General features: G+C 40.0%; 1 protein-coding gene across 1 annotated transcript; it reads left to right on the top strand.

Moving 5' to 3' along the window:
* Window positions 1-31,584: 31,584 nt before the first annotated feature.
* On the top strand, window positions 31,585-61,776 carry CYSTM1 (cysteine rich transmembrane module containing 1). Its single transcript, XM_060774156.2, has 3 exons — window positions 31,585-31,732; window positions 48,747-48,991; window positions 61,248-61,776. Exons 2-3 carry the CDS (start codon window positions 48,766-48,768, stop codon window positions 61,352-61,354), a joined length of 333 nt encoding a protein of 110 aa, XP_060630139.1. The 5' UTR covers window positions 31,585-31,732; window positions 48,747-48,765; the 3' UTR covers window positions 61,355-61,776.
* The last annotated feature ends 4,271 nt before the right edge of the window (window positions 61,777-66,047 follow it).

The following is a 66,047-nucleotide window of genomic DNA, read 5'->3' as shown; positions in this document are numbered from 1 at the left end:
ACTGTATACAATATAGTAATATATTACGACTTACGATATAGTACAATATATTATATAATACTAATAGGATAATGTACTGTCAGTATATATAACAATGTAATGTAATAATGCTAATATATATGACGATCATGATATATATATAGTGTATAGTATATATACTACAACTTATAGTACAATATATAATACTAATATACTGTCTATATATATTGTGGCAGAATAATATAGTACAATGTAATGTATATACAATATAGTAATATACTACAACTTATAGTACAATATATTATATAATACTAATAGGATAATGTACTGTCAATATATATATAACATTGTAATGTAATAATACTAATATATAATACTAATTAATCATGATATATATATATAGTGTATAGTATATATACTACAACTTATAGTACAATATATAATACTAATATACTGTCATATATATATATATATATATTGTGGTAGAATAATATAGTACAATGTAATAATGTAATAACTATATACAATATAGTAATATACTACAACTTATAGTACAATATATTATATAATACTAATAGGATAACGAATTGTCAATATATTATATATATTGTGGTATAATAATATAGTACAATGTAATAATGTAATAAATGTATCTACAATATAGTAATATATAATACTAATATTGTTCTATGGTAATAATATATATACTAATAATATAATGTAATACAATATAATACTCAGAATGATACAATATAGTAATGGAGCCCCCCCGGTGGCACAGTGGGTTAAAGCGCTGAGCTGCTGAACTTGCTGATCGAAAGGTCAGGTTCAAATCCGAGGAGTGGTGTGAGCTCCCGCTGTTAGCCCCAGCTTCTGCCAACATAGCAGTTCAAAAACATGCCAATGTGAGTAGATCAATAGGTACCGGGGACAGTAATGGCGCTCCATGCAGTCATGCCGACCACATGACCTTGGAAGTGTCTATGGACAAAACCGGCTTAGAAATGGAGATGAGCACCAACTCCCAGAGTCAGACAGGACTGAACTTCGCATCAGGGGAAAACCTTTATCTTTACCTAATATAGTAATAATATATTAACTATTAGCCCCCGCTAATTAGCTGTTAGCCCCCGCTTCTGCCAACCTAGCAGTTTGAAAACATGCAAATGTGAGTAGATTGATAGGCACTGCTTTTGAGGGAAGGTAATGGCGCCCCATGCATTCATGCTGGCCACATGACCTTGGAGGTGTCTAAGAACGCCAGCTCTTCGACTTAGAAATGGAGATGATGAACACCCCCCCCCCCAGAGTTGGACCCAACTACTTAATATCAAAGGGAAACCTTTACTTTTTAATGTAATGATATACTGTTTTATTATTGTATATTTGTATATTTTGATTGTGAAACACTTTGAGTCTCCATATGGGGAGATAAAGCGGGGTATAAATAAATAAATACATGAAAGGTAGGGTCGACAGCAATACCTCAACAAGACTTTGCATTTAGGAAGCTTTGTGCAGCTTTGTTAACCTATTAACAACTTAAGCTTCCAGTTCTTTATCAGGTTTTCAAAGAAGTGAAATGCAAACTTGTAATATAAGTAGTTAACTGGCCAATAAAATTATCTTCTTTGAATGAGGGCTTGAAACGCGATAGTGTGGCATCGGTTTTTAAGGCCCCTTCCACACAGCTTTCTAAAATCCACATTGAACTGGATTATATGACAGTGTGAACTCAGATAATCCAGTTATGGTGGATTATCTGCTTTGATTTCAAGCTGCTTTGAGTCCCCTTTGGGAAGATAAAGCAGAGTATAAATAAATATAATAATAATAATCTTGCTGAAGGAGAAGCATCCCTTACACAAAACTACATCCTTCCAGATGAGTGGCAGTGTCATTCCCTGAAGCCATCCTACCAAAACTGACCTGAAACCTATTGAAAACAAAACCAGAACTAAATTATACTTTCCATATTTCACTTCCCTCCCTACTTTGGTTGGCTTTGTGATTTTCTTTTGCCAGTTGACTGTGGTCTTAGTTCAAGTTAAGTTGAAGAACTCTAAGGCTGGAGAGGGTATTGGTGACTTCTTCCCTTGAGAATGTGTTCATTAACCAGCTGGTCATTCTATGAGTTTACCCATTCAAGAAGAGCTTGCTGCACATGTATTTTTGGACCACTGCTATCCAAAACATGGAACAATGGACTATGTCTACAAAATCTTATCCCATAATCTATGTGTTCATCTTTACAGAACCACAAGCCTCTTTGTAGTATGACATTTTTGAAGCAAATGCAGTCACAGTCCACATTGCATGTTATCATATGAGTTGTTCTGGCGATGTATGGCTGCACACAAAAAAAGTTGAAAATGTGAGCACTGCTTATAACACTTCATATCTGTGGGAAAGTTTTTTCTCCAATTGTATGGTTTTACAAACCTCCAAATGTAGCTGTTGACAAAAGTTGACAAAAGTGTTGACAAAAAGTAATTGTATATATACCACTAACATCAAGTCTCCCACGAACGTCTCCTGAAGTCGGATGCCTTTCTTCATCCTTAATGTCTTACTGCCTTCTATGAAAACTGAGGTCCTGCAGCAGGTGTCATCTGCCTGTGCTATTTTTAAGTGTTGTGCTTCATGAAACAGTTTTGCTGTCCAGGAACCTTGCGAATACAACTTGTGAAACACACAGAAGTGGATGATACCACACAGACACTCACAGGCAGCGATTCTCAAATTCTAAGGAAGCCACAGCTTGGTGAGTTTTCATTTTTTGTGTTGTGATTTGAAATGTTGGGTATCTGATATTTAATTACACTATGTAACAAAAATTGGAAAAAGTTCCTGCTTTGAAAGTGTTATTTCCTGTTTAATTGTGCAGTACTTCCTTTAAAAGTAGTTGTTATACTCCAGAAACTAGGAGCCCCCAGTGGCGCAGTGGGTTAAACCCCTGTGCCGGCAGGACTGAGGACCAACAGGTCGCAGGTTCGAATCCGGGGAGAGCATGGATGAGCTCCCTCTATCAGCTCCAGCTCCCCATTGCGGGGACATGAGAGAAACCTTCCACAAGGATGGTAAAACATCAGAACATTCGGCCATATATATAATACAGCTTATGATATACTACAATATATTATATAATACCCTGGGCAACATCCTTGCAGACAGCCAATTCTCTCTCACCAAAAGCAACCTGCAGTTTCTCAAGTCGCTCCTGACACGACAAAAAACAAAAACAAAAAAAAACCAACCTCCAGAAACTTTGTTTTTTGTGGCTGCCACAAACTATGTTGAATTGGTTGAAACTCGATGAGATATTCATTGAAAAACTCTAGCAAAATGTGCCGCATGATTTGACATGTTTTTAATGTAGAACCAATTAGGAAATGACATTTATAATCCAGGAACAAAAATCATGTTACATAGTGTTATTTTAATGTTGGTGTCAAATGTAGAAATATTGTTCTGATAATTTTTTTTAGTACATGTTGCTCTATCTTTATTTCAATTATTTGAAACAGAAGGAACATTTGTTCCAGGAGACAGTGTTCTCAAAGAGTATAAAGATGAATCTTCAGTAACAAATAACACAAACAGGTAAAGGTGGTTAAAATCCTGGAAAGAAGCAGGGGAAAGTGAAGGCGATGCAGAATACCGATCTGGATCACTAATGCAAGAGGTTGGCAGTGAAAGAAAATATTAGTGACACTGTCTTGTGGAGAGGAATTCATACCAAGTATATTTTAGCCCTAACTTGCACATTTCAACAGTATGCACCATATCCATTTCAAGGGGAAAGTCGTTGTTTTACATTCTCTAGAGAATGATTTTATTTCAAACAATACATAATTGTTCAGAAGAACCACTTTTATTTATTGATTTATTTATTTACGACATTTATATGCTGCCCTTTTCACCCCGAAGGGGACTCAGAGCAGCTTACAAGTAAAAAGTAAATACAATATATTATATGATTATCATAACACAATATTAATATTATATATTACATTGTACTATAACATTATACTGTAATATTATTAGTAATATTACATTTAATATAAAATATATAATTATAATATCATATTATTATTAATAGTATATTGTATTACATTATAATATTATTAATATTATATGCATATACAATATATTATATTATATTATATTATATTATATTATATTATATTATATTATATTATATTATATTATATTATAAGCACAGTGCAGGAGACAAGATGGAACTGCCTTCCTGGCCCCTCTCTTCATTCTGATCTCAGAGTAGCAGTTGGTGCTGGAAGGGAGTGGGGGGGGGGGGCTCCCAACTGATGACACTGGAGGCAAGATGGAACTGCCTTCCTGGCCCCTCTCTTCATTCTGATCTTCATTCTGATCTTTACTTTGACCTAAACCAGAAGAGACCAAACACAAACCGAAGCATTACACCTTTTTCATGTGGATCCTACAAGACCTTATCCTGCTATCTTCAGTGTAGGTTTAGATTTGATTGAAATTTTAGGCACTTTTAGTTAACAAAGACATATATTGCCTTATTTTGAGATGTGGGTTCTTCTTGAAAAATAATTATAAGCATTCAAACTTTAAATATGAGCTCAGCGTTATATGTATGCCATAGTGAGTACAAGTGTTATGACTCCTCCAGCTAATAAGATTTCCAGTCTACCTCATAATAAAGAATTTGTGAACCATACTGTACATTAAAACTATGAGCTGCCGCTTTTCTTTAAAATGTGAGAAGAGCTAAAAACTTGTTTGAGTTAATCTTCTCTTTAGTGGTATATATCCACTAGTATTCATGCAAGACAAATTAGGTTTCTCAGCTGTTAGACTGATATACCTGGATACCAATACACACATATACACTATAGTAAACAATCTTAATTATATACATAACAAATAACTAGTATAGGAGGCATGTAGAAGGTTGCTATTTCCAACATTGGGCTCTTCACTGTAAATGTTTAAATGATCCATAACCAGCAAATGTATTGCTTTCAGTTTGTTCTGTTTGTAATAGGCTAAAGTGACAAAGTGTCACCGAGGAAGGAGTGACTATTTCAGCCAAGCCACTGTCATAATAACAAGTGTGGTCCAGACGCCATATACTCTAATCAGATCGAACGAATGAAATGAGAAATGGAAGTGCTGTGATGATCTCCTGCAGATCCAAAGCTAGTAGACAGAAAATGCTGACAATATCTGCATATTCCTTGCATTTGAAGAAGACTGGGAACTCTGCTGTGTCTACAAATCATGGATCAAGGTCAAATTCACCTTCTCAGATCATCCTTAACAAGATTGAGACAGTCACATGAAGCCTTCTGCCAAAATTTAAAGGTGGGAAGAAAAAGCATGCATGGAGGATGGTGGGGACGACGACTTATGTATGTCTTGAAATTTATCAGTCAAAATGGCTGGCCACAGGCCTTTAACATTCTAAAACATTGCTTTTTAATAGAACAAACTTTTGAAATAATAACTATTTATGACAGAAATACCAAAGGTTAAAAAAGAATGTGGAAAACAGTTGTTGAAACAGTCAACAGCTCATGGAAATCTTCTGCTTTGGAATTTTGTGTTCCAAAAATATTTTTGTGAAGTAATCTTCTAGTCTGATTGCTACAGGGAGGTTAGTTTGGACTTTGGGAAGAACATACTCTCTATATCACAATAGATCAGAGGATTTACTGTTGAACCTAAAAAAAGGTTTGCACCTCTTTTTGATCAGATATGGTAAGTTGAATACAATATAACAGCCATATAAGACAGCTCACCAGAATAAACATTATGTTTTTGCTGACTTCTGAACTTTGAAAACGACTGTGTGTGAAACAGACAGACAGAGAAAGAGTGAGAGTTGTTGACAATGCAAAAACTGAGTGTTGAAAGAGTTATATGTATCTTGTAGCAAGTGATAGGATCAATGAATGTTACAGTCATCTAAAATCTCCTTGTGTCTTATCCACCTATTATAACCTCTCATAGACTGATATTCTGATAATTTCATCTCTTCTCTCCACTTTCTTTTTGCCCATTCATGGCTGCATCTACATGTAAAATTAATGCAATTTGGCAGTGATGTTTACAGGAAGGTTTAGTCTGTGAATGTTTTTTCAAACACTGAAAATGTTATCATCTTCACAGTTTCTTATGAACAGCGTAAACTTTTCCAGTGAGATAAAAAATGGAAAACCTTTAAAGAAACCTGCACAGGTAGCTCCCTTGCAAAGTTTTCAAAGGTTATATATATAGAAGAAGGAAGGAAAGGGAGAAAAATCTAATTGTCCAAACCTGTAATGACAACGTCATATCAGGGAGGTTACATTCCAAGTGAAGTGTAGCTTGCAAGGCATACTATAAAATAAAAAGGGCTTTTTCTATTATGTCTAGAACAAGAAAAAGAACAAAGAGAGGCAGGCCGGCTACTTGGAGAAACATTGACCGTGACTGAAAGAAGGGGCAGTTTCTATTTTTCCTTAGTGATCTCTAGGAAGGCTAATTTGAGCTTGGAAAAGTTTTAAAAAGATAACAGCGTACAACCCAGGACATAAATCCAACTCTATTCTCAGTCAAGGTACACCCACCGAATCAATAACCAAATAGTAATTGACACTTATGTAGATCTCGCTGAATCAATCAATCAGTCTGCTCTGGTTGGAACTAATAAGTGGATTTAGGCTCAGGATAGGCAAGGAGATAGCTAGAGAAGATCAAGCTACCTCCAGTTAGTAGTTATATCCCGGGATGCTGAAAGTACCTGAAGACTTTATTTCTCATCAATTATCCGTAACATTTGCTTTCTTTCTAATGCATTATTCCCACTCACAGAAACAATAGTTAATCTAGAGTAGGAATAAATACCAAGTTCAACTTTCCGATGGTGATATAAAGAAGAATCGTAATTGGACTAAAACAGGTTCTTTTGCAGAATTATGGCTTTTGTAGATCACAATGCGTAAAGTCATGAGACATCCATGAGAGGGGTGATACCTATGTAAAAAGTTTGTTCAGAGCCCTGTTTTGAGAAGCTTTTTTGAGTGTGGTGCTGGAGACCTTTGCCTGGGCAATAGGCCTTTAATAATGGTGTGTTGATAGGTGTTGACTCTCTCAGCATTCTCTCAAGGGAACTGCAAATATGGGTAAGGACTGGTTATAGGGTTTGGTGAGCCTGGTACTTGCACAGGGCACAAAGCTAAAAGGATGCTCAGTGACTTTACATCTTCTGAATGCAGTGAGCTAGACAGTTGATAAAGTTTGTGATTTTTCCAAAGTTCTCCAGACTATTAAGCTATTAGGTTACTTTAATCAGCTAGGTCGAAAGTATCTTATGCACATCCATTTCTAATTTGGTGTCTCTCACACTAGAGAAAAACTGTCAGAATGTGGCTTTACCTCAAGGTGACATTTCTAAACACTACGTATAAGCACTTTGGTTACTAAAAAAAGGTAAAGGTTTTCCCCTGACATTAAGTCCAATCGTGTCAGACTGGGGGTTGGTGCTTATCTCCATTTCTAAGCTGAAGAGCTGGTGTTCTCCGTAGATACCTCCAAGGTCATGTGGCCAGCATGACTGCATGGAGCACCGTTATAGTAACTTTGGCTACTATAAACACTATAAACCTCAGAAAAAATAAAAAGCTTTATGCTGATGGGGGAAGAATGCTATTAATCCTAGGGCTGTCTCTGAAAAAAATGTGGAGGGCTGCCTGCAATATGTCAAGAAAAGAAAAGCCGAGTTTCCTCATGATTTGGAGAAGACTTATTTCCAGCCACTTTGACAAGATCAAGTTTGGTGTCACAACATAACAATATGTTTTAATTATTTGTGTTGGAGTCTTCACTCTGTTTTAATCAGGCTATTTAACCCTAGTTCCTCATCTAGATAGAGCTATATGTGGTCACAAATTGAGACTACCTGCACACAACAGCACTGGGGTAGCAGGAGGGCAAGTTTAAGCAGGAAAATGGGATATCAAAGAAGAGCTGAAAACCGTTCTTGTGTCATGGTCCCAGTATGAACTAGCCCTGTCAACGATACTGTTGTTTTAGGAAAAAGAAAACAGAGCAAGGGAACACACATAAAGAAGGGTTCAAAAGTGTAGTTTTTATCTATCAGTAATCTAAATTGACCCCCAGAAAGAAGTCTGCTCTTGGGAGCTTTCAGAAAAAGTGGTTAGTGTTTCCCATGCCTCTGTTTGGCTTGCCCAGAGGTGGGTCAACTATAACCACTTCAATCTCTGTCTTGACATCTCTTTTTCTTCCTAGTTGCTTCCTGAAATAGGAAGGGAAGGTATTTCCCTTTTCTCAGGTGCTTATCACACCAGTCTGTTATTTCAGGTCATTCTGCCTGAAAACCACTTCTCCTGTACTTGAAAAAGTAGCAGAATGGCAATGGACTCTTTCAGGCCCTCACTAAATGTGTGCTTCATCAGCATTCCTATGTTTGCTTTGTCACATCTGAAATACAAGAATACCATTTACATATCCTTGCCTCCTCTGCCTCCTGCTCCAAGTTATGTATATTCTTAAACACAAAACAATAAAAAGATGTCATTGCACTGTTGTAAAATTGCATAATGGTGCTATTATAACTGCCCTTTCCCCATTTCTCACCCAGATCAGAAAGATTAATACATACTGTACCACTTTCACTATTTTTTCTATACTTTTTCTCCTTGCCCACTTGCACACTTCTGTTTTTGTATATTACTCCTTGAATGTTTATATATTCACTCTTAATTTACTTTTTAAACTTTTCCTGAACCCTGTAGTTTCTCTGGATATTAATCTTTAAGAGGATTACATCAGAATAGCAATATTGCACTGCTCCTCTTGTTTTAAAAAATTACATTAAAATACTGTTTTAAAAAAACAGCAGTCCTCTTGAGAATTTTTGGGAATCTCGGTATCCTCCCAGTCCAACTACTAGAAATCATTGGGATTTTCCTGCTGGGGACCCCCAGAATGAATAATGCAAGCATCCCCACATTGTTTCCAATATCACAATGTTTACTAAGCAAGGTTTCTTTCCAAGTGGGAAAAGAAACAGATGCCAAAGGAGCAAATAGTTTTTTGCCACAGTGTAGTGCTGGAAGAGCCACAACATTGTGTGACTGGACTAACACAGTGCAATTGCAGAATAACAAGTGTAATGCGATATGCTCCAGATTCTGATGAATACATCTCTACTAAACTTGGCACAGCCAGAAAATGATCATAACTCTGTCCTGCCAATTATTAGACCAGTGACCTTGTAGAAAGAAGAGACCAAGGCCCTATCTACACTGCCATATAAAGCAGTTTGGAATGGCATTATATGGTCAGTGTAGATTCATATAATGCAGTTCAATGCATTAAAACTACATTACATGAGTATACTGACCATATAATGCTATTTCAAATTGTATTTTATGGCAAAGTAGATGGAATCCACCAGCTGCTATCCCCAGAAAATGGTCAGGATATTGAAGCAGCCATGAACCAACTTTCAGCAAGTGCAGATTCAGCTACCAGAAACTGAAAGAAATATGGAAACCTAAGGTTTTCTGACCAAACAGAATTGAAATAGTGTGATGCTTACGATGCTTTGTGTGTATGTATAATTTAAGCAAAGGCAAGCACAAGATGCACTAAGAGGTGAATAAAAGTGCAACAAAGGGAAAATGAATTGGCTGTAGACCAGATTAGTAGAGTTCCTTAAAAAACACAATGGGGTGGTTTGAAATGTATCTTGTTAGTGATAATTGATGTGAGCCAAAAGAAAAGGAGAAAGCACCAAATGGCCTTTTTAAAAATTAGTTTGAAACATTGCATAAAAGTAAAGTGGAGAGGGTGTGTACAGTTTGCCTTGTAGGAACCAAATTAATATCCTCTAGATCACGGTTTCTTTCCTGTGTTTCAAAGATTGCTAAAGAAGCATATCTAGCTTCCTCAGCAATAGTATATACGTTTTCCTGAACGCCTCTGTGGGATAAGATGTATGGATGCTCCAAATGGAGCATACTTTTTGTTTCAGTAACACAAGCTCTTTGAAAAGTAGACTTACCATTGTTTTTCTTAAGATGGTCTGAAGCACCTGAAAGGGGCCCATCCCATAATCAGCTATCTCCTGCTATCCAACTTTAGGTCTCCGTTTCTCTAAGTGCAATTGTTATCCCAGCTATATGGATGCCATTGTTCTGTTACCTGACCCCATGTGCCTGATGGCTGTATGTAAATGTGACAATTATGTCATCCTTTCCTGTTTTGCTGCAGTCTGAAGCTACTGCAAGTCAAACACAAGCATTACAGTACCAGTGATGACAATATGTCTGTATCTGCTTTACTTACAGTTGTGGTAATTCCATTTGGGGACTAATTATTTCACTCAACAACTGCCCTGATACTTGAATAATGTTTCCATAACCTTCTTCCTGAAAAGATCAGAATTAACCGTACAGGAATTTGCATTCAATTTTTTTCTTGCAAATCTGGCATTTGACCCCAATGTTAACATCATTTTTTTAGATTCACAGACAGCCAGACACATGCCTTTCAATTGCTCATATTACTAATATTTGTCAGGTGATGTGGACCGTAGACCGTGGGAACATATAACACATTTGTAGTCTACAGACAGCTCTTTTTTTATTGGAAATTATTGTCACTGTGGGACAGAAATGGACAATATTCAGTCTCATATGTTGGTCACATTTGGTGAACAGATGTGTAGTTTGCTGGGCTACTGACATGTTCTAGAAGTTTCTGAAACAAACGTGGACTAATTTTGTCATCTTGGGCGGAATTGTGTTTATATGTTTTGAGACCAATGAGCAGACTGCTAACTATACACAGACGGACACACACACACACACACACACACCATATAGATCTATGTTTCCCATAACCATGCTGAGCATAAGAGGGAGCATTGTTGCTGCAGTGGTGGTGGCGGCAGACTATATTTTGGAGAAAAAGTTTGTTAGGTTTTAACCAATTTTATCTGTGATCTCCCTCAGGTACCATTCCAGGAGAAAGGTGGAATATAAATTAAGTAAAATAATAAATAGCATTAAGAGGAAATACTGGGTCAACTAGTTTACATGCTTACTTTTTAAAATAATTATTGTGTAGTTTTGAACCCTTTTTTAAAACGGTAGTTTTGTGAAGGTGTGCTGGAACAAACATTATCACTTTTGGGGATGAAAGATGCTTGAAACTTCATTATGATCCAAACTTGTGAGATTTTTTTTGTCATGTCAGGAGCAATTTGAGAAACTGCAAGTCGCTTCTGGTGTGAGAGATTTGGCCGTCTGCAAGGACGTTGCCCAGGGGATGGCCGGATGTTTTGATGTTTTACCATCCTTGTGGGAGGCTTCTCTCATGTCCCCACAATGCGGAGCTGTAGCTGATAGAGGGAGCTCATCCACGCTCTCCCCAGATGTGAACCTGCAACCTGTTGGTCTTCAGTTTTGCCGGCACAGGAATTTAACCCACTGCACCACCGGGGGCTCCAGCTTGTGAGATATTACCTTGTAAGAAATGTATTTGTTGCCTCAGCTCCAGCTTTGGGGTTATGCTTTTAGATTAGTGTGCCTCCTATTTGTATGTAATACAAGCTTATGTTTTCATCTATTAAAGTTGTCATTGAAACCTTGTATTTCTCAGCTTGACCCAAAGACCAAATGCATCATGATTAATGTCTGATAATAGGTTATATTAGCACTGGTGAGTCCTGAATAGTCCTAGCAGCAACTTTGTCCTGACTTGCAGAGAGATGGTCCCAAAGCACTATAACAAGAAAATCTAGCAGTATAGACTAATGACCGAGTGCCCTTCCAGACAGGTCCTCTATCCCAGGATCTGATTCCAGGTTTTCTGCATTAAACTGGATTATATCTGCATCCACGCTTCCAGATGATCTTGGATAAACAGAAAACCTGGGATCAAATCCTGGGATATAGGGCCTGTCTGGAAAGGCCCTGAGTGATTGAATAAATGGTTGCATTTTAAGGTCTGAGGGTGCATCTAAACAGTAGAATTAATGCAGTTTGATACCACTTTAACTGCCATGACTCAATGCTATGGAATGCTGGGAGTTGTGGTTTGATGAGACACCTGTACTATTTGGCAGAGAAGGCTAAATATCAAGTAAAACTACATCTCTTGGAATTCCATAATACTTAAATTCATGCCAAACTGCATTAATTCTACAATGTAGATGCACCCTATGATTTCCGCACTATAGGGCCACTTTCAATCTCAAACAGAAACCCAAGGTCAACATATTATTTTATTTATTAAAATTATATATAATTTTATTTATTTGTTTGTTCTGGTTTTTCTCTCTCCATATTTAATTTTAAAGTGCTTCAAGAGCCCAGGGAACCAATTATAATATATTTAAATTGTATGTGTGCATGTCTAATGTAAACAGCAAACAATCTTGTGACAGCTTAGACTAATCAGTATATTATCACATAATAACTGTAGTTATGGTTTCCCAAAGCTTTTCATTATTTTTGCCTTCAGCAGTCTAAAATGTCTTCATCTTCTATCTAGCATATTGAACTCTTTTTATTACAGTGTCACAATAATATTAATTTTTGTAGCATGTCACCTGATGATAACTTCTGGAGAACAAGAAAACTCATATCTATATGACATTTTGATGACCATAATAAATATATCATCCAGCTATGATTTTTGTTTTTTCATATGGACTTGTTTTTCAAAAATATTCCTCTTATAACATTTGCAAATCAACATATCCATACAATAACATTATTTATTTCATTAGTCAAATGATATTCTGTGAAGGTTTGCATTAAAACCATATTCTTTCCAGCCAACAATTCACGGGGCAAAAACTAAGCTCCTACTCTAGAACTTTTCTTTATTCAGCAGAAGATGGATTGATTAAGTGAAGGTTACTAAAAAGTCACAAACTACACACTGCACATTTCCAGGACGAGAACAAAGGACAAAGTTTCCCTTGTGAAATAGAACCAGACAGACCCAGAAGTGGGAAAATGTCGCTGGATTTTTACTGATGCAAATATGAATGGAGCTAGAATACCTTCCGCTGCAGCTGGACTACACTAAAATGCTAAATAGATGATTTATCTCCTTGGCTGGAAGGAATGCATTTGTGGCTGTCTCTTCTTCTGGGCCTGAAATTGCAAGTGCATCTTCTTGACATTCCTGGGCTGGTTTCTCCTGGCAAATGAATCCAGGGCTGTTACCAGAGCTACTGATCCTGGCCTTTAGAAGCCAAGAGAAAAAGCTACTGCAATCGTACCATCAGTAGCTCTGCGGCAGTGCTCTTACAGGCTAGAGCTGACTTTCCAAGCCTCTGAACAGGAGGAGAGGCAGCAACCGAGAATGCAGTGGCATTCAGTGCTGACTGGGAAAAGAGCTGTCGCTGCCAAATCGCCCAGACTTAACAGGCTAGAGGAATTAATTGTGCCCTTGGTACTAGTCCATGAAAGGAGAATTGCAGAAAGTGTCTAACATTCATTTAGTGTATGTGAGGACCAAATGGAAGCACAGGGATGAATGTACTTTGCATTTGGATTTGTTATCAGCAAGTCTGATTTTTCCTTCTCTAAAGTGGTCATGCCAGAGGAGCAATTGGACTGCCCCGCTATTATAGTACATCACATCAAGCAATCTTTCTGAATGAGAAAAGCAATAACCGGATCGGTCTATACAAAAGGGAAAGCTTTCCAATCCTCAAAGAGGAGACATCCATCATCAGAGGGGTCGGGCCACCATCCAGGCCTGTAAGAGACGTGCTTTCCAGCCCTTAAATAAGGAACATCCCATATTTTAAAAAGAGACACCTGGCTACCCTAGCCGTGGAGTTTATGGAACGCCTTGTCTTGCTTTTCTCCTTTGAGGGACACGTAAAGCTTTTTGAAACTCGTGGCTTCATCCTCTGTAACATCCAAATGAATTCCCACTTGTGCCTGGCTTCCCTAACCTTTCTTGAGTTCAAGTTGAGAGTTGTGCCAACAATGAGTCAGACTTTTGGGGGATGTTTAGAATCAGTTTTCTTCTGCCTGCATTAATACAAAAAAACCCTTCCATAAAGTTGGCACAAGTGCCCTCTAGTGGCACTCTCTGATGCCACTATATTTTCCTTAACTTCAGTTGCTTCCTAAAATAATAATAATCATATACTTTATTTATATTCCGACCTATCTCTCCAAGAGGATTCAGGGTGGATTACACAACACATATACGGAAAACATTCAATGCCGTTATACAATTTACAAGGACAAACAATACATAAAAACTAACATCTGAGCAGCACATCCAGACTAGTGCTTTGGGCCAATTCACATTGCACTGTTTAATGTTGTTTTCTGACATTTCTTGTTGCTTCCATACCCAGAAACCCTGATAATTACAACAATATAGTAATATATAATACTAATATTGGGCTATGCAAATAATATAATGAATATACATATAATATTGATAATATGATGTAATGCAACATAATAATACAATATAATAATTGTACATTTTATATTACATGTAATAGAACTAATAACATTGCAGTATAGCGGTATAGTATAATATAGTAATATATAATAATAATATTGTGCTATGCTAATAATATTTATTTATTTATTTATTTATTTAGGGCTTTTATATCCCATCCTATCTCAATCTCCGCAGAGAGACTCAGTACGGCGAACAAAGTGGCACCCCATGGCGCCCACATCAAAACATAAATATACAATTTAACAGCAATGTAATAATAACAACAATATAAAACAGTATATGTAGTATAAAAACAATATAAAACATATTGTATGTACATATAATATTGACCCTTGTGCCAGCAGGACTGAAGACCAACAACAGGTTGCAGGTTCAAATCCGGGAACAGTGCGAATGAGTTCCCTCTGTCAGCTCTAGCTCCCCATGCGGGGACATGAGAGAAGCCTCCCACAAGGATGGTAAAACATCAAAACATCTGGGTGTCCCCTAGGCAGTGTCCTTGCAGATGTCCAATTCTTTCACATCAAAAGTGACTTGCAGTTGCTCAACTCCTGCCATGGGGAGGTGCTCTTGTTCCATTTCCATGCCAAGGAGATTGGTGTCCATAGACACCTCCTGTTCTGGTAAGAGCTTCTCTGGAACTAGCAAAAAGCCTAATATGCCCCCAAAGTATTGAAAACCATGTGGACGTGTCCTTCCTTTTTCTTTCCACTAGGTTTCAAAAGTTTCCAAAATTACATTCTTTCACCTTGCTTGTTCTGACAATTTACCGCAGTCCATTACAAACTATAAAGCACTTGAGATAGTTTTCTAAAACCAAGTGTTTCCATCAGAATAATGTTTTGACACAAGGAATTGCAACATCTGTCAAGAATGTGCTGGGGGTGGGGGGGTGGGGGGACTGAGAACCCTTCCAGACAGGTCTTATATTCAGGGTCGGATCCCAGATTTTCTGTTTATCCCAGATTATCTGGCAGTGCAGTTTCATATAATCCAGTTTATAGCAGAAAACCTGGGATCAGATCCTGGGATATAGGCCCTATCTGAAAGGGCTCTTATAGCCATAGTCACATATCAAGTTAGCCTTTTGTCTAATATTAAGATCTCAACAGCTTATTACAACATGGTGATTATATGATTTGATTGCAATTATTTCTTGAGTCAAGATTACTAATGGAGGCTCTAGGAGATACTGCAGATCCACCCTGGGCCACAAGTTAACAGTTCTTATCATTTTAACATCTAAATCTGATTTTGTTATGTCTTCCTGTATTAATTAATTTCTATGGTTTAATAGTTAAAATTAGTATAAATAAAAGAGCATGAATAAGTACTGACCTAGAGCTTGTTGCTGCTGTCTTTGTTACATGGGAATGCTAACTGTTGACAGACTTCAGCCCCCATATCACATGTTTCTAAATAGTTCTGAAATCAAACTAGTTTGAAAGAATGTTGGGCATTGATTGCGCTGGCACTGAGCATGCTCAGCCCACTTGGATAGTTCTACAATGCACAGAATCCTTGCAAGCTGGATCAATTCCAAAATGACTTTGGAAAACAACAGTTTGTTAACGGCCTTATGAGCAACCTCCTTAGACAGTGGGATGTGCACTGTGCAAATTGGGATAATAAGCTCTCCTTATTCATCTTTTCTCAAAACAAAACAAAACCTTAATATACTACCAAAATAGGGTGTGTGCAATTTGTTAGCAGCGGACCTTCTCACAGAACGGAGACTATGTGCTTGCTAATAATAACAACTAATTCTGGGATCTACCAAATTATATTTATAGCTGTTAAGTCTTTTGTGTGTGTGTGTGTGTGTGTGTGTGTCAGGAGCAACTTGAGAAACTGCAAGTCACTTCTGGTGTGAGAGAATTGGTCGTCTGCAAGGACGTTGCCCAGGCGATGCCCGGAAATTTTTTTTATGTTTTACCATTCTTGTAGGAGGCTTCTCTCATGTCCCCGCATGAGGAGCTGGAGCTGATAGAGGGAGCTCATCTACATTCTCCCCAGATATGAACCTGTGACCTGTCTGTCTTCAGTCCTGCCAGCACAGGGGTTTAACCCACTGCACCAATGGGGGTTCCTGTTAAGTATTTTTAGACTGAAACTACTTAAATGCTTTGTCTGCCATTGCAAATGGTAAGATCAGCAGTTGGTTGTCGAGCTGTTGGAACCTAGTAGAGTGAATACAAGCAGAATACTCACTGCTTGCACATTCCACCTTACAGAGTATCTCTCTAGTCAGATAGGCCAGCTGCTGTTTTTGTAGGCTGGGAGGAGCAGTCTAAACCTACATGTGTGACCATCCTTTCTCATCTTTGACATGTTTACCAAAACTTTCAAGGTATTTGATGCTTCACTACCAATGACCAAACTTGGCAGTCCAGGCTTATGAAAGTAAGATCCTTGAAGGAATTCTAAGTAAACAGTCCCTCCACCAGTCTGCAAAGGACGATTCAGATCATTCTGATAGAATAACTGGTATAGTATACATTTACTTCTAGTAGTTAGTGGTTCCCAAACATTGGTCTTCCAAGTGTTCTGGACTTTCATTCTCAAAAACTGCAACCAATTTGATCAATTGTTAAACAATTCTGGCATCTGAAGTCCAAAGCATTGGCAAGGCCAATTATTGTTCTTTATCTTCTCAGAAGAGAAGAAATGATCTGGAAACCCAGATACTTATGCACACATTTCCCCCTACCAGCCCAAAGTTTCCACAGCAATATACTTCTGAGATTGGAACATCCATAGTCACAAAGGTACAAATGTGTGTGGCAGAGGGCCAAGGTTTATTTATTTTATATCCTGCCTCTCCCTCAGAATGGGGTTGGGTTTTATGTTAGCTCAAAACATTCATTTGTTTGTTTAAAATAACCATGAAAGCATTGGTTGTGCAAAAATTGCTCTGAAGAAGTCCGGCCACAAAAACACCCTGCGATAGGTTCATTTAAGAGTTGCCATGGCTTGGAAACACCTTCAAGGCACACCACCACCACAACAATGTTCTTCATAGCGATTTGTCCCTGAACTCTCCTTGTCCCCCAATGTATGCTTCTGGCTCCCATATACAAAATGCCCTTGATACACATGGGGGTGGTGGTGGTGTCCCATTTATTTGATTAGAGCTGCTGCTTGCTTCCTTTGATGGTTGAGTGAAGGAAGAAGGGAATGTAATAGAAAGGCATGGAACCATCAGGTGGACAGCTCAGAATAAAAGAAATCAGCAACCTAGACAAGATATGGTTTGGGAGGGGAAAATCTATAGAAGTTGTGCTTCTAGGATAGAGCAGAATGACATACCTCTAAACAACAATACCACCAACAACACAATGCTGATAGTCATATAATCTTCTAGTTGTTGATCTTGATTGCAAGGGCAAGGATATGTATGGACTTTACTTACTTAGGCGATCCTTTGTTGTCCAAGTATGATGAGTTTTTGAAATGTGTGGTGATTGGTGCATAGCCAATCAACATACAGTCTTCACAGAGTGAGGGCCCCAAACAGTGGTGTGGTTAACACGACGATGGTGACTTCTCAATCTGTTGTACCCTTTTTCCGCCTTCACAGCCATTGTAACATGTACCATGTTATCTTGCACCTGATCTGCTGTTGAGGTTTTCAGTTTGTGTTTGGTCTGGAACCATCTCTGTGCCACCCCCCGCAGGAGTGCATGACTCCAGTGGGTTAACACCCGCAGGTTAATTGTTACACACAAATTACCTCATCGCGACAAGGTGACAATCCACCGAATGTGGAGACTACATTAAGTTTGGGCAGTTCCAGACAGGACTTTAATTTTGGCCCAATTGGGTCCATATTACAGTCCACACACACCACAGAAAGCTCATGCAATTTTCTTCCTCCCCCTCCTCCTGTTGCATCATTTATATGGAAGCAGGGAAATGCCAGCTGGGTAAGTTTTTTTTTTCTTTTAAAAAAGCTGGGTAAGTTTTTTTCTTTTAAAAAAGCTGGGTAAGTTTTTTTTTCTTTTAAAGGGATATTGGGATGGTGTAGGGACTATCTTGGATTTTTTGGACTCCAGGAGCCTAAAAATCCTGAGACAGCTGTGTGGATTGGGACCAGAAGTCACGCAACGCGATCCCCAGGCCCAATCCACACAGCGCTCACAGCTGGAAAGACTCGGGTCTTTCCAGGTGTCAAATTAATTTGGGACAAAGCAGGGTTTTCCTGTGTGGATGTGACCTTAGATACTGGTACCAAATTGGGGCTGCTTTTGCAATGATACGGGGTAGCAGTGGGGTTTAAAGAACAATTAAATGTTTTATAAGAGAAGTCAGAGCAAACAAACATCCTAATTTCTCCAATTTTAAAGTGGCTTTTTCAGTGAACTGTATATTCTTCCCAGCAATCAGCACCAGTTTAGCACCATGTTTGGAGTGTGTTTATCTTATTTAAGCATTGGATGACCATGGATGTGAGGATTAAAGCAGATATCATTATTCTTTAGGCAAAAGGGGTGGCTTCGTAATGTTGAATAGCAGTGCAACCCATAATGTAAAGAACAGGATTGCATGGGGGGGGGGGGGGGGAGGAATTGTAGTACACCAACTATTTTTTTACAGAGTCAAGTTCCCTCATCTATACCTAAACAGCACCCTTCCTCATCCACATCTCCGGAGCAGTTGCACTGACAATGCTTTACTTTCTTAACAAAATCTCACCACTAAGAAGAAAAGAAGCATCACTGGGAACAGACATGAGAATAACAAAATCACGGGGATCCCTTGTTAAATGTAAGTGAATAAAACTTGGCTATTTGCAAAAAAACCCCACTACATTTGGAAACTTACATGGGGTAAAGCATTGTCTGAAAGCTTAGAAATGTCACTAATATGGCAGTTCCTTTAAAAAAAAACACTAGCAAAACAAAAAGTAAACATTTTAACACTTCAAGAAGTGCCCTAAGGAATTGGGCTGATTCTGCATTCCTCTCTGCAGTCATCCTATAAGAGAATTTTAGTGCTTTTATTTATGCCATTGCTACAAACATTTATGTGAAATTGATCAGTTGCCAATCATTACAGAGCACTCTGTGCTGAGCCATACCTTTGTGTCCTGTTCCTCCAGGATCAAGTTTTGCTTCCATCTGATCTTTCAGCACATGGTCCCAAACCTTCCTTTGCAGTTCTGACTATTAATATGGCATGTATGTACTATGTAACAATATTTCAAACACCATACAACTAAGAATGTATGCGTATACTGTAGTACACTGACAAAATTTCAAACATCCTACAATTAGGAATGGTTAAAGGTAACAGTTGTCCCCTGACATTAAGTCCAGTTGTGTTCAGCTCGGGGGGTTGGTGCTCATCTCCATTTCTAAGCCGAAGAGCCGGCGTTGTCCATAGACATCTCCAAGGTCATGTGGCCGGCATGACTGAAAGGAGCACTGCTACCTTCCCACTGTTGATCTACTCACATTTGCATGTTTTCAAACTGCTAGGTTGGCAGAAACTGGGGCTAACAGCAGGAGCTCATGCTGCTTCCTGGATTCAAACCTGCGAGTTCAGCAGCTCAGTGCTTTAACCCTCTGCGCCACTGGGGGCTCCGCAATTAGGAATATATTCTACTAATAACTAGAACGAGCAAGGCAGTGTTTGTGCTGAGGTGTTCTTAAAGGGCCTGTTTAACAAGTGTTCCACATTGAAAAATTGGCAATACAGCCTTTTTTTTTTTTAAAAAAAGGGCTTTTCATCCAGTTGATCCAAATAGATTTCTTGTTGAGCTGCAATTTTGCTTCCAATGTTTTCTTCTGTTATTTCTCACTTTTTCTATCACCAAAAAAATTGAAAACATTTATTATGTATTTAAGAGGCATTGAACTTGGCACATCATTAGATGAACGTCCCTGGTCTCTCTCCTTCCATGCTATGATCATGTGAAATATTTTATCATTTCTACTTCATTTTAGAAAATAATCAAGCTTCCTGATATGATCACCCTTTTATTGATACTGCACAGCACTGGAGAAAAGGAGAGTGCACTCCCATCCCAACAAAACTTGGGATGGAAAGGCACCCAAGAAGACTTACCAGGCCCCTTGTACACGGCCATAAAATCCAGATTATATGATTTGAACATTTTCATACAGTTCAAAGTACTTCAAATACAATAGACAATTCAATGGATTTAGCAATCTGCACAATAAAAAAAGTTTTACCTTCCCAGCAATAAAAAATAACAGCAGGAAACCAGTTAAAAAATAAGCTGGCTTTCTTTCACCTAGTGTAATTTCTGTACTATGACTTCACTTTAACTGACAAGGCTGTATCTGATAAAATCCTGGAATTTGCACTCAAGAGAGCAACATTTAGATTTCTCAGCCAGGGAACTTCTCTAGTCCCCCCCCCCCCGTCCCCCCCAAGAAAACCCCCAGGAATACAGCCATGGTATTCAAAGTGGAGTCATAGCCCTGGATTGGTCCCTTTCTTCTATTGGACAAACTCAGAAAAATGCGAACAAAAGAGTGCAAAAACTTTGCTGCTCTTCGCTTTCCCTTTCACAAAAGACTGACCTAACAAAGTGATCTTAAATCGGTCTATGTCTTTGGCTTTCATATCTTTAGAGAATTAAAGACGTGGAATAATTCAACCATTAATTAGGCTAGTGTTTCCCCATTACTGTAACTCCATAACAAGTGCAGAAAGAGCCTCAAATGTTTATTTCTGCCTGTCATAGAAAAGTTAAATCAAGTCCTAAATTCCATGACTACAGCTGCATATACACAGTAGAATTAATGCAGCCTGGCACCGCTTTAAGTGCCATGGTTCATGCTATCTGGGAGTTATTGTTTTGTGAGGTACCAACATTTTGGCAGCAAAGGTGAAAGACCTTGTAAAACTACAACTCCCAGGATTTCATAATATTGAATAGGTAGTATCAAAATACATGGAGTCCCCAGTGACACAATGGGTTAAACCAGGAGTCCTCAAACTTTTTAAACAGAGAGCCAGGTCACAGTCCCTCAAACTGTTGGAGGGCCAGATTATAATTTGAAGAAATCATTAATCAATTCCTATGCACACTGCACCTATCTTATTTGTAGTGCAAAAAACACTTTAAATCAACTCATATTTAAAATGAAGAACAATTTTAACAAATATAAACTTATTAGTATTTCAATGGGAAGTATGGGCCTGCTTTTGGCTGATGAGATAGGATTGTTGTTGTGTGCTTTCAAGTCTTTTCAAACTTCGGTTGACCTTGAGCGAGGGCTAGGTAAATGATCTTAGAGGGCCATATCTGGCCCTTCTGCCTTAGTTTGGGAACCCCTGGGTTAAACCCTTGTGCCAGCTGAACTGCTGACCAAAAGGTCAGCAGTTTGAATCCAGGAAGCAGGGTGAACTCCCCTCTGTCAGCTCCAGCTTCTTCATGCTGGAACATGAGAGAAGCCTCCCACAAGAATGGTAAAACATCCGGATGTCCCCTAGGCAACGTCCTTTCAGATGGCCAATTCTCTCACACCAGAAACGACTTGCAGTTTCTCAAGTAGCTCCTGACAAAGAAAAACAATCAAACTGTATTAATTCTATAATGTAGATGCACCCTAGGTGGATGGAAGCCAATACATTAAACCTGAAGAAAAAAGGAATAGCAGCTTCTGGAAAATCCTGGCACCTCTTGAAACATGTAAAACTACCATCTGCTGGGGGAGCAATTAACCATCTTGGAGTTTCCTCCCTTGGAATCAGAGATTATTCTTTTGGACTACAACTCCAGGGATTTTATGGCCAGAAGTCCAATGGCTGGGTGATTCCATGAGCTGCAATCAAATAACTTTTCCTAAAGTTCAGCTCAGTGGGTTAATACCTTCAGCTTTCCTTTCTTGAGACCCAGGTCTTTTGCCAATTACTTAAATATTCTGGATGCTTTTTTTCGTGTCAGGAGCGACTTGAGAGTCGCTTCTGGTGTGAGAGAATTGGCCATTTGCAAGAACGTTGCCCAGGAGACACCCAGATGTTTTAATGTTTATCATCCTTGTAGGAGGCTTCTCTCATGTCCCCACATGGGGAGCTGGAGCTGAACAGAGGGAGCTCAACCTGCTCTCCCTGAATTCAAACTGCTGACCTATTGGTCAGCAGTCCTACCGGCACAAGGGTTTAACCCATTGCACCACCGGGGGGCTTCACTGATCCTGGGGAAAAACATAGACCTAGCTTAGTGCCCTTGTGCTGGCTGCCAGTTAGCTTCGAGGTTTTAAATGACCCTTTTAGCCATCTCTTTAACAGCATATGCAAACTACCAGCCATTAGTAGGCAACTGCACTGGCCTTCATGCTGCTGTTTCTGGTGGAAGGCACCAGTGTAAGCCACGCAATATCTTTTATTGGCAGCAGGAGCTGAACTAATGCAGTTGTCTTTTATTATTCGGAGAGAAGTCCAAAGCACATTTTAAAGGTCTTTTGAGCAGAACAGGCTGGTGTTTTTACTGCTCTCTAGCATAGCATATTAAGGACTTTGTTATATCGATGTGTGTGCTGTTTCATCATTTACAGGCCATCTGGAATACAGGAGAAAAATGAGGTTGGATTCAGATTAGTCATGTTTAAAGTAAACCCTTAGGATAAACCCACCGACCTCAGTGGGCCTGTTCTAAGCATGATTTAAGCATAAACTGAAGTCACGGTATCTCTCTTGACATCAAAAATGCAGAATCCCTATGTGCTTTGGGATTGGGGGGGGGGGGGGGGTCAACAAAAGAAACCCGAGTTTTCCCATTATTTCAACCCTGCTGCTGTCCCTTGTTACTACTTCTCATCTGATCATCTGCTCTTTCTATAACATATTATGGATCTGAATTTTTCCAGAATGGCCAACATTTTAAAAGGAGAAGAACGACCAATGTGTGTCACCTTTCCCATGGCCATATGCTTAGTTTGATGAAATCTTTAACCAGGTGCAGAGCAAAACTGGAAGCTTCTACTAAACCATTTCACTCTGGGATTTATTCAGAGGAAGAACAAGTTATATCTTCAATAGACAAAGGTAAGTCAGGTGGAAATGGGATCAACTCTTACTAACTGAACAAAAAGACTGAAAAGAGATAGGAAGCCCTGAGGAGAAAATGGGGTAATGGAGTTTTCCAAAGGTTTTTTTTTCTCCCATTGGAATAAACAACGGTATATTTATTTTAGGGTGAGATATACAATATTTTAAGATAAGATGGTCTCCAGAAACTATTAACTATGTACCATGAAGATTTTTTTTAAAAAAAAAATGGAAGACTATGTTTAGGATCACAGCAGTGGAATACCTGGCCTTGGTTTACTTTTCTCTATTGTTATTGAAAAAGGTGTTTTATGTATTTATTTATATTCCACCCTTCTCACCCCAAAGGGGATTCAGAGCGGATCACAGAATACATATACGGCAAATATTCAATGCTGTTATACAATGACAAGACAGACAGCTGTACATAGAGTTATATATGTTTTCCCATCTTCAGGTCTTGGAGGCTTTACTTGGTTCCAGCCGTGGGAGGGTGCTATTGTTCCATCTTCCCTGCCGAAGAGCTTTTGTTTGTAAACTTCCTCCTTGAACTAATCGCTAGCATTTTTCTGGCATTTCCTTATGTGTGCCTTGAATATCTCACCACTTTAAAGCAGTACCTATTTATCTACTCAAATTGCTCTTTTTGATCAGCTTGGTAGGCAGAAGCTGGGCTGAAAGGCCAGGAGCTCACCCCAAGCTGGACTTCGAAATGAAGCTGGTAGTTAACCTGCTGTGCTAAAACCCAGCCTGCTTATGTCTGCTTAATACTATGGAATACATAGGCCCCTTCTACACTGCCATATAAAATCTAGATTATCTGCTTTGAACTGGATTATATGGCAATGTAGACTCATACAATCCAGTTCAAAGCAGAAAATGTGCATTGTCTGATTTGATAAACTGAATTCTGTGAGTGTAGAAGGTGCCTTAGAGCTCTCATGCTTCAGAGGGTTCTCTCCAAATAAAATGCAGGTAAAAAATAATTATGAAAGCAAGCAAGACTACAAATATCTGATTTTAAGTTAGACTGGTCAAAATTTATTTATTTATTTACAAGATTATGTTCTGCCCTTCTCACCCCGAAGGGGACTCAGAGAGGATCACAGAACACATGTACAACAAACATTCAATGCCATTATACAATGACAAAACAGAGAACTGTACATAGATAGAGGTATATAGGATTTCCCATCTTCACCATGTTGGAGGCTGTGCTCAGTTCCAGCCATGGGGAGCGGGGGCGGGGGTGGAGGGGGCTGTTGCTCCGAAGAGCTTTGTTCATAAACTTCCTCTTTGATCAAATTACTGACATTTTTCTGGCATTTCCTTATGGATGCCTTAAATACCCCCCCCCCCCACACACACACACTTTAAAGTGGTACCTATTTATCTACTCACATTGCTGTTTTTGATCCTGGACTGAAGGTCAGGAGCTCACCCTGACCCTGCTTTGCACTGTCAATCTTTTGGTTGGCAAGATTTACTGCAACTGGCCATTAACCTGCTGTGCTAAAGCCCGGCCCTTTAAAAGACAAGCAGATAAAAAGCCAGGTTTATAACTCTAAAGATCCAGAGCTTCAAATGTGTCTATAATGTGTTCCATAAGTCAACTCTGCAGAGGCACTAGGTATGGAGCCATCCAGGAGGCTATAATGGCCTGCCCCATATCGCATGTTGCACCTGAACATTTGAAGTGAAAGATCAAGAACTGCGTATGGGCTATCTGGTCACTGATGTGAACATCACTTTTTCTTTAACTGATTCTTGATGTAATCATATTTTTGTGGGGCCCAAAATGGAATGGGGAAGGGGTAAATAAGAACATGAGATCCAGCCCTGTATAGTCGTTTAAATGTTGGCTTGTTATGTAAAGGGAGATACGTTCGGACATGTAAGCTGGACCAGAACCATTAGGGTTTAATAGGCTAAAGCCAACACTTTGAATTGTGCTTGGTAGCTGATTGGCAGCCAGTGGAGCTGACATAACAGAGGGGTTGTATGCTCCCTGTAAGCACTCCAGTGAGCAACCTGGCTGCCACCCGTTGAACTACTTGAAGCTTCCGAACAATCTTTATAGGCAGCCCCACGTAGACTGTGTTGCAGTAGTCTGAGATGTGACCAGTGCGTGGACCATCATGGCCAAGTCTGACTTCCCAAAGTACGACCACAGCTGGTGCACAAGTTTTAATTGTGTGAGAGCTCTCCCGGCCGCTGCCAAAACTTGGGGTTCCAGTCTCAGCGATGCGTCCAGGAGAACTCCCAAACTGTGAACCTGTGTCTTCAAGGTGAGTGTAACCCTGTCCAGCAGAGGCTGTAACCCTATACCATGTTTGGCCTTTCGACTGACCAGGAGTGGCTCTATCTTGTCTGAATTCAATTTCAATTTGTTCACCCTCATCCAGACTGTCACTGTCGCCAAGTTCAGGACCTTAACAGCTTCCTTAGCAGCAGGTGGAAAGGGGTGATAGAGTTGGATGTCATCTGCATACAGATGGCATTGAACTCCAAAACTCCAGATGATCTCCCTCAACATCTTCATGTAGATATTAAACAACATGGGGGAAGTGATGAAGACCTGCAGAACAAAGGCTACAGAGTCGAGCAGGTGTCCCCCAACAACACCTTCTGGGAGCAACCCTCCAGAAAGGACTGGCACCACTGCAAAACAGTACCTCCAAGCCCCATTCTCACGAGGCATCCCAGAAGGATACCATGGTCTATGGCATTGAAGGCTATTGAGAGGTCCAGGAGAACCAACAGGGATACACTCCCCCTGTCAAGTTCCCTGCGTAGATCATCCACTAAGGAGACCACGGCTGTTTCAGTTTCATGTCCTGACTTAAAGCCAGACTACGATGGGTCCAGACTGGCATGTAGCCAGGGGGGGGGGGGGGCTAAAGGGGCTTCAGCCCCCCCCCCCGAAATTCTCATGGTGGTTCACGAAAAGTCCTTAGTGGTGCATTATTTAAACTGTTATGTTTATTAATATCATGATCTGATCACCATACTCAATATATCCCATATGCATGGGGGTATTGGGGTAATGATACAAAAGGTTTGCTAGGCTAGACCCTCTTTCACTCAGACTCAGCCCCCCCCCCAAAACTCAGCCCCCCCCCCCCGAAGCCTCCCCTGAAAAAAATTCAGCCCCCCCCCCCCCCAAAACGAAATCCTGGCTACGGTCCTGGGTCCAGATAATCAGTTTCTTCCAAGAACCTTTGGAGTTGTAATGAGGTCCTTTGAGGCAAAGGCACCCTTCCCCCTTTTAACAAATCTTGCCAAGTGAACCCTGTGATAGGCTCCCCATAAGCTGGGAATGAGTGGAAGGAATACAACAAAGTGGATGATTTTGAAGAAGTGATGCATAAAGAGGATGTTTGCAGTCCATTCTCACTGTCATTGCCTTCTTCTAATGCTGTTACTGCATCAGTGTGTTGTGCAAACAAGTAACCTCTGAGTCATGAATGAAACAATAAATCGTATATTTAAACATTATAAATGGTCTTCATGAGATATGTTGTGTCCCCATACATTTCATTGTTACAGATTGTGCATGTTTCTGTATCTCTCTCGTAAGGGATGATTTAACCTCTGGTTTGCTAGTAAAACTGAATTACTGTGTTGTGAAATGATGCTTGTCTAAAAAGTATGTCGCCAATGTGAAATGCTTGGTAAACTGCTGCTCTAGTAACTCACCAGGGTACTTTAAAGGATTTGCCTTAGGAATACTTCTTAAAACATCAGCAACTCATATATCACATCGGCTGATTGTAAGCAATCCATTAATTTAAGAACTGTTTGCAAAAAAGCCATCTGCAGTGAACCCAGTGGAGAGATTTCAGGATGGAGACACCATGAACATACATGGATAGTTTTGTAAATTTGGATACCATTTCTGCATTTTAAATCATTCTCTTTCTCTCTCTTGATTTTAGGATATATTTAATAACAGACTTGTATGTACCTTGCCTCCCACTTTTGAGAATCAGGGGCAACACAGACACTTCTTCCATTCCAACAAAGATATCTGAATATGGAGCTTCTCTTGTAGACCATGCCAAACATGGCTGCGAGTAGTGTGGCACAGAGCTTTTGGATTAAATGATTTCTGTTTAATCTTTGTAACCTGAAATGTTACACACAGAAGGTATTTCCTCTATATACCTCATATATTTATTCTGCATCTTTTTTGGTTGCGAACGGCCCCAAGTCCCCCTGGGGAGGGGGGACAGGATACAAATAAAGGATTATTATTATTATTATTATTATTATTATTATTATTTGATACACAACAAGATTAGTACACAGCAAAAAGATCACTATGCTGGCTTTTATATTTGATCAAACGTCGGACACCTCCCAAGTGTCTAGGACTATGTGATGTATCAGCAAATAATGTGTGCAGATCTGAGTAGGGTAGCCTTTTCAGCTAACAGATAGTAATTTTGTCAGCACCGATCGTTTTTAAGTGCAGGCCATGGTCTTTAGGCACTGCAACCAGTGTGCCGATCACCACTGGCTTGTGCCATTGTCCTTGTGGTTCAATCTTTAAATCCTTGTAACGTGTAAGCTTTTCTAGTTTCTTTTCTTCTGTCACCTAGGATTGCAACATCGATGAGCCATACTTTGTTTTTTTCCACAATCGTGAGGTCAGGAGTATTGTGCTCCAAACTCTGTCAGTCTGAATTCGAAAGACCCAGAGTAATTTGATGTGCTCATTTTCTGTAACCTTTTCAGGCTTGTGATCCCACCAGTTCTTTACTTGCAGGCAGAAGATATTTGTGGCAGAAGTTTCAGTGGATCATCTGAGCAATAGTATTATGCCTCTGCTTATAGTCCATCTTCGGACTATAATAAATATTATTATTATTTAACAGGGCAGCAAAAAAATACCTCCCCAAGCCAGGCATCCCAGTTGCAGTCTCCCCAGTATCCAAAATAAGGGGAAATTCTCATAGAGTTGTCATGAAGCATACAACTCTGGTGTTCTTTGACTCCTTTTCAAGCATAGAAATCCAAAGGGGCTTCCTTATAAACAAAAAAAATGCTTTCATTAGTATGCACTCAAAAAGTGACAAAAGTGTGGAAGAAGATTGTGAGCGCTTCAGGCCTGCCTAGCTGAGAATTCTAGAGACCTTGGAAAATTTTGTGACATTGTAGTTGGTTCTAATAACAATAATGTGTAGATTTGGTGTCTCTCTCTCCTTTCCTTAACAGGCAAATACCATTTTTATTTAAACAGGCCTTTGTCTTCCAATTTATACGGCAAATTTTTTTTGAACTGACCTGTCATTTAATTGTTTTAAAACCTTAGTATGAACATTAAAACTGTTCCTGTTGTTTCAATGCTTGTTAACCAGCCCGGATTCTTTAAGGTGAAAGGTGAGATATAAACAAATGTGTGTGTGTCTGAAAGAGAGGGAGGGAGAGGGAGAGAATGTATGTATGTATGTATGTATGTAAGTTAGTATGTATGTTTGTTCTGCAAAGGCTCCTATATGGCTTCTTAGATCTGGACAAAATATAGTGCACATACCCTTCTTTGCCTAACTTAAAATACTGGCAGAATTTAAATTTTAAAATAAATTCTTTTTAAGGCCAGGGCCTCAAAATATGTGTGTATGCACTACTCTGATGCAACCACAAGAAGGCACTATATAGATAGGAAGACTACCTCAGAGGGCGAGATGACAAATTGAAGAGGGCTACAGTGTCCCCAAGGAGACACTCTGGCCCCTTCTACGCTGCCATATAATCCAGTTCAAAGCAGATATATTGTCGAAGGCTTTCATGGCTGGAATCACTAGGTTCTTGTGGGTTTTTTCGGGCTATAGGGCCATGTTCTAGAGGCATTTCTCCTGACGTTTCGCCTGCATCTATGGCAAGCATCCTCACTACCTCTGAGGATGCTTGCCATAGATGCAGGCGAAACGTCAGGAGAATGCCTCTAGAACATGGCCCTATAGCCCGAAAAAACCCACAAGAACCTATCAAAGCAGATAGTTTGAATTTTAGATGGCAGTGTAGAAAGGGTTGAGGATCTCCAGCTGTATAATATCCACATTGAACTGGATTATATGGAAATGTGGACTCAGATAATTCAGTTTCTGGGATATAGGGCTGTGTGGAAGCGCCACTGGCTCAACATTTGTTGTTGTTTATTTGTTCAGTTGCTTCTGACGCTTCGTGACCAGCCCACGCCAGAACTCCCTGTCAGACGTCACTACCCCCAGCTCCTTCAGAGTCAAGCCAGTCACTTCAAGGATGCCATCCATCCATCTTGCCCTTGGTCAGCCCCTCTTCCTTTTTCCTTCCATTTTCCCCAAGCATAATTGTCTTTTCTAAGCTTTCCCGTCTTCTCATGATGTGGTCAAAATGCTTCATCTTTGCCTCTAATACCCTTCCCTCAGGCAGTCGGGCTTTATTTCCTGAAGTATGGACTAGTTGGATCTTCTTGTGGTCCAAGGCACTCTCAGAATTCTCCAAATGAAGCATCCATATTATCATCCATGGTATAGTCATCCATATCATTTCCAGTCACTTCAAAGATGCCATCCATCCATCTTGCCCATGGTCGGCCCCTCTTCCTTTTTCCTTCCATTTTCCACAGCATAGTTGTCTTCTTTAAGCTTTCCTGTCTTCTCATAATGTGGCCAAAATACTTTATCTTTGCCTTTGCCTTTAACTTTGGGTTTAACTCAGGCAACCATCATTTGGGCCTCCAACTCCCAGAATTCCTCACCATTGAACAAACCAACTAGGGCTTCTGGTACTTAGAGGCACAGCTGGAGGATGCCTGCTTTATTAAATCCCTCAACTCTTCATCTATATAAAGAAAAATGTAATTTTCGTTTGTGGGATTAACAGAATTCAAAAACCACTGGACGAATTGACAACAAATTTGGACACAATACATCTAACAACCCAATGTATGTCCTTCACTCAAAAAAATTGATTTTGTCATTTGGGAGTTGTTATTGTTGGGATTTCTAGTTCACCTACAATCAAAGAGCATTCTGAACCCCACTAGTGATGGAATTGAACCAAACTTGGCACACAGTTCTCCCATGACCAACAGAAAACACTGGAAGGGTTTGATGGGCAGTGTCCTTTGGTTTTGGAGTTGTAATTCACCTACATCCAGAGATCACTATGGACTCAAACAATGATGGATCTGGACCAAACTTGGCACGAATATTCCATATGCCCAAATATGAACACAGATGGAGTTTGGGGGAAATAGACCTTGACATTTGGGATTTGTAGTTACTGGCATTTATAGTTCACCTACAATCACAGAGCATTCTGAACCCCACTAACGATAGAATTGGGCCAAACATCCCACACAAAAACCCCATGACAAACAAAAAATACTGTGTTTCCTGGTGGTCTTTGGTGACCCTTCTGACACCCCCCTGGTGACCCCCCCTCCCCCTTGGTGTGTTGACTTCCCAGGTTGAGAAATGCTGCCTTAAGGCCATCCAGTCCAACTCCCTCCAACAGGGCAAGAAAACATAATCAAAGCCATCCTGACAAAGAGCCATCCAGCCATACATATACAGAGATATATAGGATTCACATGCACACATATATTTATATGGCAGATGCAGTATCATAGATTTGAAAGGGACCCCTAAAGAAGGACAATGATATGTTCCAGAGTAGGCAAACCAGATACTCTTCACATCAACACTGACAGAGAAACAGAAAGAAGTACTGTTTACCCACAACCATCAAGACATTACATATATTAGAAACCAACACTTTCTCATTACTTTATTTTCCAGATCTGGGCCACAGCAACGCGTGGCAGGGGACGGCTAGTCATATATATGACAATACGAGTATGCTGCTTCCGCCGCTAGAGGGAGAAGGAAACGGTCTATTAAAGAGAGGGAGACGGCCGAGTCCTCGCTCTCCCCCTCCCCTCGGCCAAGGAGGGTCGCGCGCCCGTCTCGAGCCCAGCCCGAGCGGCGCGCGTGCTCTCAGGGCTCCTCGAGTGGGCGGGGCGGGGCTGAGCGGAGGCGGTGACGCAGCGCCCTCCCTCCTTTCCTCCTCCTCCTCCTCCTTTTGCCGTCGGAGGGACCACAACGCCTGGAGTGACGTCACGGGCGGGCGCTCTGCGGCTCTTGAGGGAGGAACGGCTGAGAGGAGCTGCACGCGCAGTCGGCTCGGCGGCGCTGAGGGAGAAGCGGGAAGCAGGAGCAGGGAGGTAAGTCAGTGTCGTCCCTCTCTATCCCCTCTTGGAGGCAGCTTGAGGCGAGTCTGTGGGAAACAGAGCCCTCCCTGCCAGGCCCCTGAGACAGGGTCTGCGCTGTCAAATGAGGCATGGGCCAACTTGGGCCCTCCAAGGGTTTTGGACTTCAACTCCCACCATTCCTCACAGCCTCAGGCCCTTTTCTTTCCCCCCTCAGCCGCTTAAGGGTCCAAAACCCTTGGAGGGCCCAAGTTGGCCCATGCCTGCTGTAGACCCACACAATGCAGTATGATGTGAGTCTACTACATGGGCCATACACCATGCAGCTTGCCAGTCTACAGGGTGTCCCCCAGTGGACACTGCTTTGACTGCCAGGTTATCCTGGGAGGTGTGGTTTTTTCTTTCTTTTAATATTTATGTGTTGTTGGGTAATTCCATGCTTATGTTGCTGTTATTTTTTGTTCATGTTGTGACTCTGTATGTTTTGATGTTGTTGCTTGGAAACCTCCCTGAGCGCCCCCCCCCCCCCCAGGAGATACAGCGGAATATAAATAAACTTTTTATTATTATTACTAGCCAGCGTTGTTGCGGCCCACATGGGGGTTCTGTGTGGGAGGTTTGGCCCAATTCTATCGTTGGTGGGGATCAGAATGCTCTGTGATTCTAAGTGAACTATAAATCCCAGCAACTACAACTCCCAAATGTCAAGATTCTATTTTCCCCAAACTCTACCAGTGTTCACATTAGGACATATTGAGTATTCGTGTAGAGTTTGGTCCAGATCCATCATTGTTTGAGTGCACAGTGATCTCTGGATGTAGGTGAACTACAACTCCAAAACCAAAGGACACTGCCCATCAAACCCTTCCAGTATTTTCCATTGGTCATAGGAGTCCTGTGTGCCAAGTTTGGTTCAATTCCATCGTTGGTGGGGTTCCGAATGCTCTTTGATTGTAGGTGAACTATAAATCCCAGCAACTACAACTCCCAAATGACAAAATCAATTTTTTTGAGTGAAGGACAAACATTGGATTGTTAGGTGTATTGTGTCCAAATTTGGTGTCAATTCATCCAGTGGTTTTTGAGTTCTGTTAATCCCACAAACGAACATTACATTTTTATTTATATAGATTATTAGGCAACAATGGTTCTCAACCTGGGGTCCCCAGATGTTTTTGGCCTATAACTCCCAGAAATCCCAGCCGGTTTACCAGTTATTTCTGGGAGTTGAAGGCCAAAAACATCTGGGGACCCCAGGTTGAGAACCACTGGAACAGACCCTTGCAAAACTACAACTCCCACAATCCCACAGCATTGAGCTATGATGGTTAAAGAGGTGGCAAATTGCATCAGTTAAACCAGGGGTACTCAAACTAAGGCCCGGGGGGCGTATGCGACCCTCCAAGGTCATTTACCCATCCCTCGCTCAGGGTCAACCTAAGTCTAAAACGACTTGAAAGCACACAACAACAACAATCCTATCTCATCAGCCAAAAGCGGGCCCACACTTCCCATTGAAATATTAATAAGTTTATATTTGTTAAAATTGTTCTTCGTTTTAATTATTGTATTGTTTTAAATGTTTTTGCACTACAAATTTGTTATGTGCAGTGCGCATAAGAATTCATTCATTATTTTTTTTCAAATTATAATCCGGCCCTCCAATAGCTTGAGGAACTGTGACCTGGCCGTCTGTTTAAAAAGTTTGAGGACCTCTGAGTTAAACTGTGTATCTACTCCTCTAAGGGCCCTTCTACACAGCTATATCAGGCAGAATATCAAGGCAGATGATCCACAATATCTACTTTGAACTGGGTTATCCTGGTCCACATTGCCATATATCCCACCTCAATGTGGAATTTATACAGCTGTGTGACATTATTCAGTCACCTTTGTCTAATTTGAATTTATGTTACAAGGTTGTCACAGACATAGACCTGGGTGTGGTTAGGGAGAGAATATATGTTCTCCCTCCAGAGTGGGAATACAATGAATCAAATATTCACTGAGAGTCCTGTAACTGCAGTGTGTTAATGTTCAGCCAGCTGAGCAAATATAAACCAGTTTGAAGATGTTATTGTTGAAGACATAAGATTACAGAATTTTAGGTGAAACCCACCACAAGCTCCATAACAGTTTGGATTCAGTTTTGTTAGCACAAATCTTGTGGTATGTGCTGTATATAAAAATGCTACTGATAAAGTATTGCCTATGGAATAAGTGCAGGTTCTTGTGTTTCATCAATTTTTGTTTCCTTTGTGTCTGTTTTTCCGCCCCTGTTCCTTATCTGTTTGCAAGTAATGTTCCTGACCTTCACAGTTTCTCCCCCACCCCACCCCACCCCACCCCACCCCACCCCACCCCACCGTTTCTTGAAATGAGTTCAGTTTCAAAATACAACCGTTTTTTTCTGGCACTTTCCCATATTTTATGGCATGGCTTTTGGTCAAACTCACTTCCTGGATTCCTCAGCAACTTTTTTTCTGGCTAAGTCCCACTTCCCCATTTTCCCCTCAGGTTGAGATGAATGTGTTTACCTTTCACCTATTTCACATTGAAATAGAATATAACCCCTGTTTTATACAACATCCTGTTCTACTTTTGGATATGGGGAAGATGCTCATTTGTTAAATATAGGCTAGGTGCTCTCATGAATTGTAGTGATTGGATGAGTAATCTATGCCTAGTCTTCTCCTGCTTCTCTTTAACCCAGTTAAAAGCTTATTTATAGGGAGCCACGCTGAAATTTTACCTCTGTAGTTCAGCAAAGATGTGGCAATTACATTGCTGGTTCACATAATACTCTGCCATGGCAGTGACACTGTGCTGCTGCCACCTTTTCCTCGGCTCCTTTCCCACTTATTGTCTCTCTCTTGTTTCATAAAGTTTGTGCGGCCTGTATTATTTGTTAATCTATTTGGTTCAAACACCCAAGAACTGCTTTTTAGTCCACTAGCTTTTATAGGGATTGGCTGCGTGATAACCCAATCAAATTACAGCAATTAAATAACAAATAAAATGAAAACAATATAAAATGAAAGCCTGGATGTAAACGGCCAATTCAGCAGCAGATGAAACAGTGTTAAAAGAGGTTTCCCCTAAAAAGACCCTTTTGTATTGAGATAACTATTAGGAGGTAGAATTCTGTAGCTCTCAGGACCAATTTGAGTTTGGATTAAAACAGGTGAATAACATCTGTGGTCAATCTTGAACAAAATAATACTCACTGGAGCTGAGATTTAGCCTTTGTGTGGATTCTTACTGAGGCCCCTTCTGCACTGCCATATAATCTAGATACTAAACATTCAGAACAGGTCAACATAAACAACGTAAGATAGTTGGTTTCCAGGAAAGCTAAAGAAAAAGAACTTTAAAAAATCTCTTCTTGTCTTCAAAATTGAACATTGAGTGCCATTACTGCAACTGATGTAGGACGACATTAAAATGTTTAATGAAAAAAAAATATGTTCAGCTAGCTAGACTTTTGAACTAATTGTTGTTCCTAACTGGAGGAACCAATAGAAACTTGCTACGTCATCACTTAAGTAGCTTCCATCAGTTTAGTTGGAATTAACAACTAGATTGGGGCATAAAAAGGAATGTTTGGCATTGGAAGATATAAAGACAGAAAGCCTTTGCACCTCCCTCTTCATCTAAGGCCCCTTCTATACTGCCATATAATTCAGATTATCAAATCAGATAACCCACATTACCTGCTTTGAACTGGTTTATATGAGTCTACATTTCCATATAATACAGTTCAAAGCAGATAATCTGGATTTTATACGGCAGTGCAGAAGGGGTCTAAGACACACACACTGATTCTATTACAAAGACTTTTCTCTTTTCATGGCAGAAGAATTTGCAACATGTTTTTGAAATAGCTGGATATTGTTACCATAAAATGTAACAGCAATGTGATATGTTTCTCTTGATGAGTTGGGTGCCAGACCGCTTAGAACAGTGGTTCTCAACCTGGGGTCCCCAGATGTTTTTGGCCTTCAACACCCAGAAATCCTAATGGCTAGTAAACTGACTGGGATTTATTGAGGTTGAGAACCACTGACTTAGAAGAAGAAAGCCGACTGTGGTCTGGATCACAAAGTTTGTTACATTTATAGGCAGTCAGCAGCTGTGCTGGAGGAATGACCAAGTGATACTTTGGGGGAAACACTGCATTTCAATTGTCCAATTATCCTAGATGATATTTAAACGAACAACAGTTTCAGAAGTCCAGATATCTCATAGAAGTATTGTTGATTTAAAACACTGCAGGCAGTTTTGATCTTTTTGAGTACAAAAGAAGAAATGACTGCCAATATTTATTCTGTAGACAGGATATAGATTTCTTGCTACATATAAAACAAATTGTGGTGAAACAGTAAGCCTGGTGGAACAGTACTTCCGTATGTAGACAAGCTTAAGTTAACATGAGCACTAACGAAAGTTTAAGATTCCACAGAGGTCCCTTCTACAGTGTCATATAAAATCCATATTATCTGCTTTGAACTAGATTATACGGCAGTGAAGACTCATATAATCCAATTCAAAGCAGATAATCTGGATTATCTGATAATCTGGATTATATGGCAGTGTAGAAGGGGGCTGGGTTGGACAGGATTGCCCCTAGGATTGTGTCCTTGTATTTTTTCTAATAACACAATGTATAAAAACAAAAGAGCCATCTGAAAGGTCCTCTGTACTTTTACTCTTAATTGAATGTGTTCTGATCTATGCAACATAATTTTACTATTATGTATATAGCTCTATACATAATTCAAAGGTTGATGTTCTCACCTATTGATGTTCTCACCCATTCATTCTAATGCCTGCCCAGAGCTTTATGCCTCTGTGGTTTGTTTAAAAGTGGATGTTTTTACCATTGAGTCGATCCTGAGGGATTTTTTGTGTCTACTTGGGAAGAACAGGCACATTGTGCCTCGCTATCAATCTGTATAACTTCTTAATGTTTTATTTCTCAATTATTGGGGGGAAAGGTTGCCTTCTAGGGCTGTAAGAATTGAAAATGGCAAGGATATGCCCTACTTGTAATTTACATTCTGAGCTTTCCGTTCTGTCTCTGGAGCCTTATCTTCTCTCTCTTAAATGGTTTTTACAAGCAACCGAGAGGCCCACTGCCAAACAAAGGGTACAGCACTGGAAAGAGGAGGTTGCACCCAATGTAAATCATTGTCCTCACCAAAAGCTGCTTACTGTAGGCCATCATGAGATAAAAAATATAGATGCATTTTCCCTAATGGCGAAAACAGGGCATGATCTCCAAAATCTGTCAGTCTGAGTCTTAAGAATTTGTAAGTATCACAGATTGGGCTGTGTAGCATTTTAAGAGTTCAGGTTGGGGAGAAAAGTACTTTTTTTCATTTCACAGGCATTCTGTCTTCCCCCGGTTAAAAACAAATCAGACTCCCAAGGTGCAGAGAAAAGAGATGCGGTAAAAACAGGTCAGCCTGAAGGAGACAAAAAAAGTTGGAATGGGGAAAAGGCAGGCAAGGGAGCAGACTTTGGAAGGGAGACTCCCTACCTTTTTCCACTGAAAGGTTTCATTTGGCGTGGACTTGAATCCTAACCAAGCTCAGATGCCCCTCATTAAGAATCCACTTCATTGTGTGCCACCATACAGGGAAAGGAGAGACACAAAGATCAGAAGGAACAAACAGCAAACCCACCCAAGACTGGGATTCAACACAGAGCAGGGTGTCTTATACAAATTGACAATCTTTTAGAAGGGCAGTAAAGAAAGTTACATGCTTCCTCAGACTGTCTATGAATCAAAGCCCCTCCTCCCTCTAAACACATGAATGTTTCATCAATGGAGCAAAGAAAGAAGGGGAAATGCAACATTGCTCTATGTGGGCTCAAAGATTCCCAGGCCCAAATCTACTACCTAAAGCTGGGAAGTATTCTAGAATATTTCTAGAGCCTTTTGAAGAAAGGGGGAAGGAGGGAGTCTTGGCTTGGTTGCGCTAGTGGTTCCCAACCTTTGGCCCCCCAGGTGTTTTGGATTTCAGCTCTTACAACCCTCTAACACAGTGGTTCTCAACCTGGGGTCCCCAGATGTTTTTGGTCTACAACTCCCAGAAATCCCACCCAGTTTACCACCTGTTATGATTTCTGGGAGTTCAAGGCCAAAAACACTTGGGGACCCCAAGCTGAGAACCATGCAACACCCAGTAAGATGACTGGGATTTCTGGGAGTCAACGTCCAAAACAACTAAAGGACCAAAGGTTGAGAACCACTGCTCCATAGAGAATGATTTTCAAGGAGTGGGTGTAAATGAGAATGGAAGAGTTTACTCATCCATCCGATAATAAAACTATGAGAAAAACTTCTACTTCTGCCAATAGAAGCCTTTTAAATAAACTTAATTGAGTGGGGGAGATTTCAAACTATGGAAAAGGATAAGGGAAGGAGATTGAGAGGGAGACAAGGGTGAAAAAAAGAAAAAAGTGAAATATTATTTCTTGTCCTCCCATTTTCCTTTTTAGAAATGTTTGTTTTCAGTTCAGATTTGAACTGATTGCCACACAGGGTCCTTCCACACAGCCATATAACCCAGAAAATTAAGGCAGAAAATAGCACAATGTCTGCTTTGAGCTGAGTTATCAAAGGGCCCTTCCACGCAGCCTTATATCCTAGAATATTAAGGCAGGAAATCCCACATTACCTGAGTGTGGACTCAGATAACTCGGTTCAAAGCAGATATTCTGGGATATAGGGCTGTGTGGAAGGGCCATATGTACTGCCATATATTCCAGTTTAAGGCAGAAAATGTGCGATTTCATTCAGCTGTATGGAAGGGACCACAGTTCATCTGGCTACTGGCTCTTTTAGATTTCTCCCACTCACCCATTCCACCAAACCCAACTGTGGGCAAAAATTGAGAGTTGCCTCTAGAAAATAATGGACAAATCAATAACCTGAAGTCACTTTCAGTATCCGCTTCCCCACCTCAAAAGCAAAGTCAGCCGTTCCGGTCTGTGGAATTAACCCTATATTGTGAGACTTTACAATTACAGAATTTGTTCTCCCCTGCATATATATTCTGAACCAAATGTAAATGTGTGTAACCTTGTAACCACGTATTATAAAATATTGCCGATTGTATAACTGTCTTGATAATTTTTAACTTGTATGTTAAGGAAGATTACAATATGTGATCCCATGCAGGTATCTTTTTTCACAACAATTAACCTTAAGGACCTTGGTCCTTTGAGTGGTAGTGAAAGCTGTGTCTTATACAAACTGCTGAATAGGGCTTAGTATTCAATTGGTAAGGAAAGAATAAAACCACATCTCATGAAAAATCTGATAAAATTTCACCTGTACAGGCAGTCTCCAAGTTATGAACAAGATAGGTTCTGTAGGTTTGTTCTTAAGTTGAATTTGTATGTAAGTCAGAATATGTATCTTTTAAGGTGTAACTCCAGCCACACACACACACACACACACACACACACACACACACATATATATATGTGTGTGTGTGTGTGTGTGTGTGTGTGTGTGTATGTATGTATGTAAGCTTTGGATACCATAGGGATGGCCTAACACCCCTGTGGAGTTTGTTTTGCTGTATTCAGAAAATTTCACACTTTCTGTTCTTGTGATAATTGGATTTCCTCTCACTTCTTGTTGTTTCACCCCATTCTTAACTATGAGTCATTTGTAAGTAGGATGTTTGTAACTTGGGGACTGCCTGTAATTATTGCTTAACGCATTGCAATGCTCTTATTGCAGCTAGTTATATGATTAATGTAAGATGTAGTTTGACCTTCTTCACCTTAGAGCCCTTCCAAACAGCCATATAACCCAGAAAATCAAGATAGAAAATCCCACAATATCTGCTTTGAATGGGGTGTCTGTGGGATTTTATTCAGCTGTGTGGAAGGGGGCTCAAGCCCCTTCTAAACTGCCATACAAATCCAGATTATCTGCTTTGTACTGGATTACATGGTAGTATAGACTCATATAATTCAGTTCAAAGCAGATATTGTGGGATTGTCTGGTTTAATCATCTGGATTATATGGCACTGTAGAAGATGCCCCAGTTATTTATTGCGTTCACAAACTGTATCTTTTCCCCTTTTTAATCTTAAATTGCTTAAGCATGCCATACACTCCTTCTTCCTATAGCTGAATTACGTGTAAGAAACACTCATTTGAGTTCAGCAGAACTTATGTTTAAATAAAGGAGAATGAGATTTCAACCTGCATACCATTTACAGATCTAATTTTTGCTGTCAATACAGGGTTCTTCACTTGCCCACAACAAGACATCTGGGAACCTATGTGTTGTAGTTACCCTAGTGTCAAGGGAAATGCACTCTGTATGTATTTAGGTATAAGCAATTATCTTGCCACAGACTTTTCTTTTCCACCTTGAATAAAAAGTGGGGGTATATTTCTGAAGCATGTTTAATTACTTAACTGCCTTTGCAACTTGCAATTAAAATATATTAACATGGCACTTCACCTTCGAAAACTGTGAGAAGAAAACTGAACGGAAAGGCCTGATTTCATTTCTGCAGTCATGTGGTCTGACAGAAGTTGGCTTGTATTGAGATACATCATTGCAGTTTTCTGTAATATTCTTAATGGGACTGGCCTGTGACAAGCATGTGAAGAAAAAAAGGGAGGGGGGGGGGGCAACAGCTGCCAATTAGAATTACTGATGACCAAAACGGCGCTCCATGCAGTCATACCGGCCACATGACCTTGGAGGTGTCTACGAACAACGCTGGCTCTTCGGCTTAGAAATGGAGATGAGCACCACACCCCAGAGTCAGACATGACTGGACTTAATGTCAGGGGACTACCTTTACCTTTAAATGCAGCTACATCTTGTAGATTCTGTGTATATCACTAAGGCTGGATTTACACTTCCCTATATCTCAGAATCTGATCCCAGATTATCTGCTTATCCAAGATTATCTGGCAGTATAGACTCATATAATCCAGTTCAAAGCAGATAATCTGGAATCAAATCCTGGGATATAGGGGACTGTAGATCCAGGCTTAATGTCTCAAATCTGGCCCTCTGGGATATGATACCTGACCCAATCTTTGCCAATTTAGATGTGGAAGGAGAATGTCAGGACTGGTAAAATGACTTTGAGTTGAGGCCTTTCAGGCCTTGGTTTGTCCTTTGAGAAATTACACATATTGACAAAACCAGTTCTTGACTTGAGACGAAATCTTTAGAATGTCATGGGCCTCCTTTTTGACCTGAGGTGCAGATTGCAATCTTGGAAATAGGTCTTCCAGACTAAAAACAGGAGACAGCTTCTGAAATGTTAATAGTTGTGTAAGAGGTGTTCCTTGTCCCACAACCAGGTAACTATTTCAGTTTTCACTCTGGGAAACGTTTATGCCAGTAGAGTGTGGTCAGAAACTAAAGTGACAATCAGCTTCTCTCACACATACTCCATTCATACATGAACGTATCACTTCCTGCACATGCACTTTTCCTAGTTTCCATAAATAGATTGCTGATATGCCTCTGAAACTTATTCAGGGAAGAAAATATACCTAACTGTTGAAATTTGTGTGAGCCAAGTTCAGTATGTGAGTTGAAGTTCCTTGTCTGCACTTTATAGTGTGTTAGTTAGCATATTGGGGTTGCATAAACCTTAAGTGCAGTTAAAACTACATGTTTCAAATAGAATAAGCAAAGCTGTATTCCACTGACAGCTTGATTAGTTGGCAGAGTATTGCTCCAGGAGTTACCAGTAACTGGAATTCCCATGGGGTAGCTTTAAAAAGGTATGACCTAAGGAGGAACTGTGATGGTAACTGACTCTGACAGCCCATAAATAGCCACAAATCAGTGAGTGAGTAATTAAACTGGTGCCCTTAAGCTACTCACTTGCTACATGTCTAGAGAACTAGGGCAGTGTGTTCAAGAAGTTTCTACTAACATGACAAGATAACCTAGTAGTTTCAGGTGAACTGGCAAGTAATTTGTAGGAGTGATAAGAGTGCAAATTTAAGTACCTCTTGCAGTCCTTCAAAATGATATGCAGACTAGAAATAAGTGGATCTGAAAGAAAACAGCAATTGAAGTTTGAGCATTTTAGAAGATAGTATTTGATGCCCTAGTTCAGTGGTTCTCAACCTGGGGTCCCCAGATGTTTTTGGCCTACAACTCCCAGAAATCGTAGTCAGTTTACCAGATGTTATTATTTCTGGGAGTTGAAGGCCAACAACATCTGGGGACTCCAGGCTGAGAACCACTGCCCTGGTTGAATCTATACATAGATCTATATTCCCAATAATTGCACAAGAATTTTAATTTTTTTACATTAACTCAATGTAGCTATATATTTGTTACTTTTCAGAAAGATCCCCTTAATTATGCCACATATGAGGTTTAATCTTGCATTTGCATCTGAAATAGTTACCAGATGTTTTGACCCTTTCAACCTGGGAGTGGCTAAGGGCAGGAATAATCCTGTGGCACTATCAACATTGCCTATCTGTTGCCCAACAAATAACTATTATGTGCACACTGTATAATGCTTACTAACCTAATGTAATCCTCTTTATTTGGAATTGAAACTGCATTTGCATACTTCTCTGTTAAACCTCACTGGCACTTTTGACTACTCTCGTTGTAGTGGGAGGAAGGAAAAATGTGTTTGTTTCAGCTTACTCATGATTCTGTTTCTCACAGAAAAAGGGGGCATAGGGTCACAAGTGGGTGCTCCTGGATGGGTAGATCTCCCTTCTTTCTCTTGACATTTCTCCAGCCTGAGAAACAGAAAGGAATGGACTCCTCCCTACCTCACAGGTCCAAATCTGCTGTTGAGAAATGCACTACTCTTTCCCCTTCTGAAACAGGGCTCATATTTCCTCCAAAGAGACAAGACAACTAAGGAAGTGCATGGCTACACACAAACACACATTAGCTCAGCTTTCCTCTTCTGCCTTATAGAAGCCAACCAGAAATCTCAGGCATGTTCCCAAAAGTACACCAGTAGGTCTCATGGAAGGTTAGCAGTATCTATGCTCCAGGAAATGATAAGGAGAGAAGAAACATTCAAACCCAAAAATAACTCAGTTTTGTATCTCAGCAAGCAGCAAGGCACAGGAAGAGTGGATAAGCTGGGACAGACTTTATTTAGAAATACGGTAAACATGCCTCTATCTTACATGCATGAACTTCAGCCCCCTCAACTCTTTGCTGAAAACAGGAGACAAGACCTATGACAAGGGAACCACAGGTTTCCTGGCATAAATGATAGCAGAAGAATTCAGCCAAAAAATCTAGATAATAGTATGATGGGGAAATGAGAGAGGCAGGATTTTGCTAATGGGGACAGGGTGTCACCATTGGGAGGGGGGCTTGTCAAATGGGGGAATCAAAAGCGGGGCGTGCTCATGGTGCAATGAAACTTATGCTCCCTGAAAGTAAATGCGTCAGAAAATTGAGTTTTTATCTTTATTACAATAAGGAAAAGGTATTAGGGATGGGAGTGGCTACTGATTTCTTTTAGATATGTATGTGCAGTATGTGCATAGAGAATTAAAATGGGAGCAGCAGTATGCTGTTGTATGTAATACTGCATTCACCTCATTTGAAATTGTCCACTAACAGTTACTGAAATAAGTTATTTCACTGTAGTTATCGAAGTAAGGGTAGAAGATTACTCCAAGATAAAATGGATGTATGCTTGTTTTTGGTTGCTTGGTCATCATTCTGCTCTATTGTAACATGAGCAATAATTGCTAGGAAAGCATTAGCATGCAGAACAGAAGGTACAAAAGATAATTTAGATAAAAAATTAATTTAGCAGACCAATTCTGGCTGGCTTACATCCACAAGCATTTCTGATTCACATCCTCTTATTGGTCATGTGGACTTTTAAGTATGTTTAGAGAGCAAAAGTAATAATGGGCCTTTTCTGTGGCTAAAATTGATCTACATATATTATACAATACTTTTAGCATTCAAAACATGTCTAATTTTTGAAAATGCATTTTTACAAAAAAAATCAAAAGCATTTCTGAGTACCTTTACATGATCCCCCCCCCCCCCCCCAGAAAGCCATTTGACCTAATGAGGTGTGGGTTGAGAGTTGATGTTGAAAGAGGACAAAGGTTTTCACTTTTCTGTTGTTCTGCGTTTGCTAGAAATTGGGATTTTTGCTTAGCTTGCTTTTTTTTTTTAAAAAAAAAACCTCTTCCATTTATGTTTAATAAATAATTGTATGGGTTTATACATTTTGTAAGGTAAGTTTATTTTATACCTGGTACATTATCTCCTACATGTGTGAACTCAGTCTGCCATTTTCAACCAGATTCTTCTTAATTAACTCAAAGTATCCACCATTATTTAAGAAATAGATTTTTTAAAAATTAAATACTTACTAGAAATGCTCATTAGTATTTAAATGCCATCTGCCATTTAGTGACCTGACTTAACTCAAGATAGTTTTAAGAATTTAACTGGGGGCTTCCGGTAATAAAAGCTAGATTCCTGGTAACACCCCATATAGTCTCTCCCATAATGATGAAGTACTTTTAGTTTCTGCCTTAATACTCAGACATCCTAGCTTAAAATGGCAAGACTTTATTGTTGGACTTCGAGATGAGTTATAATATAAGGTAAAATGATATGGTGAGGTTCAGCAATAGCTAATGGAATCTAGTGGCTACGTCAGAGTTGGGGAAACCCTCAGGTCTAATTTTATCTTGATGTGAATTTCCTAAGTAGCCCTTAGTCAAGCCACCACTCCAATGAAGAAAAAATACAGTTTACAAAATCCCAGCTTACAGAGAAAGCAGGTGTGACTTACTCTCCGTATGGGGCTGTCATCAAGACAAGAGATGCCTTTCAGGTTTTCCATCTCCCTGTAACATTAGCATAGCGTGCAAATGTCTTGTGTTTCCTTGCCTGAGCCAGTAATGTGGAGTAGGGAGCACTTTACTGTGTGAAATGGATCAAATATGTATTTTCAATGTACAAGTGAACAACAAATGCTTCCCTTTCTGTTTTAACATTGTGATCTTTCTGTTTTATTTCATTCTTGTGAAGTTCACAGCTTCAGAGCGTGGGGAATTATACGCTTTTAATGTACAATCTTTTACTACCTGCCCTGCACTTACCAATGGTGCTGTGTGCAAATAATGGCTACTTAGGGTGTGGCAGTTGCTCTAGCTTCTAGAGATTGTGAGCAAATCAAATCAAGGAAGCGGTACAAAGGCAAAGCCCCATTAGCTGCAGCAGTGAGGCAGGTGGCACATAGGAAATTGTCTTATGCTGATGAATATCTTAGCTAGGATTTCTGGTAAATAAGCCAAGAATTATACCTTAGAGAACTGACAGTCTTTCTCTTGAGATGAAACTACAAATAGTATGTGCAAGCGGAACTTGACTTTAACCATGAAAAATGCTTTGTTGCTATGGAAGAATTAAGTAAAAGGTTGAAGTGAACTCATGCAACCATGAAACTAGCTCCCTGGTATTAGCAGTTAAATATGAGTTGAGGGTCAAATATGGCATAAAACCTGTTCCATTCAATCATAACAGATTGGGAAGAATTACTATGTGACTAAACAGGTTGCTTTGGTTAAGGTGCATTAGAGCAATTTAAATAACCTCTTCCTAAGAATGACATCCCACACTAGCAGCTAGGTGGACAAACACCTGTGCCTAGGATTGCACCACTGCCTAGTAAGTAATGTAACTGCATAGCATACATGAGACTGCTGGAAGCACACTGCTGTATCTCTGTGGTTTTTTTAACGCACAGTCCCTGTTGTGTCCTCCCTTCTCCCCATTTACTAGCACAGATCGTCTACAATTAAGACCAGCTAGGATCTGAAATAGTGGCTTGAAGTAATTTTATGTAGTGATGTGACAGAATTGTCCCTACTCCCACTGTCTCTGAGCCTGACAAAATTGTCCCTACTCCCACTGTCTCTCATCCCCCCAGTGGGGGGATGCAGTAAGATAGCTGGAAAAAGGCACAATTTGAAACTGCTCATATGTTCTTGGTGTGTGCCTACACGCTCACATAAACACACATTTTTGTTGGTGTCTAAAAACAGCTTGCCCTTTAAGGTATAAAAGTGAGGAAGATCTACAATTTCAGACAAAACTAGTAGTTGCTTGTCCAGACTCCTTTAAACAAGGTGTGCATTTCCCAGCAAGACTTGGCCAGTTCTGGATATATGCATCTCAGGTTGGTGTTTGATCAGAAGCAGAGGACTAAAAAAATGATCACAAGGATGACGATAATAACAATGTTATTTTCATTTTGTCTTTTTATGAAGTAGTTAATACATCCTATGAGCTCAGCCCAGACTCTTTTGTTAACAAGTTCACATGTTGGAGAATTCCATTTGCTCAGCGACAGAATTGTTTTGGTTTCTGTATAACATACTGCAAGACTGCAGTATGTTAAAGTAGTAAACACAGAGGATCAGGTTGAAGGGGCAAGTAGAAATCCCTTCAAACAGAATGCAGAGCAAATGCCAGTATAGTATGTTGGATATTATGGCACTGTAGCATGTTGCATAAAGTATGAGAAATGAACACATCACAGAGCTTGGAGTCATAAGGTCACTACTGGGCAGTGCCTGAATAATCCTGGTGATACCTGGCAATTACGGGGCATTTTGTAATCCCTCGGTCCAATAGGAAAAAATTAAATGCAATGCATTACTCCCTGCTTCATTTATAGTACTTAATCTCTGATCAGACATTTCCTCCCATAGTAGTTCTTTACTTTTAAAAAGCACCTTTTTAGTTCGGTCTGATGGTCATGAGATTATAATCATTTGAAAAGATTATAAATGTAGACCTTTGGTTTTATGTCCAGTCTGTTTCAAACTAGATTGATTTGAGAAGGTTAAAGAAATGTACAGTTGGTTTCTTGGTCTAACTCTATATTAACGTATTGTAAAATACACCACAGACCCTATTCTCATTTCATTTCAAAAGCAGTGTTCTGGTGATACAGCAATTTATCTTTTAGTTTCAGGTACAGCTGATTCAAAAATGAAGAGTTTTATCATATATTTAGGAACTGATGTTAATTGCTTATTTAAAATAAGTTTTCAGCCATTAATTGCAAACATGATGGCTACCAAATATTAGTGTACTTTGGAGATGTCATATTGGGGAGAAGTGTCATTTTTGTGTTTATGGAGAAAATATTTTTAAAAATTGTCAAAGCAGATTTTTATGATGTAAATTTAGGATTTGAATGTGGTACTTCTTAAGGTATAATTGTCTGCATTTTTGGTGAAATGTTCATATAGTTTATAATATATGCATACGTGTATGTATTGATCGGTTGATTAATTGGATATAATCTTGTATGGTTTTTTTATGTATACAGAAACATCTTAGTTATGGTGTTACATACTGAAACAAGGCAAAACTATACTTCAATCCCACCTAAACACAAGCAGTTACTTCAGGCAATGAAGGGGGGTCTGTTCTCCGCTTTTCAGGAAGCAGTTGACTGGGCTTCTACTTCTCATGAGTGATCCTCATTGCAACAAGCCAGAACATAATCTCTGTCACAGTTCCCTTAGTGCCAGATATCATGGGGGTGAACACAGCAGCCAGCTGCTTCCTAAAAAACAGGGGCACACATTCTTGTCAATTGCAGTGACTGCTGCCCAGTAAGTAGGGATTGGGGCCTTTCATGACCCCTAAGAATCCCCTAAACTAGTGGCTACAAAGGGACTGTTGAGTATAAAACAATCTGGGTTAAAGTATTCTGTCCGTAATGGATAAGTTTCAGGTGATTCTTTATATATTATATGATTTATATACATTTTACATCCACATTTCTTTTATTTATTTCAGTTTTTGAAAGGTTTTATTTATTTTTTTAAATTCCTGAAAATAGTTGTTGCTGTAACACGGTGCCGTGATCTTGCCTTCTGGGAAAAGGAATTCAATAAATTCCCAGATTGAAAACAATGGCTATTGGCCTTGCACTATAACTATATTTGAAGACTGGCTCTTGTTCTAATAGACATACATATGAACCCCCATCCCAACACTTAAATTTTTTTTGTAGTAAATAGCTGTCCTTATGTTCTCTCCTTTGAGTTTAATTCTCATCTACATGAGAATTTAAAAATGGCTTCCAAATATCCTACTTAGGAGCATAGTGGGGTCTCCTTCTCTAGAGGTTTTTAAGTTGAGGCTGAATGGCCATCTGTTGGGGGTGCTTTAATTGTGTGTTTCCATGTGGTAGAATGGGGTTGGACTGGATGGCCCTTGGACTTGCTTCCAACTGTAGGAGTCTATAATTTTGTGTTTTGTAACAAAGGCAGTGTTCTTGCTCAAACACTTTTTTTGCTTGAGTAGCCAAGTAGCCAACCTCGGGTGTATGTGGGGATAGGATGGAAGCCTGGAGTATTTGTAATGTTTGTTTGTAATGGGATAATATATGCACACAGACACATACATGTATGTGCATCTATCTATCTATCTATCTATCTATCTATCTATCTATCTTATGATTAGGATACGATGGTAGTGTAATAAGAGGAGATGGATTCCCCTGATACTCACAGGTACAATTTGCAATGTGTTAAGCACAGATTGATGGTCAGTTTAATATTTTGTATGCACAGAAAATAGTATATCAGATTTAAATTATGAGCTGTCCAACTTAGGCTCCATGTTTAGTCACTTGGCTTTGGCTCCTTCCTCTGGGCAATAAAGATTTTTATTGGGCTTCAAGACGAGAGGTTGTTTATCCTACTTTGTACTGGGTGTCTTGTAATTTGTCCCCCAGCAGTTTGCACTCGTGACAGCTCCAAATGGGCTCAAATGTATTATTTATTTATTTATTTATTTACTACATTTATATATTGCTTTTCTCCCCCTAAGGGAACTTATAAATTTAAGCCACAAATATACAAAATGTGTTATATAAATTATTAATAATGAATGTGGGTTGTTGTGGTTTTTTTGTGATTTTTGTGGTTTATGGCTAAAATAACAAAAGTCAAAGTAAAATCCCTCTGTATTCTTAGGAAACACTTCGCATCCTACATGAACTACGAAAACCCTCCACCGTATACTGGCCCGCATCCAGCTGCCCCGTATCCACCTTATACTCAGCAACCAGGTGGACCACCAGGTCCCGGCCCCTACCCTGGCTACCCACCGGGGCCTCCTGGGCCTCCGGGGCCAGGCTACCAAGGCTACCCACAGTACGGATGGCAGAATGCTCCTCCGCCTCCAGGACCAGTCTATGCAGATGGACCCAAAAATACAGGTATTATATATAGTGTGTGTAATAGAACTGTGCTTGATTTAGTGCATTTCCTTCTATTATACAACTGAGTAATCTCCCAAGCACTCTAATGAAAGAGGCCTAATAACAACAAGAGAAGGCACTCCTCAAAGTTGCTATGCTTTTATATGTTCTGCTAGTCCTTTGATAGATTATGAGATTTCTGTTATGTGTGTTATGTGTCTCCTCTCTGGCTGTTCACAGCCTTTTTAAAATTTATATAATTTATATATGTGTAATTTATATTAATTGATAGTCACTGTTTATTTTGAAATCATCAGTAGTGTGTCTTACTGAGATCATTTCAGTCAGTTGTTCTAAATCATTGTCCTTCCAGATGTTTTGGACTTCTGCTTCCAGAATTCTTTAGTAGTGTCAGGGATTCTGAGAGGTGGGGTCCAAAACATCTGGAAAGACAAAGGTTCAGAATTTAAATAATAGTGAAATGATGCTCATGTTATATTTAGTTTATAGCTCTTCCTCTGTAACTCAGAACATTGTATTCAATGCCAACTCTAAACGCCTATCTGAAATATGTTCTTGTGGGTTTCCTTACTCTTTTCAGATTCAGACTCTGTTCATTGCTGCGTTGCAAGTCATTCATTCTTTAATAATAATAATAATAATAATAATAATAATACTTTATTTATACCCCACCACCATCTCCCTGAAGGAACTCGGGCCGGCTTATATGAGGCCAAGCCCATCAAATACAAATACAACAATACATCAACAAACAAGCAAGCAAATAAAACAATATAAATAATACAGTTAAACATGTAAGCAATAACACACAAAAGATTTAAAACACCATGCCAGGGCCAGATGTAGATTAAAATTTTAAAACCCTGGGCATGTACAATATGTTATGTCTAAACATGGGGTTTTTAAAGAGTGATTTGGGGGGGATCAATCCAACAGATAAAGTGCTTCCGAGGACATATAGAAGGAAATTCTTTACCCTTTGATGATGTGATAATCCTTCAACCTATGAACCATTTCTCATCCATCCCCATCTATGCTTCCTATACTCAGTCAGTTGCCAGTCAGTGCCTTCAAGTAGCACATGACTGATATCCAGCCATTCTTCTCATCTCTTTTGTTATCTTGTGCCTTGTTTGTGGCAAAAAATCTCCATGACCTCCCTCTCACACCTGAGTCTCTCCTCTTCTTCAGCCCAAATCATTTCTTTGTGCACTGAACATATGAAGGCCTGCTTTTAGTCCCCGGAGAGCCCGCTCCCAGCACAAAAACCTTTAAGCCTACTTCCTAGTTTGCCTTATCCATCTTGGTAGATCCATACCCATAACCTTCTTTGCTCAACAGCTCTTAGTGTCTTTTTTCTGCTTTATTGTGTGTCTGATTTCCTCCTAAAGTTTCATTTTAAATCTCAGCTTTCTTAATCCGTAATCTCCATTCCTGAGTCTTTGCATTAATAACGTTCATCATTATTTCCTTCATCAAAATCTAGTATGTCACATGTTGGTGAGGGACCTCATAGCACAATGTAACTAAGGGCATGGTTATCATAATCACCTTCCTTTTAGATTTATCTCTGGACAAGAATCACTTGGTGGCATTATTTCGACAACACTGAAAGACCTGAACAAACAGTGCAGGAATAAAGTAACATGGAATGTGATCATTCACTATTGCTCACATAAGAGGCTGACTGGAGAACTATGTCGGAGGTTTGTGGGTGGCGTCCCTTCTGGGCAATGCTTGTACATAGCCTTAAAACCCATGATTGTGGACTCGGATGTTTCTGTGCTACGTGTCTGAAAACGTTAGCTCACCATGGAGCAGTCCAGTGTTTAAATGAAGCTGTGTTATCAATGCTTTGTGTCTTTCCTCCTCTTTTGGTCATAAACATAATCTGATTCTTTAAAACTAGAGGAATGAAAACACTGGGTGGCAGGGCTCTTGTCACTGAACTATCATTAATTTCCATGGCAGACAAATATAGAATTCTAGGAAGTGAAATGCCCAGAGGAATCGGTTTTGTAAAGCTTTGGTGTAGCTATGTGCTTTCAGATTTCTGATTTATGACAACCCTAAGGAGAATCTATCATGGGATGTTCCTGGCAAAATGTGTTCCTTTCTCTTAGTATGAGAGGGTGGGGTTTACCCAAGATCATCCAGGGAGACAGGATTTCAGTCCTGATCTCCAGAGCCAGAGCCCAGCACTCGAACAACTATACCATGTTGGCTCTGGTATATTAGTCAACTACCCTACACTTGCTCATGTTCACTCCTTGATCAACATCAGGTGTTGATCTGCAAGTCTGAATGACAGTGTGATCTGCTGTCCTTTCATATCACTTTCAATGTCAACTTCTGCTATGAGACATCAAGCAATGAGCTAACTCTGGGCAGGAAAATTCAGATTAATTGAACGTAGTGCTTCAAAAAAGTGGCCAGAACAGTTCTCCTTGTTATGAACAGGCAGTCCTGTATTTCTGCATATAAGTGCTAAAGCAATAGTAGACTTTGCTCCCTTCTCCCGTGGTTGTCACACGGTTCCAGGTAGTGTGGGGAAAGTTCAACTTCAGACTGAGCTGGTTGCCTTTATGAATCTTAATTTGCCACACAGTATCTCATTTCAGGATTATGTCAGCACAATAAATTCTCATAATAGGGTTTGGAATGAGGGGGTTTTAAAATTTAGATACATTGGCAGAGATCCTGCATTTGGAGAAGTATATGACTCACCTTCTAAGCAGTGCAGTTTTCTGAACACAGTCGTTTCTGTGTTGTTGGATGGGGAATGAGTGAGCATGCTTCCCTCTTGTAGCTGGACATGCTGTGAAAGGCACCTGCAGAGATCCCTAGGGGTCCTTGCAAGCTCCCTGCAGATTACATCATTGCATCAGATCCAGTTGTGAGAAAATAGATATGTCACCACTCATCCCTTTCTTCTCAACAATATGGAAATGGCCATGTTGTGAGTTTGGGGACAGGCTGTACTAATTATAAGGAGAATTGGAAAGAGAATTTGGGTGGATTTGGAATTTGACATAGCAGAACAGAATTCTGATCTATACAATAACCATAAATGTGAGCTGTGATGGCAAAATCTGACTTGTGTCAATCTTCATCCCTTACCAGGATGCCAGACATTGTCAGGATGGGGACCAATTGCATCTGTCATGGATAAGGAAAGAGATCTATGGTTAAATAACCATAGATTGCCCAATGTACATGCATGCACATATGTATAGTATGAGACAGCTTACTTTTATCAGCAAGAATAGATCAATGTGGTAAAAATATATTCACATAAGATTGCTGATCATTGACTGAAATAAATAAATAAATACAAACATATGTACATTCACACTGTATGTAGGTCCAGGTCCCTCATTTAATAATAATAAGAAACTTTATTTTTAACCCACTTTCTCCCCCCGAAGGGACTCAGGGCAGCTTCCAAAGGCAATAAATGGCAAACATGCAAAGGCAATAAATGTCACGTGCAGTAACACAATAAAACATTAAAACAGCCAGTTAAAAATAAACAAATTAAACACCTTGACTAAAACATATAGAGCAGTCATGCATCATAAACAACACACTGAACAGTTTAAATATCTATAAAATCTAGCTCTTCAAGAAGTTAGGGTAATCATTGTCAGACTTTGATTTTGGATTACATGGTTTTTAATAATTTTAATACCGTAATTGGTTTATACTGAATTTAGATGTTTTTAACTTTTTGGTTTTAATATACCGTATATGTTTACTTCATTTGTATGTTTGTGCGGCATCGAATTGTTGCCTACTATAAGCCTCTCCGAGTCTCCTTCGGAGGTGAGAAGGTCAGGGTATAAATATAGTAAATAAATAAATAGATAAACATTGTCAGATGAGGTGGAATCGATAGTGAACTAATCTTCTTCCTCTCCATAGGCTAATGTACAAAAGTTGGTTTTTAGTTGTTTCTTGAAGGAGAGGAGTAAAGGGGCTGTTCTAATTTCTCTAGGGAGAAAGTTCCAGAGGGAAGGGGCGACCACGTAGAAGGCCCCCTCTCTCGTCCCCACCAGCCACACTTGGGATGGGGGTGGGACCAACAGGAGGCCCCCCTCCGCTGATTGTAGTGTCCAAGTGTTTTTGTAGGCAGGGATGTGGTTTGTCAAATAGTCTGTCAAATAATTTGTCAAAAAATTATAGTTTTGCCAATTTGCCTGTAGTTTTAAATTGCTGTGATGATAATTCTGTACCTTTATTGTGTTCAGGCAATCATTGTATCCTGTAGTATGGTATTATCACTATTGTATTAATGGTCTAAAGTAGGATATCAGAGTAGAACTGTCTTGAAATCTATGTGTCTGTTTTAATTCATGAAGTTCTATAGATGAAGGTGAAATTTGTGTCAGATTCTATTACAAAAGCAAACACCCATTTTGGTACAAAGAGCAGCTCTCACTTTTAGCTAGAGTCCTGGGGTCCCACAAAAACATGGGCAAACACCTCCACGTTTACCCAATTCACTGTACACACATGCACACCCTTTCTCTCCTCCCTACATGCACATATCTCAGCAGCCAGGTAAGGAAAGGCATACACTCCTTTGCCATGCCCATTGACATATCAAAACGGCTGAGTTAGAGTGGATCTACTATTAAACCACCATGTAGTTGAGAGTACATTTTTCTGCTTCTATTATCAGTGTAGCAGAAGCAGTCTCATTAGATATCAGTGGTGGGATGGGGCAAGATTCCTGCTCTCACCCCCTGATATCTAGCAAGATTGCTGTTCTGACAGCACAGGTAGCTGTGTTGGAACACCATTCCGCTTTCGTATTTCCCACCTTAGTTAGGGGATAAAATGGAGTGGGTTCTACATATGTAATGGCTGCAGACCATGGGTCATGCACCCCTATTTGAAAATGTATGAGCTGTAAACACATTCTTCAGCCTAATACATGAACAAGGATGACTCCCCTCCTGTTTTTACACTTATCCAAATCTTGCAGTGCAGTTCTGTAATAATACCAAAAATGCATACATTACCTTGCATACAGAAACATGCTTCAGAGTTCTGTCCTGGGCCCAGTGCTATTCAACACTTTTATTAATGACTTAGATGGCAGTGGTTCTCAACCTGGGGTCCCCAGATGTTTTTGGCCTTCAACTCCCAGAAATCCTAACAGCTGGTAAACTGGCTGGGATTTCTGGGAGTTGTAGGCCAAAAACATCTGGGGACTCCAGGCTGAGAACCACTGGCTTAGAGGACATGCTTATCAAGTTTGCAGATGACACCAAATTGGGAGGGCTACTGAGACTCCAGAAGACAGGATCAGAATTCAAAATGGCCTCAAAAGATTAAAGCGCTGGGCCAAAACTAATGAAATAAATTTTAACAAGGAGAAGTGTAGGATACTTCACTTAAGCAGAAAAAAGGAAATAGGGGTTGGGTGATGCCTGGTTTGACAATTGTACATGTGAAAAAGAGGAGTCATGATTGCCATGTTAAAATATTTGAAAGGCTGTCATAAGGAAGAGGGAGCAGGCTTGTTTTCTGCTACCCCGGAGACTAGGACTCAAGAGCAATGGGTCAGATTCCACCTAAACATTAGGAAGAATTTCTTGACCATGAGAGGTGTAAGAGTGGAACTCTCTGCCTCAGTGTGTGGTGGAAGTTTCTTCCTTGGAGGCTGTTAAACAGAGACTGGATGGCCAACTGTTGGGGGTGCTTTAATGGTGTTTTCCCTGCAAGGCATGCAGTATCTTCCAACTCTATTATTCTATGATTCTATGAAATGTGCATACCTCAGGAAATTCATTTATCTTCACTTTCTTTCCCCTATCATATGCAATAGAAGTCATGCATATGAAAATGTGAATTTTCAGGTGAACCTGTTGCTAAAACAATTTAAGCCATGATGTGACAACAAAATGGGAAGCAATTCTTCCAAAAGCTTGAAATCAAAATAATTGAGTCCATTCCTAAGGGTGCCATGCCAGTTACTATACCATATACTTAAACCCGGTTTTCTGTATACAGCAATACACCAGCTGCTACCCCATGTATAGCCTCATCTCAATGATCCCTAGTTTGGTGGATACCAAGTTAGTCTATGTGCTTTACTTGGATTTTTCATTGAAGACAGAATTATAGTTCACAAAACAGCAAGTAGGTTACTGAATAGGATTGAAGATTACATTCAAAGCATGCTGGTTCTACAGTGAGTTGCCAGGCCCAATTCAGCACTGTTTCCTAGTAGAAGGCCTTGTGAAGATCTCTCTATCTTCTGAATTCAAAAGGCTACTAAAGGGTTCGCCTTTTTGCAGTCTTTTACCAATTACAAAAGAGGTCTGTGTGGGTCCTATTAAAAGCCACATTATCTGCTTTGAACTAGATTATATGGAAGTGTAGACTAAGATAATCCAGTTCAAATCAGATAATGTGGATTTTCTGCTTTGATAACCTGGATTATCTGACAATGTTGAAGGAGCCACACAAAGAGCAGCTCTCACCCACCCCAAGCCTTTTGATTCTACAGAATGGCTTTAATGTAGTGCATGAAATCTTGGTATGTTTTATGATTGTTTGAGTTGGTATTTTTTATTTTGCTTTGTATTTCCATTTTAAACAAACACTGGAGTTTGAAGGGAGATTTGTTTCAAAGTAGCCACAGATAATGTCCACTTGCCAGTTAAGCTCCAAAGGGTCAGTAGCTTTCTACCCCTGAAAAGCCCTGGACATCAAAAACCTGGCACTCTTGGGTGTGCCTGCCCATCAATGAGTGTAGCTGAACAAAGCAGTACTGTGGCCCAAATCACAGGAAAACCCCATGATAAGATCCTGACTATGTCTGCTTGTCAATTGTATTTATTTTAAATATTTTATATGCTTGTATGATCTATTTTCACACAATAGTACACGCCCCTTGTGTAGGAGAGCTACTGAGTATTGGTTGCCTATTGAATGTGGTGCCTTGATGGGAATCTGGGAGTTGTTATCAAAAAAAGGGAGAAGATTCCCAAGCTCTGTCCTACTGTACATGGTGAAACAGATGTTCATATAAGTCCTCTACTAAGGCTGGCCCACAGAGCGGGTGAGGATTTTGGATAAATGATTCCTCCCTGTTGTGGACAAGCAGTATAGCGGCTTGTTCCCTATGTTAATTTAAGGCAATCCACATTCCTTTATGCATTGAAGTAACTTTTCATAATTCAGAGTTAAAAGACCTCAACAATCCATTTTTCCCCTAAAGTTAATCATTAACTAATTATCGGTACAGGCAGAAACTGCGTGCATACCCAAGATAAGGACCTCTGTAGTAAGACAAAGGTAATGCATTTTCTTTTCAAATTAAGCTTGTGCTTATTGTACAGACTGGTACTTGCCAACAGTGTCCACACCCATAGATGATAAAGCAGCGCTCCCTTTTGACCTGCAATACATAGGATAATAAGATCCCAAGGTGGCGGTACCTCAGATGCAGCTGGTTCTTTTTAATTTGAAAAATTATAGACGGTTGGCTTCCAAAGAATAAGCAGTTGGAAATATCCCTCTGTGTAAGCTCTTCTCCTCCTGCCCAGAAAGGGAGGGGAAAGATAGCACAGTGTGTTCACAGAGCCCAATTTGTGGCCTCAGGAAACAGTGAACAGCCTGTCAGGCCTGTGAATGTCGGTGTTGTCTTGGAGAAAGATTCTCATGACTGGCAAAAACTGGAATCAACGCATGCAATTTCCTTCAGAGAAAAGATCCTCCCACCATTCACAGTAATTTCTTTTGCCATGAACATGGTCCAGAAGGAAAACCAACACCATTGACAGTGGTGATAATGGTGTGATGGGAAAGTTGTGAGCTGAACTTCTATTTTTGTGAGATTCAATTCCACAAACTCTAAGACTAAATGTTAACAAGTTGTGCTAGTAGCTTAGTCAGAAACACAGATTTGAATCCACTGCAAAATTGCAGTGATTTTCGACCAAACAAAAGGCTACAGACATGGGGGATGTTGCGATTGATTTTGACAGAGACAGCATATGGTTGGTACATGCATCTTCATGCATAGAAGTCACACATTCATCTCAGTGTTTTAACAGGGCTAGACAACCAACCAGTATTAGATAAAGAGCATGGCGATCTTTGCTTGCTGGCTCGCCTAGCAAGCCAGTGCTTTCCTTTGCCAGGCAGATGAGGATCCAAAATCAGGCAGTTGGACTTGTTCTGAGAGATCTGGAATTGATCTTCATTGTTTGGCATTTAATTAGCTGCATTTTATTTTACTTAGAAGATAACAGTGACTTCCATGCAAAATATAGCAAGCACCAGAAGACAGTTATTAAAAAACTATTGGTTTTGGCAAGATCCCCGTTTCACTATCTCTACTGCAATCAGCAAAGCCACTGTCCTTTCACCTTGCCTCGTGCCTGCCACGAGTGCAAATTCTTGCACCAGGTAGTATTTTCTTTCTTTCCTTGAGAAACCTTGAAGGCAGGAAGCCATTGAAGCTCATAGTCCAGTGGGTGGGCTGTTACATTTTTTTTAAAGGGCAGATGTTGACATTGGGTAAGAATTTTTCACACAAGCCAAGAAGATAGCACAAGTTGCATTTGTTAGATATAACTGGAAAAAGCATGCAAAGGGGAAACCTTTCTCTCAAGAGGTTTTGGAGCATACAAGGTACAGATCTTCTTACAAAAGGTATTGGCACAGGCTCACATTACCTTTGCTATGAACTCCGGGAACAGTGTTGCGCGCATGCCCACTCGGTATGTTTATTTCTGGGGTGAAGCAAGTGTAGAGTTTCCAGCAGGCAAAAATAGAAGTTGCAAGGAATGTGTGTTGTGGGATCTACTGACAGTAGTCATCTTGCATAAGTCTGCTTTTCGGTCTTTGTATATGTGTGTTTATGCCTTTTAAACAACTTAGTGCATTTATGGCTTGCTAAATTTATTTTATCTTTCTCTGGTTTGGTAATATGATGGGATGTATGTGCAGGAATATACGTTGTTTCTTTCAGCAATGGTTACTTGGAGGGAGGGATCTATCTTGCCAGCTGCAGTGACCCCAGCTGTTCTGCCAACTTCCTTTGTGTTGGCTGATGTTGTTAATGATATCTTTCCCATCCATGATCATGTTGTAGGCAAGGGATCTTATTTGGCACATGCTATTGAGCTGGAATCTTACCTATTCAATAGATTGTTGAATGGTGAATCAACAGGTAGATAAATTCAACTGATTCAAGAGATTTACTCTAGTCTAAATCTCACAGATCCCTGAGTCCCTGGCCTGGGAAGTTTTGATCTTTCAAGTGTGTCTGCTTGAACACTTGGCTCAAAAATGCCTTGGAGAAATCAGATACTGTTTTGGAATGGGAAAAGTGTGGCTGAAAATAAATCCCACTCCATCTGCTTCTCCCACTCCATCTTCTCTCAGCCCCAAACAACTATGAACTAGACCAGAAAATGGCCAGAGATGGAATTACAGATTTTCCACCATCTTCTAGCTCAGGTCACATATGTTTCCTGATTCACTTGCCATAAAACATGGGCTGTTCATTATCCTTTCAAATCATAAAGCGTGTTGTATAGTTGAAAGGAACACTACTTGTATCTGCTTGCTGTTGCTTAGTGTGGCAACTTGCAGAGGCAGCTGAGTTGTAAGTGAAGCAAGACACCTTCACAACAAGAGCCCTTTCACATTTTACAGTTAGAGCACTTTAACTGCTATGGCAACATCATAGGGAATCCTGGGATTTACGGTTTAGAGAAGGTTACTTCGACATGTGAAGATTGCCATTGGGCAGACAATACTTTGATCAGAGAAGGAGCAAGAATTGCCAGTTCTTTATTCTGCATTAACCGAGGCCAAATGTCAGACAGATCTTACGAAAGGCCTGCACAGGAAATGGGGCTGTTGATCAGCTAGGGTTATAAGGACAGCTTTGCTTCCAGTGGTAAGTTTGGGATTCTTCTGGTTAAAGGCCTGGCAGCTGTTCTCATCATCTACCTGGATGCTTGCATCTCCTCAATGTTCTTCGCACACATTCACCCACCCATTTCCTCCTAAAACACAAGCTTCACAGTGCTGCAGGCCCACCTAGCATATTACTCTATTTCAATCACTTGTTTCTAAGCAGTATCTAACTGTGTCAGAGGTCAGTCTTGTATGCTCTTTTTACACTCCTAGTTCACACCCATCCCATTCCCAGGGGGCCAAAAGGGACTGCATTAGTCTTTGATATGCTTGCTTACTCTGGAAACATGCCAGTTGGATAATGTGTTAGAAGAGCACTGCCTCCTGGTACAATAAGATCTTGATGTGTTATTTTTTTTTCACTTGCAAAAATGGAAGACATGAAACAATTTCTAAAACATTAGACAAGGATGCCACTTTTCTAATTATGTAAAAAGATACTTACTGATATATAAACTAGTGGGGATTGGGGAGTTACCTTGAGACTACAACACCCAGATGTCCCTAGCCAGCATTTCCAGCCTCTGCCAACCTCCTGTCCATTAGTATCAAGATACCTTGTCATTGTTTGGGGATCCATGGAAGGGATGCTCTCCCTCTTTTTGAAATCATATCATACTGTTGTATAAGCATATAGGATTCTGTCTTTTTATTTTTTTTATTTTTTCTGGCTAAAACAACCCTCTAAGTTAGGATTGAGTGTCAAACTAGACATTGCATGGAAGAAAATGATTGTCTTTCTCAGCATACATTTTTCTTATCTGATGGGTGGGGTACTGGGGACAGCAGGTCCACTGGCCTCTTGGATCCTTCCCCCATTCATTACCCCCATTTTAAATTGGTCTCATTGATACCCTTTCTGTTACCCCGCCAATCCACCTTTTAAAGAAAGGGTGGAGGGTGTGTGTGTGTACATGTCTGGCAAAGGAACTTCAGATAACAGTATCCAGTACTCCCTGCATAGCATATGTGCGTCATAGCAGAAAGGGCCAGCCAGAAGAACTGATGGTTGGTGACTTCTTGGCCTTGTGAGACTAAAGCTCTTTGATGCCTTCACCATGTAATTGCGAAACACTCTCCACCATTTGCCCCAGCTTTGGAGAGGGCACTTCACTAGCCTGTTACCTGGATGTTTTCTAGCCTCCTCTTGAGGTGCAAATCTTACAAGTTAGATTGGCAATATGCCATATTCTCTGGAAGGGGTGGCCACACTCATGGCAAGAAGCTAGTATTATATGAGGCATCAGCTGAAACCATTCTTGCCATTTCACACTGCAACAAGTCAATATGTGACGTGGCTCACAGGAATAGTAGGAGTAAAACATACAGGCTCATGTCTATCCCATCTAGAGGCCACCAGAACAGGGAAGGCTATCCTGGAGTAACTGTAAGCCATCAAGGGCTATGCCAGCCAAGATGGCAGAGCTAGTGTTAAATGGAACTGCTGTCAAGACAGCTGATGCTGGAGTCTAGTATAAACAATGTGTCTTCTGTGTGCAGGCAAACAGAAACGGTATTTGCTAGACTCTCTGCATTCATTCAGCCTAAGGAGACACAAAAGAAGGCCCGGATAGATTTCAAGACAAACCTGTTCAATTAGTTTCAGGCTGCTTTGGTCCAGCCATTGGCTGAATCCATTAAGCTGAAACAGGCTCAGGGCCAGAAAAGCTATTTGGAGGATGATCCAAAAAGGTGCTCTGAAGACAACATCAAAATAAACATTGGGGATTTGCTGTGTTTTGATCTTTGTACCATGTGTTTTGGTATATGTATTTTATGTTTTGACTGTGTTGTATCCCATCTCAAGCCATGAGAAGGTGGGCGGTTATTATTATTAATTATATCTCAATGAGCACCTGAGTTGACCTTTAATATATTTTTAGCTAATGAATGTTATCATTTTCAGTGAAACTGTTTAACAAAACCCTTATAGTTCAATCATCCTGTCAATGTATTTTTTTTAAAATTGGGGAGCAGTCTTATCTCCATTAGCAAAATAATGTAAGATTTGAGATGGGTAGGATTAGGAAAGCCTTGATGTTGTGTTTAGAAAATTCATTTACACCTTGTGACAAAAGATGGGAAGGATGGGTTTCTCTACATCCTTCCTTTCCAACGAACACTGACCCCAAAAACTGCTTTACCACCTCTTCTTTCTAAACACGAAAAGAGCAACCAAAGTGTCATGGAAAGACAGCTCTACAGAGTGGGCAGCCACAGGTCCTTTCTTGTAATGGTCAGGTGGGCTGTGTGAGAGATCAAAAATGGATGCAGTTCCTCTCACAGAGATGTTTCTCTTTTGCAGTGTATGTTGTGGAAGAGCGGCGAAGGGATGACACGGGTGAAAGTGCCTGCCTGACTGCCTGTTGGACCGCACTGTGCTGCTGCTGCCTTTGGGACATGCTGACCTGAGTGCCCTGAGAAGCCAAGCCTCTTGATACCTCTACTTCAGAGTGCTATGCATTCTTCGTCTCCTTCTTTTCCTTCTCCTCAACAGCTTTTTAGTACTGTAATAAATGATCCGCTTTGCACAGGCGACAGAAACAGGTCTGCCATAGAAATAGCACCGTGATGTTGGTTATGCACTTTTTAGTTTCAATGGAGGAAAAATTCACTTGCCCACCTCTTTATAGCCTATGTTTCTAAGACTTTCTGGTTGTTCTCTAAAGAATGTGCTAAATACCTTTTTTTTTTTGGCTTTTACTACAAATTATGTATTTATAATTTTTACCATTGTTAGAAATGGAATAATATGCAATAATTTAAGTCAATCATTTCTGTTTTTCTTACTTGCTTCCACTTCTGTTTTAATAAATTTCGTCCAGTAAAGATAATGGGCCTCAAACGAGTCAGTTTTTTTTTCTTGTGTGTGTTTGCAAGATACTTCCAAATTTCAAGCCATTTATTTCACTGTTTCATTATGGGCCCTCTACTCTAGGAAGCCCTTCATTCTTAAAAGATTCAGTGGTAATTACTTCTAATAAATTGTTCAAAAAATAAAAATAGCATGTATTTCAGAAAACAGAAAACTGATGTTAAATAAAGCAATGACAGTATAGCCCCAGATGAAGATGTATCTAATACAGTTGCTAGCAAAGTGGTTTTGGTCAGGGCTAGTTGCAACAAAGTGTTCTGCATAATAGAATACTTGAACATACTCGGAGGGAGGGTATATGGGCTTGATTCCTCTCAAAGAGGATTAGTCTGGATAATCTTGTTGTCCTTTATGTCTGCAAATGTTGTGTTGCTTTATATCCTAAGCACAAAAAGGGTCAACAGAGGCTGCTTACATTCTGCCACATCAGGCACCCTCAATTTGTGGCCTTCCAGTTGTTTGAACCTCCCAGTCCCAGAATCCCTGACCATTGAACAAGCTGGCTAGGGCTTCTGGGAATTGAAGGGCTGCAGTTGGAGGATGCCTGCTCCATACAAACCCAACCACGCAAGTTATTTCTTTTTTAGTGTAGCAGCTATATAAACTGAGCATCTCCTATAGCAGAGTGGGATTCATGCAGCCTTCTAGATAGTGAACAGCAACTCGATTTCTCAGTAATAGCTGTGCTCCATTGTTTGCTGCTAAGTTCGACCTAAATCCTGTTACTCCTAATTGAAGCAGACCCATTGATTCAATGGTAGCTTGGAATGTCAATGGTTATATAAGTCTCATTGATTAATGTGTCTACTCTAGCCAACATTAACAATAGGCTCCAAGCTTTAATACACAGGGTAAAACCCCTATGATTAGAAACAAAGGCTTTTATGAGCGTATACAAAAAGCTACTTCAAAGCAAAACTTGTTTCCACTGAAGGGGTTTCAAACTGATGATCTGCTTTATAAGGCAGCCAGTTTTAGCCATGGGGATTTCCAAAGACTTGCTTATTAGTCTCATATAGGTTGCACAAACTGCTGTTTATCCAGAAAGGCTAGCAATGTGTGCACAGTACACCCACGAGATATTTTAGAGCAGAATGCAAGTTTGCTGAACCATGACATCATTCTGTATCCTGTTTCTTGGTTGCTGTTAATATCTAAGGCAAAACAGAACTGGGAATATATTCTCAAGGAAGGAAGGGTCAGGAAAGAAAGGGAGCCTGAGCCTTAGAGAGCTAATACTAATTACAGTATTTAGTGATTTCTCCAGGAAACTTCAAGAAGAAAAAAGGCACTGTGTTCTACAGAGCAGGAAGACTCGCTCTTTAGTTACGCCAGACAGTATGATACACTCTGAAAAAGAGAGCAGTTCTGAGAAGCATGTGGGAGAAGGAATGTGGCTGTTCATTGACTATTCTCATGTTCACCACTAAGAAAATGTGGTAGAGAAGAAATGCTACACAGGAAATGAAGTGCTTTAAGTGAGAAAAAAATTATTTGAGCCTTGTTAGAATATGATAATTGCTGTATATAACAAGGAGACACATATCTAAGAATGAGCAAGTGGATTCTATTTTCAGCTTCTCTGTTTTTCTACTTCTCAGATGTATGTCCTTGGGCAGCACAGGGCAAGACCGTGGGCCGCTCCTTCTTGCACAGGGTACACTTCCTGCTCTCCCTGCACAAAACTAAGGCACTTTGCCTTTTCAGGTTGCAACACCATTCACCTTTGTCTCTACTTTAAAAAGTGGCTCTTCCTTCTCAGGACACTTGCACTGTCAATTGCTTAAAAACAACAAACACTCAGATTTGATACAGCAACGTATAACTTATGTTGTTCAAACAGTGAAGTTAAGGTGCCATCTCCCTCTCTCCCTCTCCTCTAATGTTTACAAAAAGTAGCATTTACATTTCTGGGAAAAGGATATAATTTTGCAACAAATATACAGAGTTTTAAATACGAATAATAGCTGTTAACATTTTCTAAAGCTAAAATTTGATAGGTGAGAGGTAACAGCGAATCTAAATTAATTTAGGATAGGAGGATCAACATTTAACTTGTCAGGTTTATTAATATGCTCAGCATTGGCTCTGAGATGTTGTGCAATACTTTTTTCTGTGTATATCCACCTATTCTAGAGCAAGCAAATGTTTTATTACGCAAAAAGACCTGAAACCATAGGAGGAGGGAGGAACAAGGAAAGAGACTATTCACTAATCTAAATGAAATCACCGTCTTCTTATCTGTAATGATTAAACTAATGCTGCTTTGGAGATCCTGCATGGTGTTAAATGAAGGCGGAGGTAGAATATAAGGATTTTAAGTAAAATAAAGCTAGTTTGGATTTTTTTCTTAAAAAATGTAGCAAGACAGAGAATGGTAATTTAAGTTTTGAAACCTTCCACACCCCAATCACTGGATCATTGATGACAACACAAAACACTTCTTAAGTTCAAGGTGTGTGTGTAATATTTTTCAACTACACTTGAGCACTTTCCAACATAACAAATCTAGAAGCACAAAAATCTATCTCCTCCCCTCCAGCTAATTCTAGGAGAGACTGTCAAGAGTTTACCAATCCAAATTTTAGAAGTCCAATTGCACTGATTATTTTCATTTATGGTGTTGAAGCAGTGGTAGGTACATATATATGCACAAACACACCTGTATTTCAAGGTGCAAAGATCACTGCAGATGCAAACTGCAGCCAGGAAAACAGGAGACGCTTACTTCTTGGGAGGAGAGCAATGACCAATCTCAATAAAATAGTGAAGAGTAGAGACATTACACTGACAACGAAGATCCGCATAGTTAAAGTAATGGTATTTCCCATTGTCACCTATGGATGTGAGAGCTGGACCATAGGGAAGGCTGAGCAAAGGTAGATGCTTTTGAACTGTGGTGCTGGAGGAAAGTTCTGAGAGTGCCTTGAACTGCGAGAAGATCCAACCAGTCCATACTTCAAGAAATAAAGCCTGATTGCTCATTGGAGGGAAGGATATTAGTAGCAAAGATGAAGTACTTTGGCCACATCATGAGAAGAAAGGAAAGCTTAGAGAAGACAATGATGCTGGGGAAAATGGAAGGGAAAAGGAAGAGGGGCTGACCAAGGGCAAGATGGATGGATGGCATCCTTGAAGCAACTGGATTGACCTTGAAGGAGCTGGGGGTGGTGACAACAGGGAGCTCTGGCGTGGGCTGGTCCATGAGGTCATGAAGAGTCGGAAACGACTGAACAAATAAACAACAACACCTGAATTCCATGCTACACTGTCTCCAAAAGCTGCAGTTTGACTAAAAGGTCTGTAGGGAGAAGCATAGTTTCTCTTAAAATCAAGGTGTGGTTACAAATTTTTCTTCTATTGCTCCTGTAGTACCAAAATTCATCCACAAATTTGGTTGCAGCAAGAAGTTGAGCCCACAGTAATTTAGAGGGTTGGAGAAAGGCATCCCTCTACTAGCTGAAGTTCCCAATTCATAATGGAATGCAGTTGATGGCAATAATGGAGACCACTATTATTGTTCTACTGTGTCTCTGCGATCAATTGTTTCATACACTCATGGATTTTACTTCCAACTCCAACTTCTGCTTTTCATAGTGGAAAAGGAGGATAAATGTTCCAGTATATAAAAAATAGCACACTGAAATGCTTTAACTGAGTTTCAGGGCACATTAGGCCCATTTGAATGAGAAATGACACAATAGAGGCATCTGCGGAGGCTGACCTAAAAACTAAGGTACTCTCCTTCCTTTTCCTCTTAATGGCTTATAAGTGATAATTGCAACCTTGTGAACCTTGGCAGACAGCATTGTTGAGTCTCTTAGTATCAGATGACCAAATGGAGAAGAAGCCATCCATCCCCTGCTAGAGAATTGTTCCTTTCAAAGAAATTACTTCCTTTTTTCTTGGAATGATGCTTTGCCCTCTTCCAAGACCTAGGGATGCTACTGTCCCACAGTAAAATTTGAATTGCAGACACTCAGAAGTGGGTATGTTGCCTTGGAGAGTGGCTGAGTCTCCTTTTCTGGAGTTTTTAAGCAGAGGCCGAATGGCCATCTGTTGGAAAGCATGGCAGAATAAGGCTGGACTGGATGGCCCTTAGGCTTCACATCACACATCATTTGGGGCCCCACAGCTATGCCCACAAAGAGATGTGAGGCTGCCTTTATCTATATATATGTGGCTGGAGTATCACCCTAAAGGGGAACGGTTCATAATTCATTAGGATCA

Source organism: Anolis sagrei, chromosome 4 (assembly GCF_037176765.1).
Source record: "Anolis sagrei isolate rAnoSag1 chromosome 4, rAnoSag1.mat, whole genome shotgun sequence".
Taxonomy (NCBI): Eukaryota; Metazoa; Chordata; class Lepidosauria; order Squamata; family Dactyloidae; genus Anolis; species Anolis sagrei.
This window is presented reverse-complemented; position numbering and strand designations above follow the sequence as displayed.

Excerpts from the sequence above, each read along its gene's own strand:
- CYSTM1 (XM_060774156.2), top strand. The coding sequence starts at position 48,766 with ATGAACTACGAAAACCCTCCACCGTATACTGGCCCGCATCCAGCTGCC. Across the intron at positions 48,992-61,247 it reads AGATGGACCCAAAAATACAG|TGTATGTTGTGGAAGAGCGG; the intron begins GTATTATATATA and ends TCTCTTTTGCAG.